We start from the raw sequence: 71,922 nt of genomic DNA, 5'->3' as shown, positions 1-71,922 counted from the left end.
TCGTCATACTGTAACACAACTGTGTCTATATGTACAAAAGAACAGCGTCCGACTCAAGCGACTCAGCTGAATGCAGTATCCTGCCTTAAGAGTCAAAAAAATAACAAAACAACTTTTGGTAATTTTGGTTTTCTTTGCCAAGTTGACTGTTAAACACGCTCACAGTGAGGAATGCTTGTGCCAAACGGGACTGCGAGATGGAGCTGAATGATGCGATGATAAGTGGGATTTTTCCCTCTTTCTTCATACGTGACTGTTGGAAAAGAAATGCCACCCTGGTCTGAAGTCACATCCAGAACATTAAGGCTCAGGTTCACTCTTTAAAAGCTGCAAATGGTGAAGATAATGATTATAAATGTTGTGTAAAACATTAAAGGAAGAAGAACCGAGTAAGGATGTGATACGTTGTGACTCAGTCTATTTGTTAGTGGTTTCTTTTTTTTTCTTTTTCTTTTGAACCTGTGAACATACACATGCTGATTTCTTTATTTCTGTAACCCAGTTTAAGTTTAAGTAAGCTTTAGTTCAGCCTTAATTCCACAAGTTGTTCAAAGGTTGTGTCTGGTTGCATATATCATTTCTATTTTCTTTTTTCCTTCCACATTAAGTGAAAGCTGTTTCGCATGAATAGTCGGGCTGTATTGTGCTGCCATCCGACGGTGTTTACAGCGGATAAAATCTCTGCTCTTAATTTCATTCCTCCAAAGTGGGCTGACAGGTTAGCCTGGTGAAAGTGGGAGAAAAAAATTAATGTTCTTCTTTTATTCACAATTTTGAATATGTGTTACATGTGGATGCCCTTCTTCCGTATCGGCGGGTGAGATTTAAAATTTTAAAAACTTAAAACAAACCTTTTCATAGTGGTGAACCTGCTGCTGCTGCTTCAGTCCAGCACAATTCATTTGGCAGTAAAATGGCATCAAACAGCAACATGTTTTTTCTCTGTATAGACTCAGTTATTTACATTTAAAGCAGAAGAAATAATACGTTTGGCTTTTTGTTTAATTTTTTTAACTTTTGTTCAGTTCCTTTTTTTTCCCTTCTGTTTTTTTTTTTTTTTTTTTAAGCTGCCTGAAGTGATGGGAAATGAGTGGGAGCTGTTGGGTTGCTAGCCACCGTTAACCACCTGTTGATGTGTTTAAAAACACTTAATGTGATAAAGCAAACGCGCTGCTGACGACCTATAAGTTTATTTAAAAATTTTTAAAGCACTGCTGCAACCTCCAGGTGACGGACATCTTTGCTGTTTTACAGACACATCCTCTTTGTCTTTTATGGTGGCGGAGGCACGGATCGTATGTGCACTTTGGATAATTGTGCGCACGATTTGTGTCAGATTTGTCCTTTTCTCTCTCCCTCGCTCTCTTTTTTTAAGTGTCACATTTTAAATTTTGCTTGTAGGTTTGTTAGTGTCATGTAGGTAACATCCATCTTTATTAATGTGTAGGTCATGCCACGTTAACCTAATTGTTGTATTAGGAAAAAGAAACATATTTAAGTATGACTGCTTGTTGCTCCTATTAATATAAATAAATGTATTGTACAGGAAGAAGAAAAAGCCTCATCTCTGCTCTTTTAACATGTTGTGACCAGAGGTCAATAACACCAGACTAATTATACAATAGAACCAGCGATGTGCTTTAAGTGTTTTCTATGTAAAGATTATACTTTGTACTCCATGCCACTTATTTTAAAAAGTACAATCTAGAAATACCTTATGCTCTGTCACTAAAGATGAAGCAGAACATGTAAGTAATGCATCGCTGGACAGCTGGAGATAATATTTTTAAATAAAGTTATATACACATTATGCTTCAGTGGTTTAATGTATGATCCTATATGATAAGTTCTTATAGTACTTTAGCATCAAAGTATTTTAAGTTTATTAGGACTGATGTTTAAACTGTATTGGAGCTCTTCATTTAATGCTTTCTAACAGATTGGCACTGTATTTTTATTTTTTATTTTTTTAAACGAAATACACTGGAGATTCAGAGGCCTTGACTTTGTCCTACATGTTTTCCTCCACACTATATTTAAAGATGAAGAAAACGTTTTCTTTTACTTGGTTGAAAGTTGCAGTTTCCTCATGCTGTATTTTTACAATGACGCCCATCGACCACAAGGCGTCACTGTTGCTACTGTAGCGCGACTGCAGTCCATTGATTTTTTTTTTTTCTTACATTTGGAAACAACACTTACTTCACGCTGTTCTTTTATTTAGCTTTTTGCAAAAGAATGATAAATAAATAAATAATATGAAGGGAACTGTGGAGAACAGCAGACTGTCAACCTGTGGAAATTATTTAAAGGATAAGGACAGCGTTACATTTTCAAAGTAATGAATTTGTTGAACAGCATCCGGTTAACACGATAGCGCTTTTTATGTTATTTCAAATTATATGTAGATTTAAAACATACCAGAAAACTATTAACAAATGGATCATTTAGATGTGGGTCTACATATAACTTGTGTTGGTGAAACAAACTCAGTTGGGAAGAAAATGAGTAAAAGTAAGAATTTAAAAAAGGAATTAGAAATATTAAATTTTAAATAAAGGAAAAAAAAATTCCTGCTGTTCGAAAAAAAAACTTTATTGTCCATATCAAGATTTAGGTTTCTTTGGTTTTTCGTTGTTTTTTTTTCTTACTTGGGACCAACACCTACATGGCTAAAAAAATTACGTAACAACAATAATAATAATGATAATAATAATAATTTTAAACATGATGGGGAAAAAAAACACTTTCACCAAACACAGCTAGTGTCTTAAAATAATCATTTATTTACGGAACTATATATATATAATTTCACATCTAATGCACATTTCCATCACCACTGCGCACATTAATAAACTTTTATCCTATTGGGTCTTTTGATTTTGTTTTGTTTTTTAAGTTTTACATGACGGAGTGAATAAAGTTGCGGTAACTGAACAGTCGGTGTCTTCTCCCAGCGGACAGTGACATCGTGTAGAGTATTTGAGGTAGATTCAGTAAATTCAATACGATTCCTACGCGAAACAACAGCCCGGAGAGTTCACGCGCACACACACAGAGGGTCTGTTGGGAGATAATTGAGCTGGGAAAACCTACTGTGGACGAAAATACCTGAAAATGAAATAATACAGCGGGATGGAACAGTGATAAACAAAAACGTGTCCCCCCTTTCATGATGTGTTTCTTCCGGCTTCCGTTTATTTGATTGTATCTTTAGAAGCCAGACATCTATAAAAATCGTCCGTTTTTTTTTAGTACTTACTCGATCCATGATTTAAAAGTTAACATTTTAATTTTATTTTTGACATGTAAATTATTCCTATTTTGTACACGTTTTTGTGTCAGCATTAAGTAAATTAAGTACAGTAAGTTTAGGGTAAGAAATGAAATATTAATTTTTTAAGAAAAAAGGAAGAAAAAATACGCCAACACGCACAAAACTGAAATTTATAACTGCTTCCTGGTTTAACAAAACTCTATAAATTATTAACACTGAGAAATAAACCGGTGTCTCTGATCTGAAAAAAAAACATATCTAAATTTAAATGGCTTCATACTGAAGACTTCTTCCACCTTCTTATAATTTATTTATTTTTTGCTTCATTTCCTTTAACTGGGAAGACAACGTCAGGTAAACACACATTTAAGGGGAGACAGATGTGTTTTTGACACCTTCCATCGCGACATCTGGTCCGCAGGGGTGGAAAACATCAACAAAGCAGAAATACCACAAATATCAAACACCTACAATCGGATCTGTGAATCGGCTTAGAAACCACAGCACGAGAGAAGAAGACGTCTCTCCTGGAGCTCTCCACCGTCCCTCCACCTTTTATGCCCGTGTTGTCCTTTAGTTCGCTCTTTTTTGCGCATCGCCGCACGGCCACAGCGACGTGCTTAGGTTCACTCAGTGGTTTGTTTTATTTTAAATCTGATTTGAATCCAGAGTCTCTGAGGAGTTTTTTTCGGGTTGAGAAGTGGAGGTCACTGGTTCAGCTCCAGAGCCCAGACCTGCTGCGGCCACCCAGTCCGGCCTTTCACCTTCTTCTCGGCTCCTAAGGACTCCGGCAGGCCGTCGGTCTGTGGGAGGAGGGGGAGGAGGATGAGAATGAGGATGGAGACCAAAACACCACAACATAATCAGCAGGACAGAGAGCTGAGGGCCACTTTGCTTTTACTTTATTTGAGCTTTTTGCGCTATTTCGCACATCATATTTATCTGTATTCCAATCTTTGTGTCATGTGATGCACTCTGTTTTTAGATGTGCTTTATAAATAAATCTGGATTTGGAGTCTAAGTTTGTCCTCGTGTAATCTGAAGAAAACTGGAGGTTTTAGTGACGCATTCAGGGCGATGACATAACAGGATTTCACTAATTGACAGTAAGTCAGCTCCTGGGTCGGAGCATCAGGCATTGCCTGTCACGTACCCCAATATTGACTAGTAATCTTTTAAATACATAGAAACGATAAAGACTTTATCATTTGTCTAAAACAGAATTTTATTGCATATCTAATAAGGAAAGGACATTTACTTTTCGTCGGCTATGATTAGGAGCTATATAATTAATAACAAATAATAATAACTGTTATTAATAATTAATAATAGCTTGTTATTCATGTCAATATTTTAGGCCTGCACATATTCAAGCCTAAATATCTGAGTCTAAATCTACAATTAGAAACTGTTAGAAAACATTATGCATTCACTATAATTAACACGTCATAAATGTTTACAGGCACAAACTGTTAAATGTTGTTTTTTTTTTATTGTTTGTTAGGTTAGTTTAAAATATAATTTGGCCGATATTTCAACTGGGACTCATAACTGGGAATTATTTGAAGGAAAAATGAGATTAAATAAAATGATATAATTATAAAGCGATATAAAGGCTTTGGTTGCAGGTTAAACATTAACGGTACTTCAATCCGAAAGGTCATGCTGAAGCATTCATCATTTTCAGGCCTACAGCTGCTTTTACACTGACTAACATGTTACCGAATCCCAGAAAAATGCTTTGGGTTGGGTTGCATTTCACTTCGACACTCGTAACTTACCAGCTCCCGTTTTCGTTTCAAATCCCGGTTTTCAAATTTCTTAATTTCGGCCTTAAAGCCCTCCGTCTCCCCGGAGTCTTTGGCCAGGACGTCCATCAGATAAGCGATGTAACTGGTCGCCAGGCGTAAAGTTTTGATTTTTGACAGTTTTGTGTCCGCCGGCACGTTGGGGATGCACTCCCTGAGTTCGGCGAAAGCTGTGTTGATGCTTTCCGTCCTCCGGCGTTCCTTCTTCGGCCCCGACGCTCTCCTCTTTCCCATCCCGGCCTGGAGCCCTTCCAGCCGGGCATCGTGCGTCGTTCCGGGCGCTCCCAGCTCCGCAGCTGGGTAGGGCGCCTGAATCTGGAAATCAGGGGGCACTTCGCCGTGGTTCACCACCCAGCTCTGGAAGTACGGTGCATCCTGATGACACCGCTGGACGAAAGGGAAGGGTTCGTGCATCAGGTGGTGGTGATGCTGGTAACCCCCGATGAGGTTCATGCTGAGCGGGATTGCAAATATGGTCGTTGCCGTGTTTCCCTTCGGCCTCTCTCTGCTGCCGCCCCAAAACGATCTTTGCTCGGGGATCCGCAGCCAAAAGAAATCATTCAAGATTTAAATACGTCTTCCTCTGGATTTATTAACAAGTCAAACAAAAACAACCACCACCTTCACATCGTATTCATTCTGAACGCGGCTTCAGCCCAGGCCGAGAAAAACGTTTTAAATTCCACAGAAGAAATGTCGGCGATGAGCAGGGCTCCACTTGCTTTTCCTTCTTGAAATCGTTTCCAAACGAGGCAGCTCTGACTTGACCAAGAAATTTGACCCTGGTGAAGGTGTGAGGCCCCAGGTTTATATGACTTGGATATCTGCGTGAAAAGGAGTCAGCCAATGGAGGGCAGCGCCCAGGATGGGAGGAGAGTCTGGATAGGCTTCTGAAAACATGCACCACAATTTCAAGACCCTGCACAAGGAGCAACTATCGGCTATCCGAAAATGTTGCAGCAGAAAGTAGCTACTTTGTAAATCTGTAAATCTTTGTAGGATTCAAAGTCTTGTTTTACTTTTGGAAAGCGTTTACGCACGAACTTTACGCACTGACATCTCTTAAGGCATACACGCTTAATCATTTCTGCCACTGATTTGCAGCAGCACTGTATTATCTACATTTATATTTGAATTAACAACTGCAGGTTGGAATACATGGAGTCAGAGATTTAAATAAATATATATATATAAAATGTAAATTTTTAAAGACGTGTGTATAAATTTCAAAAATAAAAATAAATAAGATTTGCCAACTCAGAAATTCAGACAATTCGACTGTTTTTAATGATAATCCCAAATAATCCAAAGCAGACTTTATCTTTTTGTTCAGCTAAACATTTAAAAGAATGGGCTAATAAAAAAGGTAGAACTATGCCTAAAATTTAAAATTGATATCATTTTATCCGTTTTTACCCCGGTGTGCTCACCAATTTAGTTGCTTTAAAAACATGAAATTATTTTTCTTTTTCGGTCCTTCTTTAAAGATTATCTAAGGGTTTTAAAAATATTTTCTTTAAGGCGTAATGGCCATTTTCTTATGTCACATGTCAAAGTTTAGAACTATTTTTATCAGAGTGAAAAGGCCTGACCAGATTTTTATCCACGTCTTATTTTCCAATAATAACATGACGTGAATGTCAGAGAGTAATGAGAAGTGTAAATGACCCGTTTGAGGATTTTTCTTTTTTGTGCTACTTTTGGCGCACAGAATCAGCGGCCTGTCCGCGTCATACCTGAAGGAGAAGGCCTGCACTGGCTTTATCATTTTTTTTTCCTCTTCCTCGCGCAGCTCCTCGCCCACCAAACACATCATCTTATCGCCATCGCCTAAAAACATTATCCCATTACATTACATGACCTTGACGCTATTTAGAAACCATTTACGGCGGCGTCTTATCTAAATACAGCCATAAATCAGGAGGTGTCACCCTCCTGCAGCACGGGTACAAGTATTCCATAAAAGCTCTCCTGGCCTGCTCACTGTTTACAGCTAAGAAGTTTGCAGCATATTTCACCGACCAACCTGCGTTACAATAAATAATCATCAGTCACAACTTTATGTTCCTTACTTCACACGAATGCACTGAAGTCTGCACGGAAAGGTTCATATGAATGCGCACAATGCTCTGCGTTTTTTCCCCGTTGTTACCATCCACACTCCTGCAATACACTTTTATTCTTTCGACTGAATTATTTTTTGTGTATATAGCCACACAGATACTTTGAAGTCCACTGTATTTTTTTATGGGGGGTTATGGTTGATTTTGCACAATATAAATTTGTGATTGTTGCATTTTAAAACACCGAAGGGGCTCACAGCACCTGGAGCAGCTACAGCGCTGAAATTTGCTGCTCATTTATTTGACAGTCTTAGGGGAGCCATTCTTCATCATGACCACGCTGACTTTTATACTTGCGTGCATCATCCTGAAGAACTGTACTTATTTTATCTTGCTTTTTATTTTTATTATGGACACATAATACAACAAGAGCCTCATGTCAAAATAAAATGCTTTAAAGCAGAAAAATAAAAGCATGTGCAAAAAAATGTACAAAAGTAAATAGGACGATGCAAATTGACATTAAAAAAACATACATACATACATATACATACATATATATATATATATATATATATATATACATATATATATATATATATATATATATATATATATATATATATATATATATATATATATATATATATATATATATATATATATATATATATTAAACAGTAATTAATGAAGCAAGCATTTTATATTAATTCATTTCTAGTAGACATTTACTGAATGGGTCATTGATGTACTTTTGTGTTCTAATAAGATCTGAAATTGAACTAAAATACATCTGGCTGATAATCTCACTAGTCTCGAAGTACTGAGATATTCTGTTCAGTGGGGATGTTTACCTCTATAATACAGCAAGTTATTGGCAATAGGAAGTAGAGCTGCTGGGATTATAATATAGGACCAATTCCATGCAGGGGATTTGTTATTTGGCTGCAGTTGCATGTCATGCATTATCATGTGTTATAACTCTGCATCTTAGTTTTACACTAAACAAACAGTAAGACATGGATATAAGATACACTATTTAAGTGAAAAGTGAAAAACCACAGCACAGTGGAGGTTTTTTTTTTACCCACAAGTGTGATAAATTGTGCATCTGTTTTCCTTCTTAAATCCTTTTTCAGCCTTCTTGTGTCAAACATATACAAACTATTAAAATTGTTCAAAGACAAGAGAAGAAGAAAGGGGGAAAGGTTTTTTTTGTGTGCAACTTTTCCTTTAATTAAAGAAAGTCCCCTGTGAACTGAAAAGCAAATTTTGTTTTTGCTATAAAACAAAATGGTTAATTTAAACTTTTTTTCCACTTTGATTCCACGTCTGCATTTAGATGCATTTTGCTGTTAAACTGTAAATTCAGACGTGCAATTTGTCGCTTTGCAAGTCAGCACGAGTCTTCTGCCTCTACAGTCAAACTTTGTTTTCCTCCTCTTGCACAGTTCAACAAATAAGCGCATGAAACAATGATATTGCATTTGGCATATTTTTATGCAAAGCTGGGGCTGCTTATGAGCCTCCTCTCTGTCCTGTTTGCCACTCGCGTGTAGCCTCCGCTGTCAGCGTGAAAAACACCATGCAGCCTCCAAAAAGAAAACCTGACACTGTTGATTAAGACGTCCACTACACAGAGATGAAATACAACACTGGTCATACACCCACACGCCCTCTTACTCCTTTTCTTCATCTCTCTCTGTATCACTTTCTCCACTTCTTGTTCTCCTTTTGCCTCCATTCTTTCTCTCAAATGTTTAACCAGAACCTTCCCTCTTTTTGATCTCTCATTTTTTCTGCCTGTTTTTTTCCTGCCCTGCTATCACCAGAGGTGCTGAAAGACCTGAGCAGCAGTAATAGTCTCTTCATATTTTGCTTTCAGCCCCAATAGACTTCAGTCATCTCTCTCTCTCTTTCACTCTCTCTCCTCTGTTCCTGCTTTGCCAGGAGAAACATCCAAAATAGGTCATAAGGAGCCATCTTGGCCCTGTTATGAATTCTCCTCATAATTGTTTGTGTCATCATGTAGATTTTTCAATAGACACTGCTTCCCTCCTCTTCAGATTGCTTACCCTCAACTCCACATTTCCAAACAAATATTCAGCCTGATTCAAAGCCGAGCAAGCTCAGTACAGCAGAGCACGCTCAGCTCCAAGTGTTTATCATGCAGAGGCTCTTACAGTATATACATATATCCACCTCTGGCATACGTCGACGCCAGCACGCAAAGCTAATTAAGCCCATTGGGTACAATTAGACATGGCGGCTCTTTCTCATTCTGGGAAATGTGGGCAAAGTGGATCATGCTGCAGGGTCAAGGAGTTCCTAAGAGGCCCAGTGCCCGATGGGAGAAGAAATTCCAGTGTCCACTATGTGGAGTGTTAAAGAGGAGCAGGACGGGGTGCAAAAGAGGCTAAAAATGTCAATTAATAGTTAATGTGGGATTATTTTGTTTCGTGCTGGTGCATTTGAGTTTATGCAGAAGTCGAATCTCTGAAAACTGAAATCTGAATTAAATTCTCATTTTTATCAGTTTGAGTTTTGCTTGTTGTTAAATTCTCACCACAGTCTACTTTATTGTTTTGCTGCTTGAGGGTGTATGTCATTCAAATTACACATAAATTAGTTATGTAGTTATTGATTAATGTCTGTTATCCTTGCATGCAGTGGGACAGATTTGGTTTTATGGTTCCAGATCTTAAGATTTCTGTCTCAGAGATTTTATTTGTCTACATCTTAATACTTGTACGTGGGGTTTCTTGTATGGCATTATAAATGGCATTATGGAATGAACATAAAGTAAAATGCTTGATACTAAATTATTATTCTTCTTTTCTTGTAATTGAGATTCAAAATTCCAGAAAAAAGAAACGTTTTAATGGGAAATCTCAATAAACATGATGATGTCATGGAATTGTGTGCAAATTTCAAACATTTCTGTTCCATGTCTTCACATTTGTGGATTCGCTTGCATGATTTGAAAATACAGCAGCAGCAGCAGCTTAATGTGACGTCTGTCGTTTATTGTTATTATTTAGCTTTTTATCTTTTGCCATCCGTCCGTGCAGCCAACCGCTTTTCCTGTTGTGGGTGCAATTTACACACTTTTGCAGGAGGACAACATGTTGTGTGTGTTTGGTTTTTTTTAGTGTATGTTCTATCATCTTTTAATGGGCTGCATCTATAAAACTGTGGGTCAGTACTGATACTTACAAGTACAATTTGGCCAATAAGCAGTTGTGACATCTTTTTAATTTATGCTTATTTGTTTATATTGTTCCTTTGTATCAGGGAAACAAAGAGGTTATCTTAAAAATAATCTCTCCATCACAATTTTTTTTCCATTTTGCACTGACATTTTAATAAAACACTACAGATAAACATCAGCACTATGTTTCTTAATGGCCCCTTATTTACAGATATCAGTCAACAGGACCAGTATCGGGCAGCTTGAGCCCTTTTTCTCCACAAAAAATGAATAAATCAGTTATGTATAAATCAGACACTCAGAGACGATCTGCCATCCCTGCCACAGTCCCTCTCTCTCGCTCCTCTGATGTTAATAAAGCAGACACTCTCACACATCTGCAGCTGTTATCATAATGCAGTGAACAATGAAACTTTCCTGAGTGATTTTGTTTCCGCTTTTATTTTTCCTCCTCGAAATATGATCTCGCTGTCAGTGATGTCATTCATATGACTCACATTAAACACTCAGCTAAGCCATCTGTGTTGCATGCCCGACTCCTATAAAACAAACAGGACGTGGTTACAGTATCAGTCATGTCTGTGGCTTCTTTGCATGTTTATCAGGAACAACAGTGATTTTGGTTATAGATGGTGTGGTATTTTAGTTTAATGTAATGTAATCAATAAAAAATTAAAATTCTTGCAGAGATGCTGGTGAATGTTTTATTTGCTGTAGTCTAATTAACAAAAATATACCCCAAGCAGACTGGAGTCAAAACTCATGCTAAACATATTTTATTGTTTGTCATTTGGGAGCTTTACCAGATCATTTACTTTTACTACACACACTCCACACTTGCTTTTTTCCCCCTCCAGCCTGGTCTCACTTTCTTGACCGTTTCATTATCTGAGCAAAAAGGAAATTCTCCACATGTTTGACGCTGCCCACCTCACCTCTCGTACATTTTATTCTCTCCTCTCATCTATCTATTGATAAGTGATTGTCGTCTCCATGCATGTCTGCTCTCTGGTCATTTGTGTCTCAAAGCTCCAGAAACTGCCCTCTAACTGCTGCAATTCTGCCCGTCCTCAGCCAATAAAGATAAGAGCGGGGGGGCTGGAATGTGGAGCAGAGAGGTGACGGTGACGAGCTGAAGGGACATAAACTGACATAAACTCCAACACTTTCAATTATAAACCTTTTACCTCCTTTTTTTTGTTTATCTGACAAGTCATGTGGACACATTTTCAAGTTATACATCTCAGGCTTTTAATAAAACAGCAATTATTCTGTCTATTAGCAGCTCATGACAGTTTTTACACTTTCTGGGACTTATGAAAGAAATCTCTTTATTTGTCAGCACCTGCGGTCATTCATCAAAAAGAATTTAATAAAAAGAAAATTGTTCGTTTGTTTGTTTTTATAGTATTTTTTTTAGTAAATGCTGATGAAGAAATAACTCCTTATAACACTGCAGAAAGTTATTAAATGCATAGCATATCAACTGAAGGACAAAAATTTATCATGAAAAATGAAAATCATTGTTTCTAAGAGACCAGTGCTTTACGGTGTCTTGTTTTGTCTGATGAACAGTCAAAGACCTGAAGATATCTGGTTTGTAATCATATGAAACAGGGACAAGATGCAGATTCCCACATCGGAGGCATCCAAATAATCCTGTTTTTGCTCAATAAATGACTTAAAATTATTTATATTGTATTTAAAAAGTCCAAATGTATTCTGAGGAACATACAACTAATCATGTACATCTTCAAGACCAAATGATCTGTCAATTAAAAGAACAATATAAGTAAGAGTTCAGATATTAATTACATTGTTAAAATTTAGAAATGCATCAGATACAGCTTGCATCATCCACGTTGGTCCCTGCTTTATTCTTTATGAAAACATCAATATAAACTAAGACTGAGTCAGGTCCTGTGCTCCGGGCTCACGGACCACCGGCAGGTCCGGCTCTAATGATTTCATAGCAGCAGATTTAACAGAGGGTGGCTGCTCTGTGTCAGACGACCCCAGAGGGTTTAGCGAGGCTGACAGTCAAAACATCGGCATAAAGGATTGACCCTGAGAAATCCTGACGTGGAGATGGTTCAGGGACCAGCATCTCTAAAAGTCTGACGTATAAAAATGAAAGCCTAACAAAACTGAAAAGCACTTAAGGTCAGCTCTTGCCTTTCTCTCTCTAATCCTCCGTGTACTGGTAATTTGAGTGGATTCTATTTGTGTGGGGGTTTTTTTTCATATTGCTCTAATATCAATATACTGAAATCTTCTGGCCTCCTAATGAACTCTTTAAATAAAGCTCAAAGATGTCCAGTTTCGAAGTAAAAGGAGAAAAGAAAAAGATTTCTCTATATTTAGATCGGACCTTTACAATCTCCCACAATGACCAGCAGGTTCAATCCCAGAGCTTTCTAGCTAGGAGCCCACAGTGAGTGCTAACCGCTGCACCACCCTGCCACCCTTACATGTGGGAACAATAAGTTTTTACTGTTGTTACAGCTCATTGGAAAAAAAGATTTACCATACAACACACAATGAGACAAAACCCCACGAGAAAGACAACCTGCATTTAGATTTATATAATTGGCATCAACTTATATATATATATATATATATATATATATATATATATATATATATATAGATAGTCGTAATGGACATTTATAAATATTCAAATAAAAAAATGTATTAATTAGTGTTGTATTGGCTGAAATTAGATAAAATTCCACCAAATCTGGATGGAAAGGGGACTTTTTTAAGGCTATGACTGGATGTAATTGAGACAAAGTCCCTGGATATCTGTTTCCTAGAGAGCCGATATCATGACTACACTAACTTCAACAAGCATAAGCAAAATCTTAAGCATTTCTGTAGCGTTTAAGGAATTTGATTCAGGAATACCTGTGTAATGCTTTTATATGTAATCCTCTTTAGACAGATTTCTCAATGTAAGACAAACTGTTTACCCGTTGGTTATAAAATAGGAAGAATAAGCTGTGTGAAGGCTGTTGTGTATAGTAACACTCTGTATTAGTGTTGAGGTCATTGTGTTTGCTGACATAATTGCCCCACAGGCTCTTAATGGCAGAGGCAGCTAGTTAAAGTCTCCTGCTTGTCCATTCATACTCAGCGCTCTCCACCTCGTGCTCCTGCTCATTAAAACGGCGAATGGGCCACAGATGTGGAGTCGCCCATTAGTTTTTACCTGGAAGGAGCTTAGGGAGAGGTGAAGGTAGGAAGTCAACCATCAGGGCCAGGGCTTTGTTGCCCTGCTGGGGCCACCCAGGCTAAAAATGTCTGGGCTCACACTGCTGGAAGGAATGTGTTCGTCAGGTGACAGATGTTACCTGCTGCAGGTAGACAAACGGCAAGTTAGAAATATCCTCAAAAGGCGGGCTGAAGGGTAGATTTTTTTCACGACACACTAAAATGATTAACGTATACAAATCTGGAGGATCTGCTGGTTCTGTTTTTAAAGTCCCGCATCAATCAACGGCAGACAAACAAATCCCTTAAACCTGGTTTTGCTTACAGGATCAATATGAGCATTGTCTCTAGCTCTTAAAGGGACAGTTCACCACAAAAATTCTATGTAAACATGGTGCTTTTTATCCGTCTGTTTTGGAGTGATGTGCCCAGTTTTGGGAGATATCAGCTGCAGAGACTTATCTTGACTATACTGGAACTAGATGCCACTCGCTTTGCTTTGAACAAAACCCCAGAAATATGCAGCTGGAATCACTCAAAGAAATCCACAAACCTTGTTGTGAGAAGTCTAATGTAAAAAATATTCTTTTACTGAGCCATCAACGGTATCACCATTCAGGAAGTCTGCATGATGAGAGGCTCATGTTTGTGACGGCACAACATTTGTAAACATGACTGATATCAACCTTCAGCCAAACTGCAGTGCTGACACGCTTTTTTCTGCACAGCGATATGGTTGGTAGGTTTCGTTCTTCCTTCTTTGAAGCTTTTATTTTTAGTGAACAGAGTAATAGTTTCAGAAACTAAATATTTCTCCACCACACAGTGATATTCCAGGAAACACACCTTAACAACAAAACTTTGCGTCAAAGACATCTCCCAGTACCACAACTCCCGAAGCAGTGCATCAATTATCACAGCTTCATCGAAGCCGATGAGCTGAGCTACTACTGACCTTGTGAACGCCGCATTTTAACCTTAACCTAACATTAAGGTTAACGACAGAACTCAATAGTCTAATGCAATCTTAGGAGGTCTGTAAAAGGTACTGCTACACCCAGTGCATAGAATATATGTGCAAACATATGTGGAAAGACTGGAGGCATATGACAAAAGCGCATTATATAATAATACAGAAAAGTAGACATTTAATGAAGGTGCTTTTCCAAGACAGTATGACAGAGTTCTCAAACATATCCATGAAGGAGTTCCAAGCTTAGTGTGGAAAAACTTGACTTAACCCCATCTAACACCACAGGGATAAATTGAAAGCCCAACTGCAAGCCAGGTCTTACGGTCCAGCTGAATGTGCATTAGTACATGCACCCTGCAGTACTTAAGCCTGAAAACCAGAAGATCTGAGATACTCCAGATTAATGTCCTTGGTGTTGACATACAGCTGTAATGTTTCCACAAAACTTTGGTCAAATTTCCACATACTTTAGACATATTTGAGGCCAACATGAGAATAAAACCTGCATTAGTCAGAAATGTTGACCCTAACCTGGAATTGAATGACTCTGTAATGTGAAAAGGGTCACTCTGGCTGGAAATATCAAAATAAATTGCTGTATGTAGGTTTACTCGAGAATCTATAAAAAAAAAAAAGATGGACCTAACATCTATTTCCATCCAGAGTTTTTAAATCCAGATGTGACAAGCAAGGCCAGACCTAACGAGAATAGCGTACATGGATATAGCAGCGACTTGTCATACACAAAGCAGCCGCGCACTACAGGACGAGTGGCCCCCTGTTGGCTATTAGAAAGAATATCAGTTTAAGGCACTTCAACGTTGACTTTACTTTAAACCCAGAGCACCCTGAGGGCTGAAATAAAGCTCACAGTCATTTGGCTCATTGAGCTGAGCAGCATGAGGGGAGCTATGGCAGAAATACTGTGCGGTCCTTGCCAGGCACCGTAACGAAGACAGACCCTCTCAGTCAGTCAGGAAAGTAAGTCAAATGTACCAGATAAAGAAGCAAATAAAAGAGCAGATTTTGAGGTTAAACTTCACTAGGATGACAGTGTTGTTCACTGTCTGGTAGATCTGTAAATATCCAACTGATTGCTACACACATTAACCGGTTTCCTGACCTATAAACATGCAAAACTGTGACATTTGTGTGTATCTAAGCTGGCTTTCTCGTTTTTCTGCACCTTCACTGGTCAATAATTGATTAAAGAAGCTTTGACAAAACAAAGTAATTGTTTCATGCCAACACTGGCCTATTGACCAGGTCAGACTTTAACTTTTACCTCCAAGCCTACATGTCATCTGTCAGTTTATTTACAGACTCTAAAACTCTCACTGTTCAGGGTTTAATTGGGTTTATCTCACTCAGATGTGACCAGAAAATAACAAGTAAAGCAGCTCTTCGTGGTTTTGAGTGCTGCGTGGACAGATTTCTTTCAGTTTGTCTCAGCTGTGTTTGAACCTCTTTCTTATCTGTAAAGACCCTAAAATAGCTTAGCAGCTCTGTGTCCCAGCTGGCATTAGGCCTCATGATAGTGTCAGATCAGCCTGAGGAATGCAACGACAAGCTCTCAGACTCAGATTGGATGCCTATCAGAGCAGCGTGAGCTCTGACTGGATGCTTATCATAACCATAGCCCGTTGTCAGCTGATGGGATGACCTTTACAGTATCAGCCACTGGATGCCATCTAAAGGCGAGGCAGCAGCGGCGGGACTTTCCCTGATATTTTTTCACACCTCCCTCATCAGACCTGTAAACCGCAAAGAGCATTATTCAGAAATGAGAGGGTACTTTAGGAAAATGAGGCAAAGCAAGCTAAATTTAAAATGTTAGCTCACACTGCGAGCAATGAATCATCTTCTCTGCGTCGACTTCGAACCTCTAATATGCATGAGTGCATGAGTGTCAGAGAGCTGAAGGTGGTGAAACAGGCCTGCTCTATACAAGTCAGCACTTACAAAAGGTTCATGAGTGCAAATTTTGTGTTAATAGCCATGGCAAATACGTAATTCCTCAAGTAGATTTTCACAATGGGTGGCACACTCCAGAGTCTCTGTAGAGATGATTGTGGAGGTTATGCTTTGAACTGATTTTATAAAATCAAACATGAACGTTATTGAAAAGAGTAAAAGTCATTTTAAGCTTGTGGTTATTGCTGATTTTTATACAGCTGTAAAAAGTTCAACTTAATGCAAATCTATAGTTACTGTACAAGTGTGAAAACATTAGATTGCTGTGCCAGCTGAAAACTGTTTATTTTCAGCAACTGTTTTGGTTTAGATATGGAAAAAATACCGCTGGTGAAGATTCACCTTGCCAGTGAGCAACACATCAAGACACAGCTTTTGCCAAGAGATAAAGACTTGTTCGTGCCTAATACGGTTATGCAGTTCTAGGTCTTACCCCATTGAGTATTGTACAGTACAGCTGTTCAATATCTCAGGATGTAGAGCATCGACTAATTGGAAAGTTGGTGGTTCAATCAGGCCGCCCAAGTCTGCTTGCCAAATATCCTCGGGCAAGATACTAAGCCCCAGATGCTCTCCGATGCATCCATCAGAGTGTGAATGTTAGAGAGAAAGCACTTAAGCAAAGAAAAAAAAGACCTTTCTGAGCTGCTAAAACTACATGTGTTCCAACAATCGCACCTATTCTCTTTCATTGCACATAAAATGATCAAAGTTACATGAGAACTTCAGTCTGCATCAAAAATCTTACAAAAATAGCTTACATCCCCAGCCAAGTCTTACACATTATTCTATATAGTAATAAATAATAATGACAATAATAACTAAACCAAGAAGTGGTCAAAGGGAAAAGGAAAGCATGAGATGTGCATATAGACCTCCATTGGTGAGTGCCTCAAACCTGCATTCTTTCTACTGGCCAGCAGAGGGCGATACCTCTGGTTATAAAAAGAAGTCACATTGTATATAAGTCTATGGGAAAATGAGCCTTCTTTAGCTTGACCTACCTTTCTCTGTGAACTGATAACACATTTGGCTGCTGGATGTATGTTTTATTTACTAGTTTTCAGTATTATTTAATACAAAATCATGTTCATTTTGTAAATTATTATTATTATGTTTTGAGCAAAACAGATGATAAAGCAGGGTATGCCCTAGGCCACGGTGATTTACACGCTTCTTTATGAAATTACAGTCACTCTAGCCCTCGTCAGAAACAGTCTTGCCAAAATATTTCGATATGCCAGTAGAGGAACGACATCATCATGTAGCTGTAAGTGCCTTTACATGACTGTTGTTGGATTTGACGGCATATTAATAAAACTGGTTTGAATACAATTGAGTTATATGGCCCTTGGTGGAGTTTTAATGTTTCTAGAGAATTTTGAAACCTTGCCCTCAGTAATCTGGTCAACCATACATGGTTATGTGAATGTAGGTGTGGGTGGCACTGGTTTCTTTGTCCGAACATGGTGGATAACACTGATCCAGACTACCTTCTATTTATTCCTATCAAAATGCTTTTGCTGCTGCCAGATATGGAGCACAGACTGTTTTCCCAGAAAAGCCCCTCTGGATGGCTCGTGTTGAGTCTACACTCACAGTTTTAAAGCAATCATGTTACAATACTCAAACTAAAGATAACTGTTACTACTTTAAATTACACATAAGAGAGAGATGACCTGAGAATTGTAGGGTGTAATTCTGTGGCTGGGACATAAATCTGACCATGAATGCTTTGTGGCCGCCCAGGTCAGTCCTCCTGTGGGAAAAGGGAGATGAGAGACTTGGGGTCAATCTAGGCTAAGCCCTGCTGGTGCCAGTGAACCCCCTATTTCACCAAACCAAGGTCAAATACTGTTTAAGAAAAAGATTGCATTTTTGTTGCATGTTGTTGCATTTTTTACTCATGGGGGGGGGTCGTCTGATTGTTGGCGTTTTCTCTGTTATCATAGGATCTTTACAATGTTAAAGCATCTTGAGGTGATTGTTACTGCGATTTGGTGCTGTACAAATAAAATTGAATTAAATTTGTCAACCTGTTTGCAGCAACAGGAAAGGTAATGAGAGCTCTATCATCTCGACAACAGTATAGCATGCATGCAAGCATCTGACAAAAAGTTATGAAACCAGGCTGCTGAGTTTCGGCATCTGAAAAAAGCCAAAGCTCGTGTGATTAAATCATTTTCTTGTTTTTCTTCAAAATTAAAGTATTAAATGTGTCAAACATGCATTTACTCAAAAGTTAGTGGCTTTTTGTTGCTTAAATTGGGCATTTATAAGCATAACCATTCAAAATAATTAATGATTTATGTTCAATATAATGTGTGTTTCTGAAAAAACAAACAAAAAAAAACAGGGACATTAAGTGACCTTATGCAATTTAGCAGGAGTGCATAATCAAATATTTTATGAAATGATCACAAATTGTGTGTAAATGAACACAAATTTGCCTTGGTTTTGCAGCACTTAGCACAAATTTGAATCTCACATAATTAATCTGGAACTTTCTTTTATGACAACAGTTTTTGGAGGTTTTTAATGTATGCAAAAATTTAGGAAAGGGTGGATTTTTCCCGCCATTCTGTCCACAATCATCTCCTGAACCTAACCGAGTCAAAAACAAAGCCCAGGCGCAAAATAATATTAAAGCTGATCCAGGTCGCCTTCCAGCTGGATCACAGGGACCAGGAACTAGAAGACTCAGCTGGTGGCACAATAATGGTGGAACAGAAGCATTCCTGACATCTTGTTCCTTTACATTTTTTGGCTACTTATCCCAATTTTTTTAATGGCAAGTCTGAATTAAGCAGGTAAATATGTTTTCATCTTTAAAAAAAATACAGATAGCAACTGCTGTTGCCACTCGTGCAAAGCTACTCCTGCACAAACACAGAGTTCTATAAAAAATAAAAAATAATAATAATGCGTGCTGAGGAACACTGTTGCCATAACCATGCCACTGAAAACAGGCAATTCCCTACATTTTCACTATTTTTACTACAATTTTGCATCATGCATGAACTTTATGTGGGGTAAGAATATTAGAAGGAATTATATAGCCTGGGCTACAATTAGCTTAAAATATTTGATGGGATTCAACAGTTGGGTGCATCACATCACGTTTATTCTGACTGTTTGTGTTTCGGATCCGTAGTTTAAACAGAGAAACATTAAAGAGGAGAAAAGGATTGTAGGGTATTGACTTGTTTCAATCAATTCACCCAGCCTAATTGTGAGGTCATGATCCTGTTATGAAATGAAATAAAATGATAAAACAAGAATGATGGGTCAGCTGAATTAACGTGAGCACGACTGAGCCCAGTCTAGTCGAACAGACGGGTGAGTTTGGGAGCTCGGCTAAGGCGCGATCCCGCCGCTCTCTGCACCATTTTCCCATTCCCCGGCTTTTCCATGTCGACTTCGCTCTACAGCTTCGCTCCTGAGGAAAAACAGACGCCCTCTCTGCCGCCACCCTCCCCCTCCTCCTCTTCCACCGGCTTTCTTCTCCTTCCCCCTTTGCCCCTTGGGCTTTTTTTATGGCAGGGCTTCTAACATATGACCCCTGCCATGCATTAGACTGCATGTAAGCATCCAAACACGACAATATAAAAAAGAACAGTGTGCGATAAGGTACACAAATTTCGTGTGTATGTATTGTATTCTCAAATTTTTCTATGAGGTGAGACCACCTCCCCAAATCCTCACCAGCTCTCAGCAGCAAAAACTGAATTTTGATTTATCCCCTGCAAACACACTCATACTGTAATCCAATCAAACAGCAGCCTCAGAGAGTAAGAAATCATCTTTGCCTCGTGGAGATTTTCATTCAGCTCTTTTCTTCTTCGGCTCATGCTAGCTCGTCTGGACGATCGCCCCTGTGAATCATCTGGCTTGCCACTGTGTTATGTGGAATGACAAGCTGTAATTTGGTGTACACGTTTACCTCATTTGCATGAGAAGCATTTGCACTGCCTGCCACCAAGATGAACAAATTACGGCGGCGGTTATTCTCAGAATAAATAACGGAGGCTAGATTATGAACGTTGCTGGGAAATGAAGGAGTGGCTCATTACGGCAGAGCAGCTTTATGCTAAGTTGGTGTCCAGTGGCTCTTTCTCCATGACTTCCAGGTGAATGACATCACTGTTTAACTGATGCTGCCATTATGAGTCGTTATTCAAACCAAAGAAAGGTTTTTAAATCCTTCTTCATGTTCAAGTCTCAAAGATCACCAAAGGACTCAAAAAATTACCCTCTGAACAAATTGCTGGTTCAAAGCCTCTTATACATATTACTAACTTTTACCCATTGCTTGGACTTAACCAGTACATAAGATCATTAAAAAAAAAAAGACCACTGATGGGTTTGGTAATATATTTTTAAAACTAACTTTATATGAAAAGTTTCAGTTTTTTACAAAATGTCCAACTTTGAGACGTTCAATACCCATAAAACAACCAACACAAAAAATAAATATAATGGGAAAAAAGGAGCAGGCTAATTTAAAAATACCAATCAAAATTTAGTATGTTGGTAACATACTAACCTCCAACAGAACACTGTGTTCATTAAAAACTGCCATTGTAAGAATCTGAAAACATAATGTTTGTTTCATATCAGAGGAAACTGGATTGGAGAAAGTAAAGACAGTATGATTGCCTTCTTTCCCCAACCACCTTCACAAGGTTTCCAGTGCATAAATAACAAACCTGCAGACTCCTGTATGTGTAGAGATGCAGACAGTAGGAAAGACAATAGCAAATCTAAAATGTGGATGAAAGATCATAAATCTGGCAAAAATTTAGTTCAAACAGAAGAAGGACCAAAAACAGGAAACTTCTTTCATTGCATATAAACAATGTCTGTGCAGGACAAGTTTATAATTTTGAATTTTAACAACAACCCGCTGTTTCTCCAGCCCTTTCCTAACTGAATTTTGCTCATGAATTTCTCCAGACCTCCGTGAGCCTAACAAACAGAGGACCACGTGCAGCATTACCTCTAGACATGAAATCCCTTCCTTTACGGTGACACATTACTACACCTAAACACACAACATATGACAAGGTAGTTTGCATTGAACTAAATAAAAGCACCTTCACTCACTAACCGAATTTTCAACTGAGGCTGTGAGCCAGCTGCATAAATATAAAACCTTATGACTAAAAACACGAAGACGGTGTTTCAGTTGATTTTTGTTTGACCTCATATATTTTGGGTTCGGTTAGACACCCTTTAGACCTCCCACGTCAGTTTAAAATCTTGAATATAGATCTTGAATAATTTTGTCTGCCATGGGGCACGCACCAAACACAGCAATATGATAAATGCTTGGCATGTATGTGCATGTGCCTGCTACACTTTCAAATCTAAACTAAACTCTGACCCTGTCAGTTTGTCTAGTTCAGCAATTTTTCTTGAACCATTCCTCACATGAGCCGCTTTCACTTTCTTGCGCTCTACAACAGAAATACTATAAGAAGCAAAATAAATCCAGACGTAAGATGTTTAAAGGACTTTGGCGTACTGTATTGCTCTGAACCAGCACAATAAAAAAGTCAGTTACAGTCTTGCACATATGCTGTCTCCTTGTGTTTCATCCTGTTTATTGTATTTCTGTCCTCCTTTTTTCTTTCACCACAGCAGATGGCCACCATCCTCGACCTTGGCTCTGCTGTTGGTTTTTTTTTCTTCCTACTGTTACCAAGGGCTTGCCCATTGGGAATTAATGGGTTGGTGGGGTTTCTATAATGTTGTACGACTTTTACTGTGCAATTTAACTTGCTGTGAGATGACTATTGTTTTCATTCTGCAGTACATAAATACAACTAAAAACAGAAGACTGGATTCAGCTATTAAAGTTGCAAAACTTCACAATAGACTTAATATCTTAGTTTTTTGGGTTGTTTCTTTGTATAAAGAAAAATCTAAATAAGTCATATACCTGGTAAAGAAATCAGGCATATTGAAAGTAATCTGGAATATATATACACAGATACACTTGTTTAGAGGTATATAAATAGATGCATGACATTTACGGTAATTTAACACTGACTTGACTGCACTAGTGGCTCATTTCTCAGATACATACGCCCAGAAAAACAGAAATTTACACAAATGTAGGCTCTTGGCTCATTTATCGGGTAACTATGTGTACCTTTGAGGGCAACAAAAAAGGGTATGTATGTCTCTAAGCAGTAAAAGGTAAATATTTGCATTAGAAATTAAAAAAAAAATGCATTCACCCAAATAGAAGAAGCCATTAGATGGATGATCTAAAGGCTTCTTAGATTTTAAGGCTTTACTGCTTCCTTGTTTATTTGAGGTTAATGGGAAAACAGTTTGACAAGTTTAATTTCTTATTTGATCTTTAAGTTTTAAAAAAATTGTAACACCACTCATGTTTCACATGTGCAAAGCACATGTTTGTGCTCACATGATAGTACACCTAAACACACAGCACATGACAGCATAGTCTGTGGTAGTGAATCACGCGCAGAATTAACTTAGTTCTCGAACTGTGGACTCCGTTACATCACATATTCCTGCAAAGAGGGCAGAAAATTAGTCAGACATAACAACTGCATCTAAATTGAACATAGCGACTGCATTTCATTAGGTTTAGATTTTTACTCACTGATCCACTTTACCTTTTCCTCGTTTAAATTCTCATTTTTCAGGAAATTATTAAGCTATTTGATTTTGTCAAACTCTATTTTACTGAGCTACTGCACTTCAAGCTTTTGACTGTTGTAACACGAACTTCCCCAATTTTGAGATAATAAGGAATATCTTATCTTCTCTTATCTCCAGCCCTGCTCAGATTCACCAAAAGCTATCTGCATTATTTCTGATGGTTAAACACGCTAAAGAAAAAACGATGACAAACAGCTTTTTAATCTGTAAATGCAGAAAAGGGCCAGTTTGCTTTGGGTTGCTTGGGTTAGGATTAAACGTAAATCCATGTTTCTAAAACATTTTGCAGACATAACTGTGACTTGTTCAGGACGAGTATTCTCTAAATTGGAAATAAATTACAATCCCAGTCATGTGTTTTTCAGTCATGACTAATGCTTGGAAATTAAAGAGGCAGATCATTGGCAAAGACTCCTGCTGTGTTGAGCCTCTCTCTTCAGGACTGACGAATCTTGAAATTAACCCTCGTTTGGTTTCTCTCTCGTGCTTTTAAACGTAACTGACTTTGATTCCAGAAAGATGACGGATGTGAAAGCTTTAAGCTGCGCTGCTACCTCGCATCATGCTATCAATATTTTTCAGGGTTGCAGAGCCTCTTTCAAACCAAGTATCTTTCTTGCCGTCTCTTTATTATCATGTTCTGAGGTATGTGCATATGTGTGCAGACATGAAGGCAGGCGTGCGTTTTCCTGCCTGGATGTGAAAGCGTCTCCTCCCTACGAGCCCTCTCGTGAGAGTTATACATTATATATAGTTTATTTGTAAGGAGGATTACAGTGTCCTGGATCTTATAATCCATTCTCAGTTTAAAACATGCCCCCTCTTTGTCCAAACGCCCGAACTTTGAACCTGTGGGCTTTGGTTCGCTTGTGAGAACTGACCAACAACCCCACCCCCAAAACAACTCGACTTCCCCCGCCAGGCTGCGGTGGAGATGGGGAGCGTTGTTTTACGGCACGATCTGTCTTGTACGTCTCAGGCCAAATCCTATTTTTATGGCTTGCTTATACATTCCTGCTGAAAATGGTTTACATACCGAGGCAGGGAGCCGTCCTAAATCAGCTGGCAGCTCCGTGCAGCTGGGACAAGGTGGAAACCTTGTCATCAGCCCGCTCCACCGGCGATTAATGAACCCCAAATTAAGATAATAACATCTTGGTCTGACCCAGGCCAGCGGATTACATCACTTTCACGGAAATTCAATGTCAACTCTTGTCGCTCTCAGTCGCCATCGAAACCAGCAGTATTTACCCACCTTGTTTTTTCCCTTGATTTATTTTGAGAGCCGACCCGTCCTGTGCCCATTCATGAAATTGGCGGGGTGTTTTCTCATTCTCGCAGGGTCCTTCAGTGCAGTTCAAACACTGCTGAGTGAAGGCGGAGAGGATGTATAATGAGCAGAGGAGTTAGAGGGTGATGACTCTGCCATTCAGGACCCGAGCACAATCTGCACTAGTGTTTCAGGCCAAGGCCCTCGAGTGCAGCCACACAAATCCTCTGTTCCCCACTCTGTTTTAAAACCTTGTTTCATTCATGTTAGCAGCTCATAAATGGCCGCCCACAGCCTCAGCAAAAACAAGCCGAGGCCCTTCACTTTTATACGACGCAATCTGCTGTGGGGCCTTAATCACCTCCCTGTATTTTTAATAGAGGAGGCTTAGGTTTGATAAGAGGTAATACAGAGGGCAGGAATGTGTTCCTATATTGGGCAAAAAAACAGCTGTATGCAACTTTTAGAACATAATTGGTAAAAAACTGACATGAAGAGATGTGTTTTCCTGTTATGGTAAGTGAAAGCATCCTTCTTGTTAGGCCAGTATAAACATGCGTCATTAAAATAGAGTCTAATGGCCATAAGCCCTGGGGCCCAACAGTGTCAAAGGGCCCCACAGTCCAGAGTCTGGGTGAAGTGGCTATTATTAGTATTTCAGTCTGCAGAAAGCAAAGACTCAGTGATATGTGTCAGTAACTGAAAGATTTTAAACATTCTCAAAATATTCAGCAGAGTGACAGTCTGTGTAAACTTACGAGAATTAGGACTTAAGGTGAATTACATTTGAAGATATCAATATTTAGTGAGATGTCAGTTAAAAATCCAGGAATGTTTTGGTTTGCCAATGAAGACAGAATTAAACAGGTTTTTATTTTTTTATTTTGTTTTTGTTTTTTTAAACACCTGCTGATTTTTTGTTCCCAAAGTCTGGAAAAGACATGTGATTGGATTTAGCATTTGGAAGCTATGTTGCTATCCTGGTTCTGCTTTCTTTTGTTATCATTGGGCTGCGCAATGAATCAATGACTCAAAACCAACATTCCCAACTTCAAATCGATGTAATCGTCATGTAAATCCATGTCAGTAATGTGATTTTTGTTTGTTTGTTTTAAAATTCTGCAAATGCTTCCCTGTTATCTACTGTCCCCTTTAAAAAACACTACAGTGTGCTGTCACATGACGCCGCCCTGTCCCGTCTGCAACATGGAAACATGATGGAGTCGAACAGTTTGTAGCAGACACAAATGCCGTGTCTGTTGTTTGGCGACGTTTTTTTTTTTCATGGTAAAGATGTCGTCAAACTTGGAGCACCATCATATCATCAAAAATGATCCAAAATTTAGCAGTTGAGCACATTTACAGTGCAAACCTTGTGTGTGTGTTAATGTTAATTGTTCATTAATCAAAATCAAGGTAAAAATATTAATTACTTGTGATTTAATCTGAGATTGTTTCACATAAAGACATAGAAGCAACATATATAAAAAAGCTATGCTATGTTTACATTAGTCTTTAATTTCAGCTCTATTTCACAGATATACACGTTGCAAATTATGACATTGTGGATGAGCATATTCCTCATTAATTCTTGTAATCATGGAATGTTTTGGGTTTTTTAAAACTATTTTAAGATTAGTTATCCATTTGTTATTCTAGCAAACCACTAAAAAATAATCTAAATATGTAATTGCACTTATCAAAACTGAAGCAAACTCTTGTTGGAAGGTCGGTGAATAAAATTAACCTCACGTTATTGGACAGGACAAACACAGCTGGGAGGTCCAGGAAAAGGACATAGGGCAGTTTAAAAATGTGTACAAATGGGTTTTTTGTACAAGGCTGTAAACATAGTTAGGCCTTTGAACATGGGAGTCTACGGAGATTGATTGGAGCCAAATGGTCATTAGAGGAACTGCAGTTTCTGGTACCACTGGCTTCACCTTTTAGCCCTAAAGGTCGCTGCTTGGAAGTTATGCTCAGAAGAGATGAGAAACTTTTTAATTTTCCTGGTGTGGCTTTAAGACTAATGGATAGCTGTCTTTGGAAGTGAATGCTTCCAAAGCAGAGTAACTGGAGATTTTCTTGCCTTAAATTGTGTTCAAATTTGAATTTTTCGAAAATATAATGAGGTCAGATTTCTTCAGCATCACTTATGATGCAACAAAAAAAATTAAATAACTAAATATAATAAACCAAAGCACAATAATGGATGCTTTTTTAGTAATAGCTGAATTAAAATCCACTTCTGGCATCTTAATTTTGCTAATTGATGTTTAAGTATGAAAAGGTTTGGTTAGAAAACATTAAAGTGCTTGTGTCTTAATAAATCTTTATCTCTACAGCTGATGTATAAGTTTCTCAAGAATGCTGATCCCTTAGTGTAATTTAGTTTTTTCCCACCACTTACAAACATCATAACTGCAAATTCCATTCACACAAGAAAAGGATTGTAAATCATTTTGCACTGTTTATGTTTGCTGTAACTTCATTTTTTTTCCACCACCCTCCCTTTTACTCCCAGAATTTCTTTCTGCTCAAGCTGCTTCAGTGACTATGGAGGAAAAGTTGTTGAATTTTACTTTTGTTTCCAGTATCCGCCACTGTCCCTTCTACATATTCAATTCACTTCTAACAAAATTGCCTTTTCTTGTATGTGGGAGCCAGAAAATAGTTCTTCAAAGTCTTATGAGTGAAAAGGATGTTACCTCATTAAAGAAGAGGCCATAAATCTGTCTCGCTCCTCAGCAGCACCGATCCACATCTGGCCATTCGCTTCAGCCACTCATGGTTTCTCATTCTCGCTGAGCCCCGGATGGGATTTATGGTTCATTCTGCTTTTGTCACATGTTGTTTAGTCCAGCTTCCCTATCAGCAATCTCATGTTAGTACCATCCCTTGTAATGTTTGGGATTTTTGCCAAAGTGTAATGCTCTTTGCATCAAGAAAGACTAAGTCTGCCTACGTGAAAGTGCGTAAAGTGGCTGTGTAGCTGAATGTGCTAACTGCTTCTGTCCAGGATGATTTCCTCCTGAGATAACCAGGAATCAACCTACATGAATGCACGTTAACTGGGAAAATAAGGTCGTTTGATTCTAGATTCGTGGCTACACTTTTATTTTGAAAAAAAATATATATATGCAAGATATATCTGAATATGTTACTTGCTGTTTTAATTTATTTCAGCTAAGGTTATTCATGAAGGGGAAAAACCATTTGATGATGATGATGAAGATCAGCATATCCAATGACAGTTTTTACAGTTACATTGTCACACACACACCTCAGATCTTAATGACTCAGTTTAAACAAATTATTTTATAATGATGTGGTGGTGTAATAGTGTAGGGGGTCTTTTCTTGGTATCCCTTTCTGAGTGCATTATACCAACACAGTCACCAGATCTAAGTCAAATAGAGCACCTTTGGTGGAGCAGCAGATTCACATCATATAGTTGCAGCTGTCAAATCTGTAGCAACTTTGTGATGCTATCAAATAACTATGGACCAAAATTTCTGAGGAATGCTTCCAGCACCTTTTTCAAGCGACGCCATTAAGAATTCAGGCAGCTCTGGAGGGGAAAAAAAGAGGATCCACCACAGTACTACTAAGGTTTTACTCTCTGAAGTCTGAAGAAACCTGCATGGTTCTACACTGTCACCAGACAGACATCTTTGAAGCTGCTCATCTCAAACTAGCTGAGGTTTTAATTGTGCAAGAAAGGTTGTATAACTTTCAATAATTTTACCTCCTTGGTAGCATTAAAGATGGCCTGACTAGATGAAGTCAATCACACTTTTATGGAGGAGTGTGCGGGCAGGATATGAAACAGTCCCTTCAGGTGTCTTATCAAGCAACTTTGAAAATGCCTTCAAGATGTGTAAAAGAGAAAGAACCAATAGCAAGCTCTTCATTTTTTTAGTCATTCTAGTAGCAGGAAGGAGTTACGCTGCAATAGAGAACCAAAGTCTACAAAATTAAGTAGCTATAGAGTCGTGTTCTTTTACTTGGGCTACCAAAACCTGGGTATATATTCTGTACATCTGTGGCTCCATAGTTTACACTTTTACCTAACATGTGAAAGATCCTGGGAGGAGACAAAAATCTCCAGGAAATCAAACTTGGAGCTATCCACTGTGGTGACCGTTTGTGAATAAGGGGGCAGCTGAAAGTAGCTGTACATCTGTTTAGAGAAAAAACTTCTCCTGTGCCCCAGTTACTCACTGCTCTACTAATCATGCAAACCTGTCTTCACTATCACTGATTACCAGCTGATTCCCAGGTCCAACTGACCGTCATTTGACTCATCTACGAAAATACACAACGGAAACCCACACGCCACACAGATAACATGTAAGAAGTGAGCACAGTGAAAAGATCTCCTAAATCTTAACCCAAAATGCTTAACTCAAACCTGAGTCATACCTGTGCTTAAGCCTTAATAACGCAGCTGTCATCAGTTTTCCAAGAGAAATAAGTACAAGTTTTGGAAGGTATAGACAAACAATGTCCTGCTGTTAAGGTCAACGCATGACAAAACACCTCTTTGTTTGCTTCTGGTTGGCACAAAGGATACGCCACTTGATTTTCTATCGTGTAAAATATTTTGTAAGTACATAATTACAATTTGCTAATTAGGGCTAAAAAAAACTATCAAATCAGCTTTTACAAGCTGATTTTAACACGTTTAAAAACTCACACAAACCACAGTGTGTGTATTTCTCCTGGTTTTGTTCTGTATTTGTGTGGCTTTTTACCCTTTTCCTCTTTCACTACTTCATAACCGAATGAAGATTAGCCTTCTGGGCAGACAGGCATCCACTCCCTTCTCCCACGGTCTCTCACAGCCAATAGATCAGTGTAAAAGCAAACCTGTGACATCGGGTCATGATATACTGTGACTCAACTTTAAGTGTGCATACAGGTCGGAATCTCTCTGTACGTGTAGACAGAAGCACTGAGGCCGCAGGCTAACACGCAACGCCAGACGCTTCCAATTACATCTCCGTATCTGTCAGGGAGCCTCCGAGCTTTGCCCTTTATGAGCACGCTGTGGCCTGGATGGCAGACATACATACGTCTGTTTACAGCCCACAGCACCTTTTTTTGAGTGTCCAACAGCTCATTTTGTCTCAACTTCCATTTTCAAAATATTAATCTCAGGATATAGGCACTAACCATTAATTAATATGAACGAGATGCAAGCATTTTGTATTGGTTTCTCTAGCCTGGTGTGTTACTGCAGTCCAAACTTGCACAGGATGGCAGTGAAATAAATTAATTTATAACTGCAATTTTGGTGTCAGGTTAAAAGATTGAGTACTTAAGACCACAGCAACCACTAAGGACACTGAGGTCATGTCCTCAGAACTGACTCCTGGTATTTTGAGTTTTTTTATGACCTGAGAATGAACTTTTCTCTGCTCGACCCCTAAAAACCTGATTAGAATAAAAACAGTTTTTATTTTTACTTTATACCTTAATGGGTAATGGAAAAGACTTTGAAACAATATTTTAGCATTGACTGAACGAGATTTAAAACTTAAATACACAGAATATATGAAATTACAGTACTGTGAAAAAGTTCACCTCGTCATATTTTGCTGGAGAATGGGTTACACGTGCAGCAGTTTATTGAAACGTGCAAACACACATTGAATTAAAGTAGTTAAAGCAAAAAACTGAATGTGTACAATTCTTATGAAATTATAAAAGTCAATATCTGTTGGGACTACTTTTATTTTTCAACAGTTTCTTGGAGGACATTCAAAGCTCTTCTTTCGATGTTGGCTGTCCTTTCTTCCTTTTCTCGAGACGATCCCACGCAGCTCAAATAATGTTGAGGCCAATCCATGACTGATGGTTTTCCACTGTGTGTAATATTAGGAATATCCTGAATAGTGAGATGCTGACTTGTCAGATATTGAGGTAGAGGAAAGCTATTTGGGGAATTTGGATTTCTGGATTTATTGCAGGCTTCTTTACAAGTTACAGATTCAAGCACAGTCAGCATTAAGAAACAAAAATTAGGTAAAAAAGCTTCCCAGCTTAGTAAACATTAATTCGTTCCAATATGAATAAGTGACGCCCTGACCTGTGTTTTTAGAGCCGCGTAAAGTTCTTTCAGTTGTGAACATTTTTCATTTCAGAGGTAAATCTTTTCTTACTACATTTCCTGATCATTGTAGAGTTCATCAAAAATATAACTTAGAAACAGGATTATACTGTGTATAATGCCAATAAAATAGAACATTTTCATTATTTAAATGATTTAAACCCAATGTTGCAATGATGAAATTGAGAAAATGTGTTCTTGAAAAATAAATGCAAATTTAGAATTGCATCATAGTAAATATATTAAAAATTTAAATCCTATAGTTGTCTTTATGTTTCAGCGGAGTGCAATTGCCTGTGATTTATCCACTCATCCACCCATTTTCCTGACTGCTTATCCAGCTTAGGTTCCTGAGGGGCCAGAGCCTATCCCAGCTGCCAGTCTATCACAGGGCTACCTGTGATTTATATCCTACAAAAAACACATTTGTACTCTTACTTAAAAGCACCAAACATCTTAAACTGATGTCTGTGACCTTTGTCGAGGTCATCCACAACTTTGATTATTTCCTTTGCTGGATTGATTTAACTCTGTTTCAGTCACTGTGTTTCATTTCATGTCAGTATGCTCTTTATTCCTTTATTCTAGTCTCTGTACACAATAAAAGGCACAAAACTGACCTCAAGGATCTTTTGTATTAATGCTTCAATTGTTTAATAAAGTTGCATTGACTCTAAAGCTTGTTGTTTTATTCATAGCTACAGGCTGGATCTTTATGACATTTTAAAACTTCTTTTCTTAGCAGTGCAGCAAGTTGATTTACCGATGTTATCGTTCTGTTCTCATGATTTTGGCAATGATATTAATTGGCTCAAGATTAGAATTGTGGGATTTTTTTTAAAGAGGGAATGCGATTACAGTACAGAGACAGGAAACATGGGAGAGATAAGAGGAGGCCACATGGCTTGGGTCCCAGTTCTTCGAAAGGTTTCATAATTAAAAGTAGTGTTTACCATTGGGGTGAACAGTGTCATTGATTTAAATTGGACTAGTTGGGGCGGGGCGGAGCAGGGGTGGTGGGATGTGCAGATGCTCCAAAGTGTTTTTATTGGAAGCATTTTTGCGAGGTATCTTTTAGACCAGACTAATTCCAGCTGTGATGTTTGTTGCAAGTGAGGAACATGTGGAAAAAATACGCTATTGTACCCTTTGTGTTGGAAAAGCAATCTAAGGGGGGGGGGGAGTGCAATGAAATTATAAGAAGGGGTCCTTACTAAGTGTCAGTATGTCATTAGTGGTGAATGATCTTAAAGCAGGGTATGTCACAGCCACGCAGGCCGGTGTATTTGAGGTGTGAAGACGCGGGTCTTAAATGTCTGAGGCTCATTGCTTCAGACCAGCTCCAGGTGAGTTGCACAGGTGAGGAAATGAAAGCTCTGTTCAGGGGTGGATACAGGTGAATCTGCAGCTCAGTGGAAATTTCCAGCTGCTCACCCAGACTGTGACAGGGTATTACCAAAGCCTTATGGCTGGTTCAGCATAAAAACACTCTTTACAAAGTCATGCAGATGGTTTAACTTTCTGTCAGGAATGGATAAAATCTTTTTTGGGGTACAATGTTTCCACTTTTCTTTAAAAACTAAGTTAGTAAACTCAAGCAATGTTGAATAAAATGGCATTTACATAGTTTACTTAAATGTACTTACTTATGTATCTTCCTGAAGTCTTAATTGTCCAAAAGTTGCTTCTTCCCTTTCCCAGTCAGGATACAACTGGCTCATAGACAACGATGGTCTCCAGGTGGAAGCAAGCTAAACATTAGCATACGTCCAACTTAGTGTAAACTAGATACTTTCTTTCATAAGGAAAGGACTAGTGAGGTTCTCTGTCTTTAACATACCCGACATTCTTGTTTTGCAGTGTAATATCTGGCAGTGTAATCGGGCTGGTTCTTACATAGCGCTTTATACAACATACCTCATTCACACCAGCACTTTTTTCCATGTTTTAGCGCTTTCTATCTAACATTCAAACACTTTCAAACTCCAGTGGATGCATCCAAGAGCAGCTTGGGGTTAGTATCTTGCCTGAGGATACTTGGTATGCAGACAGGCATGAAACCAACCTTCTGATTAGTAGATGACCGTTTTTACCTCCTTAGCTACAGCTACCCCACCCATATCACCATATACCTCTCCTAGTGAATCTGTAAAACATGCAAAACTTAAGGATTTAGCTTTATCCACATTGTGCAACGAGCAGCACCTCCAGTTCAAACGGCGCACGCTCATCCTGTCAGCTGCACAGCTCTGCGACATCAGCAGAGCCTCGGGCCGCTGTGACGTGCTGCAGCTTCAAAGCTGCTGCTCGTCTGGCGCACGCCAAAACCAGTTACAGTGGTGGAGAGCAGACCTCTGCCACACAAAGGAAGCTTTGCTTTAATGTTATCAGAGACTGATCCACGTCTGTACAGCGCTGTAATGATGCTGTATTTCCCTGCCTGGCTGACAATGGCCTTATGGCTTTTATAAAGCGGGCCCTAATACAACTATACACCATTAGAGAGCCACTTTTATTACGTTTCCAGCTCTGGAGAAGCCCATTCATCTCCAGCGAGATGGATTGCTCTTGTTTTTTGTGATCATCAAGATGAATGTGTTTTTGTTTCCCCTTGGCGTTGATGGGGCCTGCTGAGCGTCTCTGCAGAATCAGAAAAGCATAAAACACAGATTATCTTTCATATATTTGTCAAAGAAATTGCAATAAAAGACTTTTTACTGCGTTTACCTCGAGGAACATCTTTTGCCCATCTCAGATTTGATGCAAATCTTTCCTAATCTCAGCCTCTTTTTTTTTTTTTTTATAGATTTTGGAAGAATACGACTTTGAATCCATGTGTCAGTATATCTGACAACTTTATCTTGCACTTGATGCTACCTCATGCTTTTATGTATATGAATCTGTGTTACATTAAAGAGTTTTTAATCTTGTGTTCATTTATTTTAAAGCAGCACATTGAAGTAGAACTCCTAATTTGATTGTTTTGCCATATACAGTGAGAATAAAGGCTTTGTTCCTTCTGATTCTGCAGTGTTCTGTAGCATATGAGGTGACTTTATACAAATTGAGATCATGTTCAATTAAAGATGTGTTTTGAACCTATTCTTACGATATTGAATTATATAGTTATGTTCTCAGCAAGAGCAAAAGCATAGCAGGAAATATGAAATAAAAACAGACTTCTGCACAGTCCCACTGAGTAGATCAAAAAAATGTAAATATAAAAATCTACACCTGCACAGTGGTGTTTGCTTTTTTCAAAATCATCTTTGCTTAATAAGAAAATGAATGAACTGATAATGATTAACTCCTATACATATAAACAATCTGTACATAACTACTAATGATGTCATTGGTGCAATGATTGAATGAAAAAAAAAAAGTCCTCTTCTATAATTTCTAACCTGGGAGTCTCTGATTACTCATAGTAGCCCTGACTAACTATGACAAAGACAACACATCCTCTTCCTCAGTCCCTGCTTTGATAGTGAAAGTGTTTCCAGTCTGTTTAACGCTCCCTCGGACATCTGAGGACACGCTGACAGTTATGGCATTCAGTTCTTTATCCACAGCAGTAAGCAACAGGTCCGTCTGCGTGGACCATAAACTCTTTATCAAGACCAAAGCGGCGGGCTTGGACATTCCTCTGCTCCGACTAGCTGTGTTTTGTTTATTTGAAACAGAGTTGTAAAAGATGTTCCAAACCGACCTGGTGCGGGTCAGACTGCTGCAGAGGCTTTGATGAGCAACTGTAACTGCAGACCGCCCTTATACAGCCCCCAATCCCCAGCTATGGACTCTCTGAAAAAGCCAAAAGCCCAAATCTAAATGGGGGCTTTGATGTGGCTGGATGGTGCCTGTTGTTATTGTTTGTATCAGGGCTTATCACCACTGGACACCCCACCACCGCCACCGCCACCTTGCGTGCATCACGAAGGTTGTGAAAGGCTGAAGCACTTCTTTTTTTGCATGTTGTTTCATCCATTAAAAATACTGAATTTTGTTTGAAGCCAAAACTGATCTTTTCCTCTTCTTTTCTTTTTCTCCTCTCTGCTCCTCAGTACAGCCAGACTCTCCCTGATAAGGATGATGGATGGGGCAGAACTCTGGCTCCAGCCAAGCCCAGCAGCTTCCTGGGAGCTGAGAGATACTGAGTGGGAGGTGGAGGGGACTGTGTTGGGCAGGGAGTCGGGGAGCAGCGAAGGTGGGGGGGGGGGAGTGAGTTGCTTGGCTGTGCCCTGTGCTGTCCATATGGTAATACTCCCAAATGAAATAATACCATACAGGGTGTGTCTTTCGCTTGTTTTCAGATTAGTGGCTATCGACGAGGTTAAAGCGGCCAGGAGGATCAGCCTTATTACCTCTACCTCACCGCCTGATTCTGAACCAGAGTGTGGTGATCTCTAGTAAAAAACAAAAAACAATAGAAGCAAATAAGTGCTGCATACTTAATGAAAAATACTTCTGACATTTGTGCAATTTTGTGTTTTCTGCTCACTTTTGGGGCTCAAAAGGTGTCTTGGAGCACCTCTCCATGCTCCCAGACACCAGAATTTCTTCAGTAATACCATTCAAAGGTTCTCATTTTTTATCTTAAAAATCATTCATCAAAAATTTTCTGAGGGGGCTAAAAAAATGGGAAACTCCCTTTTTACAGTTAGTTTTAAATATGCATGTGAATGAAGTGAACTTCCTATTGTGTGGAAGAAGAAGAATGTGACCACCCCCACTGTTGTAGAATTGTAGATATCATATCTACACTCGTATATTATGTGTCTGTAAACACGGAAGCATATAACTGGCTGATAATGATGAGGCAGGCTGAACTGATCGGGTGTCGGTTTGTAGCTTCATCAGCTTCGTTCGTCTGTTGCTTCTTCACCAGCAATGTAAACATGCCGCTGGGGACACAAAAGACTTTTTGAATAAATTGATATTTTAAGAATGGAAGCAATTCAAGAAAGTGTCAGTTCGCTCAGCATAAGGGCATCAACTTATGTGTTAGTGTAACACATTTCAAAATAATGCATAACTGTAATCGTATTCTATTTGTATATAATGCAGTAATGTGATGACTTTCTGTACTAGATTCATTTATTACATTACAGTTACCTAGGTAACTGGGTCTTCAATTATTTGCATGATGGATGCAAAGAAAGGGGAAAAAAAAGTATTTATTTTCCTTCCTGCGTAAATCAGCTGATTTCAGTTCGGTTTCAGTTTTCAGGAAAGGAGATATAGATTATAACATGATGGTAAAGTGCAGACTGCAGCCAGGAGACAAACATACTGTATTGCCAACACAACTTCAGCTCCTTCCAGGCATCTGCATAAACAGCATCCCAACACAAAGCTAGAGACTGTGGAAGTTCTCAGTCATCCAGGTCATGGTAGTCTTAAGAGCTTGAAAAGGGGCGAGTGGACCACCTGGGACTCTGCACCACATTTATACTGATAAGTGATACTTGTGTACATTTTTTAATAAGACTCCTCCTCGTAATCATTTAACATGGCTCCTCTTGTCTGCTTATGAAGCAATAAAATATACTCTGTTGGGGAAAGTTTCTTCTAAAATGATGGGTTAACTTTTACTACATCATATTTTTTATAACTTTTTGCTTTCCACGTGGTATTACATGGAGGATCAAAATCAGACAGTACATTTCTGCATTCATAATTCCATCAGTTTTAACCAAATCTCCAAAAACACAGACTGAAATAAAGCACCAAACTGTCAGTTTGTGTTAATCACTTCTGTCCTGACCTCCTCCGTACATACTGAGAATTATTTGAGCCACATCACTCCAGAAAACTCCAGAAGTCCAGTTCTTGTGCTGCCTTTTCTCCCTGTTTCTCTTTTTTTAAGAATGGCAGCTTGATTTGATTTGATTTGATTTGATTTTAATTTCCTCAAATTGTTTAAGAAGATGGTCCATGCCATGCTGGGATATGCCAAGTTTTCAACTAACAGGTCTTTGATAAGCATGTCATTAGTGTAAAAAAATATTATTTGATGTCCGTCAGGCTGTTTTCATTGAGACCACTTAAAAAATTGCAAGAAAGTCTCACTCCTTGGAAGCAAAATATAAAGAAATGAGGGCTGACTGAAGATGTTTGCACAGAACTGTAGGGCCTGGAACCTTTCACACCCGTAGACCCTTAAACTTTCACATTATTCCCTCACAGTACCATAATGCACAATTCTGCCTTTACCATCGATTATACATAAGTAAATAAATATGAAGTCCTACAAGGTTTTACTTGCAAGTGGTTGTTGCCCTCCAATCTGACTAACAGCAACATAATTTGGGAGAATGACGTGCCCTCATGGTGTGACTATCCTGGGTTTTTTTACCCACAATAACCACACAGAAAGCAAATATTTAAATACAGAATTTTAAACGGTGGCTTTTGCCATAAAGACAGGGATGGAAGAAACAGTATCTCTAATATTCTCTATAGCTGCTTATTTGTAACTATACGAGCTGCAGCTTCCCACCAGCCGGTTATTTGTTTATAGGTTTTCTGCCTTCCTGCTAAATTACTGAGTAAAGTCCATATCATGGCTTGTTTACTATAACCACCAGGTCAGATCTTTTGTTTGTGGAAACTTAATTGACCAAAATAAGACTTCAACCTCTACAGCAGTGCTCTATCTTCTACTGTAACTGTGGCATGTAACCTCTCGGCCACACACCACCGTCCTACTGGAAAATTGTGATTACATTAATGATTTGTTTGGGTTTCAGGAAGACAGAGGGAGAAAGTGAAGCAAATATACTGTTACATAAAAACTCCAAACCCTGTTTATATCTGAAGGAAAGACAGGCATTTGTTTCCATTATGAATCAAACAAGATAGTGTTTCCCTTAAGCGTGCTTTTATAAAATGAAGCCCGAGGAATTTTTTCCGCAACTCTATCTATGTCGCTGGGATTAGGGATGAGCTGACCCTCCGTCATATCTTGACAGGATCAGAAACAATGACAGGGATGACAGCCAGGAGGTTGGCAACCCCGATCTTAAACCAAATATATTTTGGGAAAACAAAGTAAAATTGTGTCCTCGTGCTTTTCCTTTCGACACACGCAACTACGCTCTGTCACACTTGTGATAGACCCTGCGATACAGCCAAGGGACAAGTTTCATTTTCCAGAATTCCTTCATTTCCCCATAAGGTGTGCACTCATGGCTCGCAATGATGATTTAGGGCTGTTTATCGCTGCTAGCTTAAACATTTACTTTTCAGCACAAGGTGAAGCTGAGAAGAAAAATGTCTCTCTGCAGGTTTCAATCTCTGCAGGACTTAGCACCATCTACCCCCCCCCCCCCCCCCTCCCGTAACCCCCCCCCCCCCTCACTGACGTTTACAAGGCAAGCAAGTTGTGATGGCACCCGAGGAATCATGGGAGACGAGGCTTTGGTTGACTGTCAGTGTATCTGAAGGCGTTTTAGTATTTTTGGAAGTTAATTCACGGAAGTGCATTGCGTTCAGTTCCACTGCTACTCTGTCTGTCTCAATTTTTCATCGCAACACATTGTTTTGATCCAGTTCCTCTTTTTAATGACCCATAATCCTTTACTGTAAAATGGCTGGAAGGAGATCCAAAAGCCCCCGCTGGGTGACTTATTATCAGTTTATGCTTTAGGACAGTAAGTAAATAAATGAACATCTCCCCACTCGTCCTGAACCTTCACCCTTTTATGTCCTCCTTCTGAGATTCTTCACTCCTTCTTGGCCATTTTATTGCTTCTTTCGTCTCCTTTTTTAAACATTCTTGCTTCGCTCCCCCTCATTTGTCTCTGTTCACTTCCCCCCTTTTTGGCTTTTTTTTTTTTTTTACTCCACTCTACCTCCACTGTTAAGCCTTGATAATATGCAACACCTTGAGCTTCTTAAGGACCAGCAATTTCAAAGAAACTACTCCAGAGTCACTGCAGGATATTAAGTGCTGAGGTGTGTTTGTAAGTGAGGGGACACATGGCTTTCCTCGACTCCGCTTGGGTTCAAACACGGGGTTTGGTGGAGGAGATGTGGTCAAAAAAATTAACTAGATTTGGCAAAAGCTCTTGACAGTGATATGTTTGCTATATACAGAATACAAGTGATGGGTAAGATAATGTGGGTGTGTGTGTGGAGGTTCCACTAATGGGGGTTGAGCTGAGACACATGAAGACATGGAGGAAAAGGGTAAAGCGTGATTAGTGGCTGCCTTAATGGTATAATGTGCCTATTTTCAGTCTTCCGAGAGAGACAGAGTGGAAGAGAGTGAGAGCTTACATCTAATTCATACTGATTGGTACCTTGTAAAAAAAATATTTGCCTCAGTTTCCCATTGGTAAACCTTTTTAGGAGTTACGGTTAAGATTTTTACATTAGTTTACATTACATTATATTTTTTTTAAAAGTACCAGCTTTAGTAGCGCTGTGAAACTGGATATAAGTTATTAGATAAATAGTAAACTCCATAGAATTTAGGTTTTAATTAGTAATAATCAAGGTGAAGTGTATTTAAGTTTTTTAGTGACTGACATAGCCTGTGGATGGTGCTACAGCAAAAGCTGAGTAACATTTAGGGCTTTAATGTAGATACAGCTTAAATCTCTACTCACATAAATTAGCATTACCACAAGGCCTTCCGTGATGTATAAAACACCCCACAACATCTGGCAGGATAACCTTGTGTTTTCAAATGTCTCTAGATACTTATTTAGGCGGTTATTATGAAGCATTATCCACATTATCCATAACTTTCAGTGATAACTGGGACATAAAACCCAGCTTTGGTGGGTGGCATACGCCAGTGTACTCCTAGTGCCGGTCCCAACCCTGGGAAATTGAGTCAGGATTAGTATCTGGCGTAAAATCTTGGCCAAATTTGACATGATGTTATCCAACAAGCTCAAAGTGGAAACTGTGCCACTATTGGCCAAAGTCAAAGGAAGAGGGGGGGAGCAAGAGAGAAGGAAGTAGGAATGTAGGAACTATGACCAATAAAGACAGAATTATAAGGTTGATATGGTAAAAGCTGATATGATGAGTTGCGTTCATTATATCAGGAAAAGAGGGAAAGCACGGAGAAGATTCATAAGACAGGATGCTAGACACAGGGTAAGGTGTAGATGATCCACTGTGGTGACCCCTAAAGGGAGCAAATGAAAGAAGAAGAAGGCCACTGGGCATAAAACTTGCATGTATAGAATCACCAGTTAAATGATGAATAATAAATTAACATCCAGCTTCAGTTCAGGATCCTTTCAGAGCTACTTGTTTCTGTCTGTGTTTCTCTGGTTAGCATAATACTCCTTACCACATGTGACCACACGTACCATCCATTTAATCACCCTCTGCTCTTCTGGTCTTGTTCTTTCTGTGCTGTGCAACTACAGTACGCCTCCATTCACCATGCTTTCCAAAATTTCCAAACATGTAACTTGCATCGCTCTTGAGTGGGAAGCAGAAGTGAGATGTGGAGAAAACAGCAAAAACAGACTACTCCTATTATATTTAAACCAAGAATCGTTAAACATGGTGCCTTACTTTAACCAAAGAGATTCTGTAGAATAAACCTAACCAGAGATTCATAATGTGAACTCTGGTCTCACAGTTAAGCGCCTTCATGCACACCTTCATTGCAAAAAGACATAAATTTACATCTGCCTCAAATTTTAGAAAACAAACTATCAGATTTTTTATGAGACAATGCTGCTTTTAATCTGACTTTAGTGTAAAATGTGGCTGTGTGTTACTGTCTGAGCTGCCTGATTTGGTTTTGCTTTGCCTCCCTGATGACTCAAGTGAAGATGCATTACATTTACTGTCCATAGCTGAAGTAGTCGTTGGTGGTTCGGACAATCAAACTACAGTCCTGCCTAAGTGCATCTTGAGGGCATTTCCAACCATGCTGGTAAGAGCTATCTGATTACGTTCCAATCAAAAGGACAATATTTGACCCATAATTGATGGACTAATATATTAACCCAAGCATTACTCCTCCACTGTCAGGCCCAGGTTTTCTCTCTGTATGGGTGTGTGTGGGAGAACAGTGACAGACATGGCGTCCGCTGACAGCCCAGCTCGGCCTTATCTGCTCTGCAGGAGTGACATTAGAGAACCAAGAGGGGGGTAGAAGGGAGGGGAACAGGGGCCAGATAGAGAGGCACTGTAGAGGTGTGTGTGTTTCTCTTTTCAACGCACACTCTTAACAGCGTACTTCACTTTTATTTCTCCTCTTATGAGGCCCGGCCTCTTTCTGACACTGTGACCCCTTCAAATCTTCGCTGTTTTTAAACCAACATTACTACAATACTGGGGAAAACGCTCAGTTGAGCTGCCATAAAATAAAGTGTGAAGCACCTAAAAAGATAAGAGCACATTTATTCACAAAATATTTCTTGGAATTTTTCTTCCCAACACAAACAAGAATGTAGTCAGAAGCCAAGAGACTTAGAGATTAAAGCCAACTCTGGGAAGCGGCAATCACAGTAATTTTAGAAGAAGCATTTTATTAAGTAGCCTAAAAACTGAAATGACAAAATCAAGTGGTTTCCTCCTGGAGTGAATGAGGTGTCTGTTAATGTGTCCTAAACATAAACTGTATATGAAAGATGGGCACAGCCTGTGGGACCACAAAAACCCCCCCTAAATATTTGATTTTGGCCCAGGCGTGATCAAACAAATGAGAGGATGTTTTGCTAAGTATTCAGCTGATGCTAACTTGGTTACTAAGCTGCATTCACAAACTGTAGTAGCAGTACTTAGTAGCAGTACTAAGTAGCATATTGCTAAATGCTGGATTGTCTGCACAGAAAGCCATAGAAATAATCACACAACTCCATTAAAACACCCGAAAGGGCACTGACAACACACATGCGGTTGAGAGTTTAGTGCCATGACATTAGCAGAGGTAAGAGCTAGCAAAGAGACTCATGCGATGTATAGGCCAGGTGTTGAAGGGAGAACTATCCTTAAAGGTGAAAAACCATTCTTTATACCAGGCTGTAAAGTTTACTTGGACATCAGAAGGTATTGTCTCACTTTTGGGGCCAACCTCAAGCAACCATCAGAGGAACTGATCAAGCTGTTGACACTTCTGCATTAGCTTGGGATCTGTACTACAAAGTGAATTCCACATACCCCGGGTATCTTCCTGTTATCTGGATTCACTAACTCTAAGTGGATAAGCAATCACGTGAAGCTGGTTATCAACTCGATAAGTTAACCCAGGGTTTCCCTTGCACCTTCACATGAAAGGTGTGGCACTGGCAGCATGTGACCAATCACAATTATGGGCAAGTGTACTGGCAACAGAGGGTCTGATTTACAAAGAAAGAGAAAACCATAACATTAGAAAAATACGAAGAGGTTAAAGACATTAATACAGACAAGAAGTAACAAAGCTGTGGCACACAAAGAAGCGTATGAGAAGAAAGCATTTTGGTCGATAAGACTGGAAAAGAGCTACAATGTTAACAAAGTTTAGTCTGTTTGAAGCCTGAAGACAAAGCCAGTAAAACTGATGACTGTCTAAGTTAAAAGATTTATCAATATCACAACTCCGTCATTAAGATATAAGAAAGTCTGAAGTTTGTATCCTTTCAGCTCTAGCTTTGGCGATGTTTAATGTTCTGAGAGGAAAAAAAAAATTCAAATGTAAGTTCTGTCTATGTGGAAAAGACGGCAAGTATTCAAACATAAGAGGGCCTTATTATTGTACCTGCTGCATGGTTGTATGTATAATACCAGCCATTCACAATATAGGAAAAATAGCTGTGGAGCAAACAAGGAGAGAGCAGAGGTTGTGGAGAGGCTGAATGATATGAGGGTTAGTGGAGGTGATGTAGGACGGAGAGATGACAAGGGCAGGAGGAATGAGGAGGGGCACCACAGGGAGAGGAGATGAAGTAAGAGAGTTGTGGGAATAAGATGAGAGCAAATGGCTGAGAATGAGTCATGAGACTGAGTGTAGGAATCTTTGGATGTGTATATATGCATATCAGTGCGCCTCAACAGGGCAGCAGGTGAATGTACCAAAACAACGCCTCTGGTAAAAACCTGACTTGTTACCCCCTCATTCTACTGAAAGTACCCTTAAGTATTTGTTCAAATATAACTATAATATACATACAAATAATAATGTAATATAAATTGTATAAATTAAACACATTGTATAAATACATTGAAATTCAATTTAATTACAGGGGAATTGTGCCCTTAGTCCCTTAGTTATTGTATTATTATTGTATTGTAAAGTGTTACTGTAAAGTGTTTTGATTTTTCTTTTAAGATTAGGCTTAATTCATATCTGAAAAGCATCCTCTGTGTCACTGCACAACACTTACCCTTTTGTTATTTTTTAATTTTATGATCAAATCAGAAATAAGAATTTAAAAAAGGGGCCACAGCCTGGATTTAATGTGGGTTCTGATTCAGTCCCAAGTAACATTTTTCAGATTTATGGTAAAGGTTAGATAACTTAGTAGAAATAACAATAAGTGAAAAGTTAAAAAATAAACAGCAAGTAATGAGCTGAAAATTTCATCAGTGTAAGTCACACATGCTACACAGTACAAGCCTGACCACCACTCTGACTTCAACATTTTTGTTATCCATCACGCCAATGGAAAAAAAGTGGCATTAAAAAAAAACATTAAAAAGTTCAGAATCATCTGCTATATACAGAATTTCTTTTCATTAAGCAAAGGTTAATCAGGTTATATTTGTCAAGTACTTTGGTTTTTGGTCATATCACTACAAAACCAGTCACACACTCCTCAGCCCCAGCTAGACTTCTTGTGCAAATGACATCATTGAGAGCAGTGCAAGACATGGGGGGCAGCCAACACAGAACAAGGCAACCAGTTATTTGGCTGACACAAATAACAAAGAAGCACAACTCCCTTTGGGCAGGGGAAAAAAACAAGAACCCAAAACCATAAAAATGATAAGACTGCAAACAGGAAAGCTCAACACCAAATGGCAAGAGGCAAGACCAGAGTAAAGGACTCATTACAGCACAAGACAAAGGCAGACACAGTCAACCGCTGGTGAAAACAGCAAAGGCAGAACAGGCAATCATTCAGGTGAGAACCAAAAACAGGAAGTAAAACCAAGAGAAAACTAATCCATCAAAGTAAAACAGGAAGTAACCAAAACATACTGGTAAAAGAAGGCGCTAAAAATTAAATATAACTGAATTTAGACAGGGGAACACAGATGGGACTAGCCCATTGACCATGCAGAAGGAAGGGAGGGGAGGCAGGATAAGGAAACACTGATGATCCAGAAACAGAAAAAGTAAAAATAAAATCAAACCTGGAACCAAAATGGTAACCCAACAAAACTGGGACCATCACAGATTGCATGCTACCACGCTAAATTAAGACAGTGAACACTAAAACTAATTTTCTCATTTGTTCCTCCCCTCCCTCCCAACCAGTCACGGCAGATGTTTGCCCGTCCCTGAGCTTGGTCCTGCCCGAGTTTTCTTCCTGTTAAAAGCGAGTTTTTCCTTCCCACTGTTGCCAAGTGCTTACTGATAGAAGGTCATTTGATAGTTGGAGTTTTCTCCCTCTTATTGTTAAGTTGTTTACCTGACAATCTAAATCACTTTAAGGTAACTGTTGTGATTTGGTGTTATATGAATAAAACTGAATTAATTTTAAGCATCTACACAGGCTGACCTGACGATCACTGCAGAGGCTTTCATTTTCTTCACTGTTTGATTCACTCATATTCTACTTATTACTACTGCTGAGCTCCTGGATTTTCCCCATTACATCACTTTCATGTAATAATATTGTACACTCATATGAATGAATAAATAATCTGTCTGAAAATAGTTGTGAAATAATAGGACATTCCAGAGAAATAAGTTATGTCCTTAACAAGACTGCAGTCATGGAGCTGAGGCATTAGTCAGGTGGAAAATGAGTAGCCAAGCATGTACACCAAAGAGTTTATTAATCTTCAAGTTTAAAATTGCAAAGAAAAAGAAAATTTCTCAGAAGATGACTTGAAATGACTGCAAACACGTTAAAAGACAGGTAGCTTTTTAAAAAAGACAAAAAAAAAGATTGTACGTAAAAATACAGTAGCTAAATTAAATGTGAAAACATTTTTTCATGCCAAGCAGATGTCGCCAGAGCAGGTCAAGGAAGGCTGTTAGCAGAAAGAGTTGAACTCGAGTGCAAACCACAGAGAGCAGCAGCAGCCACTTGTTTCCATTTATTTCAGCTTCATGTTGTTTGTCTGATGGGCCGGACATCAAAGAGGGAACCAGCGTCTGAGACAGAGCGTTGTTGTTTTTCTTTCATTTTTCTTTCTTTCTTTCATTTTTTTCTTCCTTGCCTATCTCTTTAACTCAGAGGAACATGGAAGCTGGGTGACCCTGAATGATTTATCAAGACATTTCTCTTTTTTTCCCCCTCCAGTTAAAGTGAATGACTGGTATGTAGAAAGACCCCGGAGAGTAACGGGAGCCCCCCTCACAAGCTATTAGGCCTCCCTCCACCTCCCCCTGTGGAGAGAGGGTGATAAGAGAAAATTGAAAATGAAGAGGAAAGAGAGGGAGACATCTCTGTATCCACAGGCAGACCTCTTGTTCTCCTCCACTATCTCTTCTTCTTTCCCTCCTTTGAGCTTGATTAGCCGCCAAGCTTAAGAGGCTTGTTATCAACTTTGGAGACGATGGAAGTTCATCGGCCGCAGGGCTTGACTGATGGAGACTGGGATGGAGGCTTTTTCTGAGCATGTCTGTGTGGAGGAAATGGCGTATATCTTTTTGACTGATGTGGAGCCTAGGTAAAATGTGGTCAGCTCATTCGTATCCGGGACCGCAGGGACTCCAACATGTCTGCTGGCTGGTTCTCATTCGGTCATGACTTTAGTGCTGATCACAAAAAAACTTTATATTTTGCTCAGGGTCACAGGCTTTTTTTTGTTTATTTAAAAGAATATTTAGAAAAGAAAAAGGAAGTTCATAATAGATGCAAATGCCCACTTTAAGGCTGTAAGAGTCCTCTTATTGAATTTCTCCATGACAATCAGTTAAGTGTTATTTTATCTTATCTCATTCAGAGTGGGGGAGCAAAACTATTCATTCTAAAGCAAGGTGTCCAGATAGGTCCACGGCAGACAAGATCATTTCTCATTACCTTCGTAAAAAACATTTCATGTAAATTTTGGTTGGGTTTGGACAAATAAAAATACTTTTACATCGTTTATGCCCAGCCATCCAGTTCAACACCCTCCCTAGAAGATTAAATGATGGTTTAACGATGTCATACCAACTACCGTCTGTGTGTGTAGGAAACAACAGCTGTTACTTCATCACGGGAGCCCCCTAGTTTCAAACAGTCAAGTTAATGCTGTTGTATTTGTTTTAGATTTACTTTATACTACAGATGTTATATGATACAAACATCAGCGATGGGGACGTTATGTGTAAACTGGTGAAACTGCACTGTGAAAATCTCCATTTCTCACTTACTGTAAAACACCCGAGTATATAGCTTGTCTAATTTAATATGATTAGAAAAAGGTATAGTTTTGGTTTTTAAAACAAAGCTTTGAAGCTCATATCCCTGACTAGTTTTCCATCTTTACTGAAGTCAACAAATACCAGTTACACATCAGTCGCATAGTTTACTGAACTCACCAGGATGTATTTTGGTATGCTTTATCATCTCTTTTTAACTATCTTCACAGTTCAGTTCAGTTTTATTCATATAATGTAATAGCACTGTAGTGCTTTATACTGTAAGGTAAACATCCAACAGTATTAGAGAGAAAACCCAATAATCAGATGATCAATCCTGTATATGAGCACTAAGCGAAAGTGGGAAAGAAGAACCTCCTATTAACAGGAAGAAAACTCCAACACAACCAGTTTCAGGGAGGGGCAAACGTGTCTAAACTGACTGGGGGTGAGGGGAAAGAAGGGTAAAAAACAACTATGGGCGAACGTGAGGAGAATTGAAGCAAGCTAACCTAGCAAGCCAATTAATTTGGTATCTAACGGATCTTCCTGCACAGTGATTAGCTGTTTACGTCCCTTGAATCAGACTGATTGGTTAACATTTTTGGAATTGTGTGGATTTGTGTATGTGCACTTGATTTTGTAAACAATCTGGTAAAATGGGAGAAAAATACGGATCCTAAAATACTTAAGAAAATTCTGAGAAACAGGAGTTTTAGAAGGTTTTTTTGTTTTGTTAAAAAACAACATCCAGCCTGGTAAATCTTGATAGTTTTTAGGCCATCTGAGAAATAAAATGTATATTTCAGGGAAAGGTATTTCATTGTTTTCATTCATAGTTCTTTTTCTCAGAATCTGTACAAGAAACAGAGGTGCAAGGTTGAGACCAGTTCAGGATCCACCGCCAAACTCTAAGAAAGCCTGTGTCCACAGAGAGCCTGATTTAGTTCCGCTTTATGGGCATTATGTGGGACTCAAATAGTAAAATGTTACTCTCAACCAAACCAATCATTTTCTGTCATACTTACCTCAGACTTTGGTGATTATTTAAGGAAAGATATTCCATATTCAGGTTAGTCGCCATGTTCATTTTGAAAATGCCAGTGACTCAGCGTGTCCACTTATGTGTCTGGCTGAAAATTAAGAACAGACAAACCCGTAATCTTTAGTTCAGACTTTAAAACATCATGCATTACTTTGGAAATACTTGCAGTAATATACTCTAGTGTGTTTATTCTCTTTTAATCCCTGTGCATGATAATATTCCTAGTTTCATCTTCCCTATATCATATTCTAACCTGCCTCGAGCCAAAGGATAAAACGTCCTGTGAATAGGATCTTTTTTGAATTTGCATCAACTTAAAATCACAGTGCAAATCTCTTCTGTTATGAGATAAAAGGGTTTTTCAGTGACCGTCCGCAGATATAAGACCTTCATTTGGCCCAATTCAAACTCATATCACTCAAGTTATGAATAAAATATGAGAATCTATGCGATCAGAAGCAGTATCATTTCCAGTGTGTGACCTGATAAACATTGGCTCTTGGTGTTCTTTTGCTCCTCTCTATTTAAGTTCGTCCTGAATCTGGTTGAGGCCTCAGAGGGCGACAGGACCAATGTAAACATTCCCAGCCCTCAAAATCTGTCTGTCTGCTGGGGGTGATGCATCTGTCCGGCCCGTTTGTTTACTGGCCAAAGAATGTTAAGAATATAGGCTTCAGCCTTGTATGCATGTGAGTGTGCAAAAGCATGTCCATGTGGCCGTGCACTTAAAATAAAGAGCGTGAGGAGGCCAGGGGGACACATGGGTGGGGCGGGGTCACGAGTTTTGTTTCCTTTTGTATCGTCTTAATGTTTGTAATGATCCAGTGGGATGTGGATCTGGTGAACATTGCACGCTGTTTAGTCTACCAATCACCACGGTGACAAAGAGTCTAGGTTTGGGGGTTGGAGGTGGAGGTGACTGAAGGTGGGGGCTGGTAGGTGGGGGTGGTAAGTGGTGTTGTGGTTCAGGAAGCGTACTCACATATATAAAAATACACCCAATATGCAGCAGCAGAGAGAAGTTGTCCTCCAATTGCGACGTTGTAAGTTTGCTTTTTCACTTCTCCGTCCACAGTAAGTGACATTACATTAAATTTAATGATGACGGCATAAAGACCTGTTTATGAACCAAAGGACTTAGAAATAGGCTTATTCAGTGTATCCTTTCATCCTATATCAAGGTATAAGAAATACAAACACGATAGATGTTTGTGCAAAATTTTCAAGCTACTTTAGCTGTTTTTTAACAGCTGATTAAATTGTTAAGGCTGAGAGGGTGTTTTTGAAATTTGTTTTTAAGATGTTAAAACACGATTAAGACATGAATATCCTCTAACAAACCAGCAATGCAACATGGAGTCTTTAAAACTGATGTGGAGTTCAGGAAACTTCAGAAAACACAACAATGGGCTCGGTTATGTTATGTACAAAATATCACTTCACCGAGGACAATGTGGACTGTGCGACTCCAACGAAAGCCCTCTATAAATGCACACACACACACGCACACACACATTAGCACCCGCAGAGCTGCTCTGGACAGTTTTAACTCCTGCAGACTCAGAAAGGTAATTCTGGTGAGCCTGCACTCTCACGGTAACGGACATTAACTCTCAGATCTCTGGAAACATTAGAGATGTATTGGATGTAATACACATGTAACCAAAGCCTGGATTTGGTTTGAATTACTACTTTTGATTTGTATTATATTAACCTGAATATAGACACTTATTGTCAAAGAGAATAATGGCAAATATGGAATCTCACAGCTTCAGAGGGATTTGAGACTGCCTAACTTTTACACTAGGAGTGAAATATTTCTTTTACTCCCGGGTTAATTAGTGCTTTGTTTTGTCTGGAAATATATTTGTACTCTACTATCGTACTCATATGTAATTAATTTTATTTCATATTTCAAGCACTTTGGTGTACCTCTGGTCTTTAAATGTGCTATATAAATAAAGTATTGATTGACTGATTGAAGCTCAAACTTTGAAAACTTACTAGAAATCTGCATAATAATCAGTCGTTACACTGTAATGCATTGAACATGACCTTCATCAAGTCTGATTGGTGCACTCGATATACAAAACTTGAGGCCAGAGACATTTATGTATATATAAATGCTGATCAGTCTTCTGAGAATCAAATAGAAAAAGAAATGTAAATGGAGAAATTATAGATAAATGTTAATAATTTTCTAGGTTTGTAGGTTGAGTAGCTATCAAATCAATGAATAATAACATGAGTTGATTTAAGCTATTTGAATATAAATTTACTTTTAAACAAAAATTTAAACCAAACCAAATAAAACCATATTACAATCAAGAGAAATCCAGTGAATATCAAACATTTTAATTACAATTTTATGAGCCTGTGACATTCAAAAAGAGTGCAGCTCAAGCTAATATTAAAATGTGTTTATTGTCTTTTTAAACTAAATTAATTAATTAACCATCCCTGGGATGAAACAAGACTTTAAGAAATGCTGTCAGACGCACCAAAAGAGAGAGAGACAGACATCTACACAAGAGTTATAGATCTTATTCACTTCTTCAATGAACCTTGAGATGCACTTAGAGGTTGTTTGCAGCGGCTATATATCAAGGCTAACAACAGTAGATCCTCTTCAGTGCATGAGCTTGACTCCCACTGCTGCCCACTAGTGGACGACAGATTCGGTATAAATGAAAAAGAAGGCCAAAGTTTGCTTCAGTAAATTTAGTGCTACTGTTTAATGACAAAAACATTAATAAATCTGGAATTAAAAACTCTTTTTTTTTTTTGGAATAATGTATTTTGTTTATTTGGTAACAAAACAGTTAGAAAATAAAAATGTTTTAATTGAAAACAGATTCTGTTACCATTCAGTAGACCTATCCTGTAGTCTTCAGCCCTCAGCATTACCTTTCTGTGTTCACTGAGTGTTAAAGCCCTCGCCCAATCTGAATGACAAGGTTCAGTAATCAAAGAATTAGTTAACCTTACCTCCCTTTCATTGAACTCTCCTCTGCTGCTACACCTCCCACCTCTGCCTTCTCTCATTTATCTCTGTGTCACAGGCAAACGCGTGCATCTACATGTACGTGCACAGCACCGCCACACTTCTAAAATGAATTCAAACAACTTTGCATTAGATGAGAAAATCTGGAAGATTGATATAGCAGGCAGAAGGTTAATATTGAATATTTTATGGCTTCTTCTTTCTTTACTTAATCATTTGTCATTTTTATCTGCTAGTACAATCACCTGTTGCATGATTAGATTTATTTAAAACACATATATCTCTTACTTAGCTGCTATTCTATGAATCGTAATATGAACAATACCCAAAGCCAGCCCACCCCACCAATGTAGCCCCGACCGTTGATTTAACACACTGCTGTTTTCACTCTGAATGGTTAAGGGAGGAGGTCAGGGTGGCCGATCAGGTGCAACGAGTTACTTAAACACTGGAGACAGTTGTCGAGTTTCATGTTACTTTGAGTCGTGTAGATGAACTTACTTAAATTATGATTATACAAACAAACCAAAAGATGTGCACAGATAATGAGCTCGAGGGATCGGTGTGACTAAAACCTCTTTCAAATTTATTGATTTTCTGTAAGAGATGATGTTGGTGAAAGACACTGATCCAAAATTTAAATCCTATGATGTTATAATACAAAATGTAATTCAATACAATTTAAAAAAATCTGTATCCTGATTACACAGGTGATCTGGTTTCACACAAAAAAAGTCTGCTTTTTTTGTTTATATTTTTTTTATTTTATATTTTTTTATTTATATTGTTTCACAGTTTCTGTTCCTTGTGTTAATCATTACTCCACAATTAATAGTTCAATTTTTTTCATCTGTCTGTGTGTGTCTACAGACTCCAGTACAAACAGCAAATATAATGATGTGCTGTATTATTTAATAGCATAGAATAGCCCTTTATTATCACTGTACATGTACAACAAAATTGTGTTTTTTGTTTTTTTGTAGATTTATGTAAAATGTAACTGATGCCGTGTTCAGACATTAGTATCAGGAGAAAACACTCATCTTTTTTGCTTTTTGGTCATAAACAGGTGACATTTTGCTGGTGTACTCTTTTACTTTGAAAAGGATGTAAACTCACATTTCACGACAGATGGCACATGCTCTGAAGATACAAAAGCTATTTTAAAATAAGAAAGTAGTATAAAAGTATAAAAGATGTGGCTTCCTGTGTAGCTATCAGGGGAACTGCTGGAGCATCGAGTCTCCACCAAAACCCGAGTTGAAATTATCTTGGGACATTTAAGACACCGTGAAAACCACCACACACACATACACAGCCCTCTGATTTTAATGGACACTGAGACATTGAGATAATTCTTGCCCTGCAAGCCCCTTTGCCCCCTGTTACCTCCCCTACACACACTCCGAGACACACACTCCCGCCGCATCATCACCAGCCTCTACCTATCCGTCTCTCCCTATCAGCTGCTCCCTGCTGCCGTTGTTTTGAGAGGTCAGAGCTGTTTGTTTGCTCGGAGGCCCATCGTCTGATAGCACGTCGGACTACGCCTCCCCCTCCTGCCTCATCTTAACCTTAGCTGTTATCAGCCGACTCCCCGGGCAACTCCAACCTTGTCTTTTAAAAGGAACACTTCCCCAGGAAATTATAGAGAGACCCGGGCAGATAGACTAGGTCTCTATCTCTTATGGTGGAAACCCCGGGACAAACTGGATGACACTCGGCAGCTTCGGGCTGATTCCAGTTTGTCCAGGTTCAAATCCGTCTCATGACCTCTGATTGTCATCTCAGGTTCTGCCCTCCAAGGAGTCACTGATTGAGCATAACTGGAGATTATCTGTAGCCTCGGGTTTTTATAGATAACCTAACAAGTAGCCTGTCCAGCCCTGCTGGTTGCTCGGGCAGACAGATTATTACAGCCCATACTTGGATTTCATTGTGACAGCACCCTCTATTTTCCACAGTGACCAGAAAAGGAGGACGTGAGACCAATTTGTCAAGCCACAAAATTACAGTCATACTGCACCAAAGTAATTAAGTAAACAATTAGAATTAATTAATTAATAGATAAAAATTAAATGACAGTAAAAATTCCTGTTTTTTTCTTGATTTGCTAGTGAAATGTTTGTTTGTTTAATGAGCTCACAATAAAAGTTTCTGTGACCTAAAAAAAACCTTACATGACCATCTGAGCAATGAGCTACCAGGACCTTTTCTCCTGTAATTTCACACCTTTATTTCTTACAGTGTAAGTCCAAAAGAGTCCCATTTCTTTCATTTACTACAGCATGACTTCTTTATAGTGTAAGCTGTTCAAATTGCACTTCTTCATCTCATAAGATGAAGAAGATATGTGAGGGAATAAATGTGTAGTTAAACTTCTCAGAGGATTTTCACTCGTCCGGCCCAAGTGCTGGTGCAACAAAAATATTTCAGTCTGTTCCCAATAAAAATTTAAAAAACCAGCAGTTCCAGGAATTTTGTATAATATAAGAAAAGACCAAATCCAAAAAAAACTTTGCAAAGCAAAAGATAATCATCAGCATGTGAGGGCCCGAAGGCATTTGGTTAAAATAGAAACCAGTGCATGCTAAAATAAAAGTAATTTTCTTTAGTTTTGCTCATTTATTCAATATTTCGTAACATAAACAATGACTCTCTGACATAAATCCCCTTCTGGGGCTCAGAAACCTCTCCCTCGCTACAGCGCCAAGTCATCTGGCTCGTCACAACTGGATGTGCAACCATCCGTGTGGCCTTAAGAGAAGAAGGGGAAAAAACTGTGATAAAATTACTTCCCCAACACTGGATCAAACCCTGCAGAAAGGGGAGCACCAGCCACCTGATTAGGGAACACCGAGGAAATGAGAGAAGCAAAGAGGTCCATTCTCTTCAGGAGTGGGAGGGGAAAACTTGGAAGAAAGAATGGGAGGGGATGAACAGAGGGGAGTTGTAAGTGGGATAAGTTGTCTACATGTGTGTGTGTGTGTGTGTGTGTAGGGGGAAGTATAGGGTGTGTGGGGTTAAAGTCACAGATTTTAAATCAGTTCTTTGGCCTTTAACGGGCGCAACAGAAGCCCAGTATGAGAGAGCAGAACAAAGAGGGCAGCACTGCCCTCGACCAATTAACATTCCTGCAGCCTTTATGAGCCGCCTGGACCCGCCCCTTCACTCACACCTCATAAAAGTCACAAACATCAATTCTTGCAAACCATAACTGTCATTATAATCCCATTAAAAACAAACCACTGAGCAATTTACAGTGAACACCAGGGCCACGTTTGCCAGGAGTGGGGAAGGATTGTCCCTGCTGGAACACAAATGGGACTAAACAAGTGGGAAAGTTTATTGGGAGTAATTTGACAAAATATGACATGATAGACTCCACAACTGAAGCAAAAGGGGCTAAAGCGCTATTTCTTCATCCTCCTTTGAATGTAATTGGTCTTGGCAAACACCGAGGTGACCATGCAGTGCAGATGTCACAAGTTTAAAGCTGAATCAATCAATTTGGACACGTTTAGAGCAGAAAAAGACCAAAACAAGCTGCTAAATACAAGCCAAAATGCCCTTGTGATGCATTTTAGGTCCAGCATCCTCTCTGTTTTACTGCTGTCATTGTTCAGCTGTGTTTATCGACCTTTGAGAAAAATCATCTGTCTCTTTGGCTGCTAAATTGTCCGGCTTGTCCTGTGAAATTAAAACCAAACAACAAGCTAAAGGAGACTAAAACACTCGCTAATGATTCCAGGAGCCATAAATAAAGACTAAAGAAAAATACAAAGCAGCTAAATTTTTTCTTTTCCATGTACAGAAAGTAGTAGCACAGATCTATGACCTGCTAAAGTCAGGTGGTTTATCCATAAGGCCTTTAAATGGATAACACAACAACAAAAATGGTGCTTTTAAAGCCAAAATAACAGGATTAAAGAGACTAAAAGGTTTTCTGGATCCATGAAACACCTGTTCATGCTCAGCTCAAGGCAGAGAAAGCCTACATTTAACATTTAAAACAAAATGCTAACTTGTTAATGGTGTTAACTATGACAATGCAGAAACCCATTATCAGGCTTCAGAAGGGAAAAATTACACTGAGACTTTGGGAAGACAAAATTCCGAGATAATTCCAACCATCCATTTTAATCCGCTTATCCAACTCAAAGTCGTGGGTATGAGATCATTTATAAATAAAATTTTTGATCAAGTAAATTAAAATTATATCATATCTGTAACATACAGGAGTGAAAAAAAATCACTAAAAACTTGTATTTGTGTTATTTTTCTGTTACCTGAAGAAATCTTGAGGCAAGGATCATTTTCAAGGAAAGTAACAGTTTAGTTTAAACTTGTAATATTGCATCTTTTCCTGTAGACAAGCAAAATTATTCTATTCTAAACTTTATCTTTATTCTACATTGACTTACTGACAGTGATGAAATTGCTTGCAGCTTCATTTCTGACTTCCACAACTTTGCAGAGGTAAAACAAAGATTTATCAACTACACTGAAATATCTTACATTGTGTGGTGTTTTTATGACGTGTTTCTCCTCCTGAACACACAGGTGGCACAGCTTGTAAGGTGAAACATGAGTGGCGATGCTGTAGTCAGTCTGATCCTGTGTGACCCACTTTGACCTCAGCCTTAACGAGCTGTTGGACTCATTGTAAAGAGTTTGACTCCCTCTAGTGGCCGTGTCACTTTTTTACAAGTGTTTAAAGGAGCCCGCGTCACCTTCCTGTGCAGTGTGTCTTTAGCCTGAGGTGGAGTCTTACCCAGGCGCAGAGGACATTCACAGAATTAACTGCTTTCTGAACATACTGTGGTTATTTTTTATTGGTGATAAACGCAAATAAATAAATAAATAAATAAAACCTCCATGCTCTCTTTTTATTTCTGTGCTATTTGTTTATTTAATTGCAAGCAGGATAAAAAAAATACATTCTTCAGTTTTTTATACAAATTTTTGAATCCCAGTGCTTATTGTGAACGTAGATTGTGACTTGTTAAATGCAACCATTAGTGTTGTGTATGTAAGCAAACTCACAAGAAAAAAAAAGATTAAAATTCAAGACAAAGGTCATTATATATTTTTAACATTTATTAAGAGATTTCTATAATGTTTTAGTCAGCAAGCCATGATCCCGTCTCCCTTTAATAAAGTCATATTTACAGACACGTTTCTGTCAGTGACGTGAACACTACTCTTCCTCAAAGAAGTCATCGGTGTAAAATGTTACTGACATTCCACGCAGATGGTGTTGTATTAAGTAACCAGCAGCCCAGGTGGTGATGATGAAGAGCGAAGAGGTTATGTGTTTTTGGCACCAACCATAACAACTGAAACATTCCTACTCTTCATTTCTCTGGACATCTGACACCAGCTGCAGGCGCAACAGAAAGTCGAAAGCACACAATCCCGACACATGGTGCCCTGCAGATAAAATACAGACACGTTTGGTAATAAACAGTCAATCTGATCAGTTTTTACATTAATATGGAAATGATTTTTCCTGTGAAAAGAGATGAATCAGGTTTTTTGATGTGCGGTTACAGTTTGGTTGTGTTTTAGCAGTTTGGACTGAAAAGTCTTGCATTTTTAACCTTTTGCTTTTCACTCTGTTGAATTGGTTTTGGAGTTATTGTTCCTTAAGGTGAGTTTTCTACAGTTCCTGATTATTATGCTGCAATACACTGTTTACCTTTACCAGACTGACCAACAAAAGTCATCAAAACTCAAAAAGTTTCATTGAATTGGCCAGCAATTGTACAATATTCCACTTTCTGACCTAAAAAAAAAAAAGAAAAACAGTGCCGATGTAACGGGTGTATTAAAAAATAATTTATATTTCACCAAAGATCCATCCTGCAGTGTTATCTCGCTTTGTCAGTATTGGTTATGTATATGTGTTTATTTATATATGTTTATTTTCTGTATTTATATTTTGGGAGCTTTTATTTTGTTTGTGTGACCTTTGACTTCCCACGAAGTCACTTCCTGTAGCTGCGCGCTATTTTCCTCAGTCGCCTAGAGGCCCCGCTGAGGAGAGGTGAGCCTACGCTAGTGTTCTCAGTTACAGAGCAAATAAACACAGTTAAAGTAACTAAAAGTAATTCAAACACTGCTCGTTCCCTTTGTGCATTTTGTCTCATAGTTCTGTTAGATGTTTTAGTGTGAATTATTGTTTCTCTGTCGAGTACAGCACTTTATTGTAACATGCTAGTTAGCATGTCTCAGATGAGAGCATAGGAGCATGCAAGTGGCTTCTCATGTGGTCCGCTATCCTTCTCTCTCCCTTGAAGGTGTTCATGCAGAAGTCCAGTAAAGTGAAGTTGCTGTACTGTTTTGTTTTTATTTTAAACAGGTATGTGAGCTCCCTCTTTAATTTTTGTGTCATGTGAACTGGTTATATCTTCTGTTTGTTTGTGATTCATGTTCACTGTTTCAACTTACTGTAAATATGTAAAATTGCCACTGGTAAATGAAGTCTCCCTAAAGTATAATTTTGTTGATGAGGTAATTGTCACTATATGTTCACGATGCAGTGCATTTTTGTTTGTTATATATGAATATAAATACATTTTAGCAGTATTATTTGGTAATTGGATTTGTTGTAATGTTGCACCTCAGTCGCCTAGAGGCCCCGCTGAGGAGAGGTGTTCATGCAGAAGTCCAGTAAAGTGAAGTTGCTGTACTGTTTTGTTTTTATTTTAAACAGTTCTGGGAGAATAAATCCACCCAGCTGGCAAAGTGAGAGCTGACGCCTCTGGTCATTCGCACAACACAACGCAGAGAACTAACGGCAATAAGAGTTTAAGGCCAGACCGGCTACACCCATCTTTAGGGTTGAGCACCATCCAATCTACTTTGTAACTCTGCACATTTCAACATCCAGCTGTTTAATGGGATCATGAGCTCTTCCGAGACTATTTCATGCTTTTTATTTTCTAGTCATTCTGCTCAGGATCATCTTTCCTTCTAATGTTCTTGCTATCTGTCAGATGGATTTGTTTTGTTTTTGTAGCTTTACCTATTAACATCCACCAGGTCAGCACTGACCTTTTCAAGATCATACCCAAACCGAAATCTGATACTAGAAGGACAAATGCAGGTTTCAGACTTGATTTGAAAGCAAATATATTCTAGTTTCTAAAACTCTGCTTATTTGGCTCAGTTCTAGCTATAAGACCATTACCATTGACTTAATGACTATTAATAGGTCACCTGCTGTTACCTGCTTAAAGAAAAAAAATCTCTCAAATGAAAGCTCAGGGTCTGATGTATTTAATTATATTGGTCCAAACATCTCGGGAACTAACTGTATAAAGCTGAAAACATTGGCCTTACCCTGATGCGATAGCGCTGTCGCATGTTGACCCTCATGGACATGGTGATTCCCGGGATAAAACCACTGAAAATCTCCAGCAGGGGGAGGCAGAGAGGCTCACCATAATCTCTCGAAGTTATGCAGGCAAAGCAGGGCAAGCACCAGAAAGCACAACAGCCTGAAAGAGGCAAAGATACAGAGAAAAGCAAATGATATGGACTGCGAAACCAGGAAAACACTCAACTACACACACTCACGTAAAACCCTGAAATGCTTAATAAAGAAAACAGGACAATAAGCCGCGCTATTTATGTAGAATGTGTTAGAAAGACGTCTGATTTAAATCTATTTAAGGAAGTAGCATTATTATTGATTTAAACTGAAAATAAAATGTCTTATAGTTGTCCTATCATCATTTCGGTTTGGCCATTTAAGTAATAACTCAGAAGAAATAAGATCTAACATCATTATGATGCTGAAATTATACAAGGACACAGTGAGTTAATGTAGAAAAGAAAAAAAGGCGAGCATGTGCTCTTAAAAGACGCTAATCGTTATTAGAATAGAAATTCCCTTTTGTAGAGAATGAAATGAAAATGAATGCCAAACAAATCAGATCTTTGAAAATAGTGTAAACGGGGTTATTATGTCTTTGGAAAAAATAAGTGTGAGTGCTATAGTTGTGCATGTGGGTATGTACAAGTTATGAGTTAAATTTGAAAATAACACCTAAGTATGACGGAAGTACAATTATCTTTTGTCCTTTTTTTGTCTGATTAAAACAACCAATCACATGACGCACACCACGTGTTTGAAAATACAAATGAAAATATGAGGATGTTAATAAATCCTTTTTTTCTTTCTTGGACCAATGCCTTTCTCACCACATTAAAAAAAAACATACTACGGCCTTAATTCTTATGTAGGTGTGGCTTCCTGGATTTCATCAGGAGGTTCAGGTCCAGAAAACAAAAAACACTCTTTGATTCATTTTTATGTTATTTATAGATAATGAAATACAAAAACAGCATTTTTGTTTGTTTGTTGTTTGTTTTGATTTTGTTTCCTACTGTTTTAAAAATTTGATTATTAGGAATAAATATTTTCCCTTCGAGTGAGCAAAATAAGTTCCTTTGTCACATGTGTGACGATCACTGCAGAGCAAAAGTCCTCTATAAACTTTGAAGATAATTAAGAGACTCTTACACCCTGGCACATCTTGACAGCAGTCACAGATCCCACTTGACCACTCATCAGACTCTTGGGTATACATCATAGGCTGAGGTTGCCGAACAACCATTTTAGAAGTCATGATGGCGCCTAAAAGAAAGAGCAAGGTGAAAAATTCCAACTGCAAGTCCTCTTACAATCAGGTGTGTATTTCAGGAAAGCTGGTAAATGTTCACTATACTCCCAGCCTTTCTCAATAACCATTAAAGAGCTCCTCTGCTTTTAAATTGTTACTTGTCAACATGTTGGTTATTAATAGGCCTATAATATCATTACTTTCTTAAATTAAAACAGTAAACTGCTGCTCGTTATATTTATAATTTCACTGTGGTTAATATATAAAGTCTGAGCTCATGTGGATGGGAACGAAACTAAACGAATAAATAAAATGTCTTACCTTTTGTGTTTGACGATTAGAAAGCTCTGAGGTGGATGTTCGGTCACAGCTGATCTCTGAAAGCTCCGAGAAGCTCTCATGTCTTAAATCCTTTTAGAAAACATGAGATCACCTGACAGAAGAATCCGGACGCACCGGTTCACTCCGCAACTTTGTGTTAATATTGAAGCGAAGGTGCGGCAACTGGAAAGGTCATTGTCTAATGCGGAAAAAAATGATCCCACACTGCTTTCACTTCACCGGGGAAATATATGTGGTATTGCTGCATACTGAGGACTCCCATTACTGACGGAACGGAAGCTTTCTCTATTCATATGCATGTATTTCATATTCATATACATGTCTCAAGTGTGTGTGTTTTTTCTTTAAAGTGAGCGTGTTGGGGTTTTTTGTTTGTTTGTTTGTTTGTTTTGTTGTTGTTGTTGTTGTTGTTGTTGTTGTTGTTTGATTTCTCCAGTGACCTCGTGCCCTCTGAACTAAAAAGCTGTGGGCAGAAAAACGACAGGTCAAGTTGCCCTAACCCAAAGTTCGCGCCAGGCAATTCACTGTAATTAACACCGAAAAAACAACAACAGTAACAATAGAGGTTTTATGTTCCTTTATGTGATTGTTATGATTTCCATTAGGAGTGGTCATGCATTTGGAATGTGCTATTGTGAGATGAAGTGAGGAACTGGCGTGCGTGGATGAGTCAACGTTGCGGGCGTGACGCCAAAGCGTTGGCTCTGTCCTCACCAAAACCTTTGGAATCAGAGCTCCACATCTTTCTGATTTTCAGTAACACTGACATTCTGATGAAACAGCGATGAGCATCGCTGTGAAGGAGGCGGGAAGAGGATCTTAATATAAGATGCAAAGATACGCCTTATATGGGTTATGACAGGCGCCAAGGGCGTAACATCTGACTGGGCGGCTGGACTGGGTGAGCCGGAACATTGGACTTATCTGGGAAGTCAAAAACTAAAACAATTTTTTCTGTTAGGATTTCAACTGTAATTTGGCACCTTACAATAATAATGTGCTTTTTCTTTTTGTCTGCTTTTTTGTAGAAAAGTAGCTATGAAAAGTCATCGATAACAATAATGATTACATTTTAGCATTACAAATATAATTGTCCATACTGGTAAATTAACCTTCAATGAAATATGAGAAATATTTTGGTAATGATCAATACTGTTAATGTAGGCCAGCTGTGACATAAACCTTATATTTGGTGGTGGTCAAATAAACTTGTTCTGTATTTTCTCAGTCATTTTACACTCAAATGATTAAAAGAGTGGATTAAAAATTTATGAAAAGGTTTGATGTCAGAGGAAATACACTGCTCAAAAAAATTCAAGAGACACTTCTAAACTTCTGGGATATTGATTTGGTCGGCTAAGTAGCAGAGGGGGTCATTAATCAGTTCCAGCTGCTCTGGTGCTGATGAAGTTAATAGCAGGTGCACTAGAGGATACAACCCCCAAAACAGGAATGGTTTTTCATCTTTACTGATTGTTTTTTCACTAATTTTGCATTTGGCTAGGGTCAGTGTCACTACTTGTAACATGAGATGATACTTAGATACGACAGAGGTTGCACAGGGAATCCAACTCCTCCAGGATGGCACATAAATACATGCCATTGCCAGAAGGTTTGTCTGTGCCTCCCAGCACAGACAAATACAGTAGGAGAGCTAGACTGGGCCGTAGAAGGCCCTTAACCCATCAGCAGGACTGGTATCTGCTCCTTTGTCCAAGTAGGAACAGGAACATTACCAGAGTTACTAAATGACCACTGGTGTAAATGTCTCTGACCAAACAGTAAAACGCAGACTTTGTGAGGGTGGCTTGAGGGCCGAACATCTTCTACTTGGCCCTGTGCTCACTGCCTAGCACCATGGAGCCCAGTTGGCATTTGCCATAGAATACCAGAATTGGCAGATCCACCACTGGTGTTGATCAAAAGCTGGAATCATGTTATTAATATAGTTGATTATTACTATTCACTATCATCTTAGCATGAACTGTGTGCATGTATGTGTGAGAGAGAAAGAGAGACTTAGCTATGTACTCTTGTTTACTTTGGTGGTAGGTGAAAAAAAGACAGCGAAACATCTGCCCCTGGGCCTGTCACAGAGTTGTTAAACCTGTGCAGGCAGACATCTTGTGTTTTCCAGGAAGTTGACTGAAATCTGGCATTTCGGGTTTTAACCCCATTTCCACACAAAGATTGGTAAAGAATTAAAACACGACAGACTGGTTTTCTCATCCATCTGTTTCAAACCAAGTAGCGATGTCTCTCAAAATGCAGCAAATACTCAGGCTTCGATCTGAAGTGTGTCTGAGTAATATTTACTTTAATAAGTAACTACAACCTCCGAGGTACTCACGTGGCACACGATAGAACGGTAACTTTAATCAAACATGTTTGCGTCAAGATCTGATGGTAAGCTGTGTTTTTTCTTCCTTATGCCAGATAGATCCGCTGTTTTCAGATTGCGACATCACACCTTGGCACAATTTGTATTAAGGGAGGATGAGTCCCTATCAGTTTTGTCCAGAGAACAGCTGCAAAAACGTTTTAAAAAAAACATATCGATTCGGTTAGGAACATAAAACTTGTGCTATTTGGTAAGTAGATTGGTGGGATACCTGCATTGAAGCCGTTTGTTATGACCTAATATTTGTGCTGCTCTTGCTGGAATGATTGTTACTGGAATGAACTGACTGCATCTTTCTTTGTAGATCAGTGCATTGTTAGTAGGTTATTTACAGAACTCTCCACTCACATAAGTGCGTTTTTGTGATGACTGGATGTCTGTGTACAGTACCAGATAAAGGTCACTCTTTCGAGGAAGCCAGTGTTCACATTTTGGAATGAGAAGACAGGTGGTTTGAAAGAGTAGTGAAAGAAGCCGTCTACGTGCACTGTGAACGGCAGTCAGACTGGCTTACGACACCAACTGTCTGCTACCTACAATGCAATCTTGATGTCTCTTCCCAGGTGCCTCAACCCCCACTCACATCTTGCCTCAGGGGACCTCAATAGGTCAAATGATAGGGTGAGTCAAAGTTTCACAGTGGTTTCACATGAAACCTCTGATGATAATCTTGGTTCATTTGATTAGGCATATTATTAATAATGGGTCAACAATCCTCTAGTAGGGGGACACCCCCCTAGCACTAGGTTTAAAATACCTGGGACTATTTGCTTTTAGAACTGAAGAACCTTCTTAGATGAGACGTGAAACATATTCTGAAGAAGTCTAGTTGCTTTGTGCCCAAGCTCCTTAGACAGTGTTGACTGGATTTGTGGCTTTACCAAAACTCCAGTTCCTTCCATAAAAATATGACCACACTGCATTTCATTTTAAACCTGAAAATGAAATTTTATGAAATCTGGATGGCATGAAGTAAAACAAACTCACTTTAAAGTGAATTTCAAGTCCATACATTAAACTGAACATCTAACAATCCTGACGTATGAGTACGGTTTCTGTTAAGTGGAAATGGGGTTCCACTGGGTCTTAGTTAGCATAAGATAGCATTTTCTGATATTCTCCCCTTCTAACTTACAATACAAACAGCTGTTGCATGTATCCTGAAATCATCAATAAGACTTTTAGGGTCAGAAATACTAGACATGATGCCGCACTCCAAATAACCTACTTTTCCAATTCAGCGTCGCGGGGGTGCTGGTGCCTATCTCAGCTGCCATGGAGTGAGAACCAGGGTACACCCTGGACAGGCCATCAGTCTGTCTACCACAGAGAGACAGACAACCATTCACATATAAAACAGCACAAGGAATGAAAATGAATAAAAGATAATAACCAGAAGACGAAATAAATCATGCCAAAGAATCACTCGCAAGTATATTTATAGCTCAAAAATGACAATAGGTGACTTTAATGCTCTGCTGGACCCCATAATGGATAGTCCTGGCACTGAAAATTCAAAACACTACATGCAAGATTACAGTATGTACTTTGCTCTTTGCTATAGATGGAGGCGATCAAGAAAACTCATCATCTTTTAACTTCCCCAGATATATCAGAGACACAAATCCTCTCAAGAACAATCAGCAACCATGCACCTGCCTCAAGCTAAATTAAAGGGAAAAAATCTCCAATGAAAGTCAACCACCAGATGGCGCTTTATCACATCTCTGTTAAAGGGCCAAGACTTTGATATTCGTTCAAAGAGTGAGTGAAATCCTTAATAGAAACACACACACACACACACACTTTACATTTTAAACACTTTATCAATTTTCAGAATTGACTCCCGATGTGTGACATTGACAGCTCATAGTCTCTTAAGAACTTACAGTTAAAATTGATTATAGTATCAGAAACTGCGCTACATAACATAAGAGACTACAATACTCTCTGCATCTTATATACATCAATGCATGTCCTCATATACTGAATGAACAGTTTTTTTTCCCTTTGTTTTTTCTTACAGGTGCATCAGTTTGTGATACATTGTGCTTTTCCATCTGTGCTTTATCCTTTTGTTATAATTCTGATTGAAACCTGCCAGAAGGGACAGGATTTAAAAAAAAAAAAACATCGCACTGTGGAAGAACCTTCTGTCAGGATCATACATCACTGATAAAATGTCAGCTTCCTTCAAACAGAAAACAGCTGAATTTACCAAAAATATCAATATCAGTAAACTAGCACATGCTAGTTTGAAGGACTGGCACCCAACTAATTTCTGCCATTACTACTTTTGCTACTACTACTATCAAAATTAATTATTAAAAAAAGAAGAAAACAATAAAAGAAGTGGCATCCAGTGTTGTGTTCTGAGGTGTTACACTTTTAAAGCACTTATTAAAGGTAACCAAACCCTTTTTCTTTTATGTATTTTTGAAATTCACTTTCATACACTTGTATGTTTACCATCTGTTAACAGCGTGCTGTATGAACACAGAAAAATAAGAGTCATGTGCCTTTCACTTAATTTTATTGACAAAAAATGAAAGAACAGTGTTTGGATTTTTATGTCATTTAAGTTTATCTGTTTAAAATTTTCATTATGCCAGATAAAAATAAAATACAAACCTGACTAAAGTATGTGAGATTACACAAAAACACACTTTTAACACCCCCTTTAAACTCAAGTTAAAGTATTCTTTGGTTAATAAGTGGTCATTATAAACCCCTCGGTGAAGAATTTTTGTTCTCAAAGGGAAAAATGTAAAATAAAATTTAAAAGGCACTATTTTAGATAGTTAATGATAGTTTAATTACATTAAAAACAGTTTCCTTTTACTTCATTTCAGTTTCCTAACTTCAATAAGCTTGGATGGCTACAGTTGGATTTCTGTTTAAAGTGTATTGTGCTGCTAAGACTCCATGAGGATGGTGGCCCCAGACATGATGAAGAAGGAAGAGGTTACACGTTTTTAGTAGCAACCATAACGACTGGGAGTGCTCGTTTCTTCATCTCTCTGGACATCTGACACCAGACACAGGACATACAGAATGTCGAAAGCACACAGTCGTTACACATGGTGCCCTAAAAACAAAACACAGTGACGTTTGGTCAGCAAGTGGCTAACCAGGCCAGTTTTTTATGTTAATATGTAAGAGCTGAAAGACCCCAATGGCTTAGGTAAGAAATAGTCTTAAGCACAGTTTTATAGATAAAGAGCAGATTGCATAATGTTGACAGAATACATGTTGATCTATAAAAATTATTCAGACACAGAATGATTTAAGAAAATACAGTTTCTTCCTTTAAAAATCCGAAATATGGTGATATACAATCTTTCTTTTGTTATAATTTGGTCATGTTATAAAGGTTGTTTTACAAGGCTGCGCGTTTTAAGGTTGTCAGTAGCCTACTGACAACCTTAAAATGCGCAGTAGGCAAACGCGCAGTAGGCAAAGAAATAGTTAACACAAATAAAAGCAACTTTTAAAAAGTTGAAACAAACTCCTCTCAAAAGTATTAGTGCAACAGAGTGGCTGAAGGCTAAGTGAGTGAAATATAGATACATTAAAAAGAAAATCAAATTTTGGCCTTACGGTGATGCCATAGCGGTGTCGCATGGAGACCCTCATGGACATGGTGGCCGGCGGGATCATGCCGCTCACCCAGTCGGCCAGAGGGAGACAGAGATTTTCCCCGTAGTCTCTCGAAGTTTTACAGGCGAAGCAGGGTAAGCAAAAGTAAGCAAAAAGGCCTTAAAAAGGAGAAATGATAAGCACAGTGCATTGGCAGTGAATTAGTACTTGCTGTGGTATAGATATAAATCAGAGACACTTACACTCTGGCACATTTTCACAGAAGTCAAATAACCCAGATGACCATTCATCCGACCCTTGAACATATATCACAGGCTGAGGCTGCGTGACGACCATCGTATCAGTCATGATGGAGTCTAAAGGAGGAACCAGGTTGAAAGTTCATAAGATCACAAGGTTAAGCACTACAAAAGGCTGTTGTGGAAGAGAGCAGCCACAACCCTTTATTAACCACACCTAACCAGTGCATTCAAAACTTGACAATATAATCAGATATTTCACTTATACAGATAATCACAATGGCAAATTTAAAAACAGAAATTTTGTTTGCTCAAATGAAATATTCATAGCGCGGCGAATGGTGTGGATAATTTTGCCGAAAAATATGGCAGACGGCTGAAGCGGAACGGCCGAAAAATAAACTTTCAAAAGTAAGTACTGAATATTATGTCACTTATTTATGTGCAAATGTTTAATAATGAAGAACATTAAAACATTACTGTTGGCCACATATCGGTAAAGTTATGTGACATTAGTGACGTTTGTACTAACTTGGTTTTAAAGCCTTTAAAAATATACACCGTTCAGTAGTTGACATTAATCCTACAGAGAATGTGATGATTTCATGGATAATTAAAGTCAGCTATGTTATATTGCTGCCTCTGTTCGGTGGTGTCGAGCCAAACGGACTTTAACGTGTGTTTGAACGAGCTGACGGTTCACTCGTTAAGCTGAAAGAAAGATGCTTTAATCACAGGAGTCACATGTGTCCACTGTACCATCTGGGAACTCTTCTTGTTTCGTAATAACACAAACACTAAATCCTCCTTCTCTTGTGCTGTTTTGTAGCAGTGTGTACACCTGAGACTGTCACCTGTCTGTCCTGCACTCTCTCTCTTTGTCTTTCTCTCTGACTGTGTAATAAAAGTATAAACATGTATTTATAAGTTACGCTTGTGTTTGAATCCTGCAGCTTATCATACATTTGATTACCATGTGTGACAACTGCAAGTGTCCAGAGTGAGGACAGACTGAGGGACCCACTGCTGCACATCATCTGTGAGGCTTTGCACCAATGTTCCCTTTAATTTTTCATGTGTCTGAGCAAACACACCCTTGGACCACTGTGAGCGACAGCAGACGTGAGCACTGTGGTCACGCCAGCATCGAATCCATCCAAGTTACATGGTTTATTAAAATAATCAAATTACAGCGTTTACATTTATGTTAGACTACTTTTAATTAACTGCTTTAGCCCATTTACAATGAAAAAAATAAAAAAATCTTGTTCATGACCTGTGCAGTATGTTAACACTATTGGAAGTAAAAATAACTTGAACTCCAATTTTGAAAACACAACTTTATTTTTTAAACAAATATAAAGCTCTGACTTGTATTATGAGTCTGTGGTCTGGGTCCTGTAACTCTCTCTCTCTCTCTCTGCAAAATACAGTAAATAATGACCAATGTTGGGCAATTAATTATATAGTTCTTCAAAAAAAAGTAACTGAGTTTTGCAAACAACAAAGTTTTTTGCAGCTGTTTACCTAAAAATGCAGCCAAGGTGTTTTTTTAAATAAACATTTCAAACTATTTACAGAACAATCAGCTGTTCTGCATCAAATCTGATGCCACACAAATTATTTGTGGCACTCCAAATAATAATTTCTGTCCACTATGAGATAAAGGAGAACAACAGCCTGATACCTGCAGGCCTGACAACAGGAGATGTATCACTCCTGTAACACCTGTAACATTCAGCAGTCGCCTCATTGTTCTGACACACACAACAAAACTATTGACTACACTACACACTAACTACACAAGATTTGCGATAAACGTGGCAAATCTCTCACATCTCAAAACACCTCCGTCACTCCTAAAACCTCCCCCTTCCTAAACAGCTAAATGCCATGTTGCCATATCATTTTTTGATTGGTCAACATAGTACATTTTTCGACCAATGGGAAAGGGTGAGGGGTGTTTTGGTTTTGCTCACAGGCTTTCCAGCGTTTTCTTCCAGCAGTAAATATAAACAACGATAGTATTCAGGAAGAAAACCAAACATTGCAGATATTTTTATCGTAACTCTGGTTTTATGTGGCCGATCAACACAATTTAAAAACTGGTAGAAAGTCCACACTTTTTCCGTCAGTTGTTCCGTCTGTCCTGCTCACATCTCCAATGGTTGTACACTTTGTCATTAACGTGGCTTCACTCCACATCAGCCAGGCTGCTTTGTTCGCTAAAACACTGGTGTCGGCACATTGTCATAGCCTGTCAACGACGTTGATTAGCTGCGTATATACGAATGTGAATCGCATCAGTGGCTGGACTATGGGATAAGGTGGCATCGTTCTAATCCCATACTGGAGCAGCCAGTCAATAACTGACTAACACTGGAAAACAGAATTGTTAACATATTTACTTTAATTTCAATTCAGGTTAGATTTTTTTTGTGCGCAACGCAGATTTTTTCTGTGCAGAGACCGTGCCAGCAGTGCGACACAGCCTGAGTGTTTCAGAAACTGCTGATCTGCTGGATTGCAAAAAACGAGAGAAAATATCTAGTGAGCAGCAGTTATCTGGGTGAAAATGCCTTGTTGATATCAGAGTTCAGAGGAGAAAGGCCAGACTGCTTTGAGTTGATTTAAAAAGCAACAGTAAGTCAAATAACCACTTATTACAACTAAAACTATGTAAGAGGATCTCTGAATACACAAAATGTCGAACCTATAAGCAGATGGACTACAACAGCAAGGAGACCACACTAGTTGCCACCCGTATCAGCAAAGAGGCGGCATACCGAAACAGGACGATAGAAGATTGGAAAAATGTTGCCTGGTCTGATGAGTCCTAATTTTTGCTGAGGCATTCAGATGGTATGATCAGAATCTGGCATAAAGAAAGTGAAAGAAAACCATTGTACTAATGGTTCAGGCTGCTGGTGTTGTGATGGTCTGGGGGATATTTTCTTGGCACCTTTTGCATCCCTTAATACCAACTGGGCATCATTTAACCCTTTCATGCATAGTGGTCACTGCAGTGGACAGCTATTCAAAGGCTGTTTTCTTGTATTTGTGTCAGTGTTGATGGTATACATAAATGGCACATAAACCACTAAATTGGACACTGATTTGTCACTCCATACCCTGCCATCCACTGGTCAGTCAGTGTTGTCAAAGTGTACTTAAGTACGTGTTTAAAAAAGTGAACCTCAAAAATTGTTTTTAATGCCTAAAGATGAATAAGAATACTTAAGAAAAAATTCCTAATTGCAGTTGTAATAGTTCATGTATGAAAGGGTTAACCACTACAGCCTAGCTGAGTGCTGACCATGTCCATCCCTTTATGACCACAGTGCGCCCGTCCTCTGATGGCTATTTCTAGCAAGATAACGCACCATGTCACGAATTTCTAATCATCTCAAACTCGTTTCTAGAACTTCTCAATGAGTTCCCTCCACCCAAATGCTATCCACAGCAACCAGATCTCAATGCAACATAGCATCTTTAGGATCTGGTAGAACAGAAGAGTCCTATCATGAATGTGCAGCTGACAAATCTGCAGCAGCTCGGTGATGCTATCATGTCAATATGAACCAAAATATCTGAGAAATGTTGCCAACACCTTGTTGAATCGATGCCATAAAGACTGTAGGCAGTTGTAAAAATAAAGGTGGGTCAAATCCAGTACTAGGCAGATGTACTTAATGAAGTGGCCAGTGAATAACTGTACACATATTTAATATGGCTGCAAAGGAATAAAAGTTTCAGTGCTCAGTTATCTAACTGCACACTGCTACAGCTATGACAGCACACATCACTGCACTGGAAACTTTTACACAATTTAGAAACCACATGCCAACCCAAAACTCTAACAGACTGATGACACACAATACTTTTTCAAATTAAAATCATACACTTTTCACGTCATTAATTGCATCATTAATGCATGAAAATGACCTTATGAGGATATAAGCAAAATAAAATAAAATGCCTTACCTTTTGTGTTTGAAGATAAGAAAGCTCTGAGTTCAATGTTGTGCAGGCACAGGTGATGTTTGCTTTCCGCAGCTCTTTTAAGCCCTTTTACACAAGCGATCACCTGACAGGACAATCCGGACACACCGGTTCACCATTTAAAAAAAAATTTTTTTGATATAGTTGTATTTTCCACTGGAACGCGCAGTGGATTAAAAGAAAACCACGGAAAAGAATATGTAACACTGCTTTAGTTCTTTAATTTTACTGAAAAGAAAAGTATAAACGTTAGTGGACTTTATAATAATAATAATAACAGGATGACATATTTCTCATTTTCCTGCAAGAATATTTACGCTGTTTGTAGGTAGAGACCAATTCCTACAAGAACATTTTAAAAACTGATACAGATGTAATGTAGGTTATTTTTTAAACAATTCAACTTTCTTGTTCCAACAGAAGGTAGACTTAGTTAAAGGAACAATTGGTGAAAATGACCACAAACCAAAACAGTATTTTCATTAGACCTGGAAGAAAATTGAAACCTTGGATTAACCTGTGATTAAGGTTTCGTTGCATTTTGATTATAAAGAAAAGTTTGTCTTTCAACAGCTGGATTAGCTGGATTGCAAAAGTCTAATTTAATTAAAAGTTTCTAGAAGAAGTTTCCTTCACTTTGTTTCCTGTGTATGTCAGGGCACAAGACCATGAATGTTCATCTTCAATAACTAGACAAACAAACATGACACAAAAAGTTGGCTTTGGCATCAAAAGGTCACCTCTTTGTTCCTTCCAAGGAACATAAGTACATAAACCTCTCCCAGACTCTATTCAGTATAACAATCACCATTAACTTTCCATTTAATGATACACATCATCATCTTTAAACAACAAACCACATTAAAGGAGCACTAAAGAATGTACCGTGAATGTTAGGGAATGGTGTCCAGACCAAAACACTGTTGCGAAAAATTTTAAATAAAATTTTAGCAAGACAGACACTAAAGAAATGATTGGTGCTTTATGACTTTGCTCTTTGCCAACATACAAATGCCTGCCTGTAAATGCAGATCAACCTAAATAGCTTGAGAAATCCAAAACAACAAACAAAGGAATGGAAAAGGTTTTGACAATCATCTGTCCTTCTACCCTTCCTGCATAGCCCTGCATTCCTGTTGCACTTGTCGCTGTTTTCTCAAACACAATGACAGGTTTAGTCAGAGTTTTGTACATCACTGTCTACATAGATGTCTGCATAGATGTTGTTTGCTTAAGGTCGACAATCAGCATCAGTACTTCCGTCTTTCTTCAGTATAACTATCAGCTAGTTAACTTTTTGATAAGGCATTACATTATTACTATTACATTTTACATTATTGAGTGAGAATTTGAAAAGTTGAAAAGTTATGCTTTTAAACTTCTACTAGAATTTCTAAATATTTTTTTAACCTATTTAGAGTTTGCTGAATTTTGTTCTGCATCATCTAAACCAGGGATGGGCAACTCCAGGCCTCGAGGGCCGGTGTCCTGCAGGTTTTAGATCTCACCCTGGGTCAACACACCGAAATCAAACGATTAGTTCATTACCAGGCCTCTGGAGACCTTCAAGACATGTTGAAGAGGTCGTTCAGCCATTTAAATCAGCTGTGTTGGATCAAGGACACATCTAAAACCTGCAGGACACTGGCCCTCGAGACCTGGAGTTGCCCACCCCTGATCTAAACTATTTATTATCAGAAAAAAATGTATTACAAACACAACAAGAGGTGTCAAATTTTACATTTGCATTTATTAAATAGCTGGTGTACATCTGGTGTTCTTGTGGGTGCTTCCTGCAGAAAGTAACGTATGCGTGACTTTGTCACAATAAACATGTCCAACAAAAAGAAGGAATGCTTGATAGGAATTTAGAGCCGGTTCATAGCCGCCTGGTCCATCAAAAACAAACGTCATCAGATGCCCCAGTTTCATTTTGGTCACATATTTGTATGACAGTAGCTACTAATCATGTTAACGTCAACGAACGTTAGATTTTACACACCTGCAACACACAAAAGCCCTTTTCTCCTTTCTCTTTCTCCACAGACTGAGAGATCCTGAAATAGATGTGTTGATGGTGGTCTACTTTCTTTTTTCCCCCACACGCAGAAAATGAATGTGACATAAATCTCTGTACAATTGAATAAAATTGTACAAAGTCAAAGATAATACCAAGGTAGATGTAGATGAACAATAGACACAGTAAGGTCTGCAGAGCAACTACTTTGCTGTTCAATGACTGTTTTGCAGCATTGTCATTACCTTTCGCCTAGACTGATGGCCGCTCTGAGCCAGTGCAAACCCAGCAAACTGACCCTGATGGACTTCAATCATGGGTCTCTTCCATCCCACTCTGAACTTTGATTCTGCGAATATAATGAGTGGGGTACAAGGTTTCAGAGTGTGCAAATGCAGATTTCAGATGCCAGCAATCACTTCACTAAGTAGTTCGGAGCAGTTTCAACACCCTCTTTGTTCTCGACTTGTTCAACACCTGGAAACAGGCCAAGTGCATGCAGCAGAGGGAAAAGAATAAAAAGCTATGGGCTGTATGTTTAATGCCCAACATAAACAAGAT

At 38.7% G+C, this 71,922-nt stretch overlaps 4 protein-coding genes and 3 long non-coding RNA genes across 8 annotated transcripts in view; 3 read left to right on the top strand and 4 right to left on the bottom strand.

Annotated features, from left to right (window-relative positions):
- Positions 1-389, top strand: part of sap30l (sap30-like) — a 6,649-nt gene extending 6,260 nt beyond the window's left edge. Inside the window, exon 5 of the mRNA XM_026182510.1 lies at positions 1-389. This exon is cut by the window's left edge and continues 447 nt beyond it. The gene's annotated coding sequence lies outside the window, so the exon portion shown is untranslated.
- Positions 390-2,763: 2,374 nt separating this feature from the next.
- LOC113030600 (heart- and neural crest derivatives-expressed protein 1) lies at positions 2,764-5,849 on the bottom strand. Its single transcript, XM_026182196.1, has 2 exons — positions 5,059-5,849; positions 2,764-4,080 (listed from the first exon to the last, which is right to left on the bottom strand). The coding sequence occupies exons 1-2, from the start codon at positions 5,536-5,538 to the stop codon at positions 3,985-3,987; spliced, it is 576 nt and encodes a 191-aa protein (XP_026037981.1). The 5' UTR covers positions 5,539-5,849; the 3' UTR covers positions 2,764-3,984.
- A 27,352-nt stretch (positions 5,850-33,201) lies between these two features.
- On the bottom strand, positions 33,202-54,667 carry LOC113030366 (uncharacterized). Its single transcript, XR_003273579.1, has 3 exons — positions 54,552-54,667; positions 47,107-47,211; positions 33,202-33,240 (listed from the first exon to the last, which is right to left on the bottom strand). It is a non-coding gene; the product is annotated as an uncharacterized LOC113030366 (long non-coding RNA).
- A 539-nt stretch (positions 54,668-55,206) lies between these two features.
- Positions 55,207-59,445, bottom strand: LOC113031113 (cornifelin-like). Its single transcript, XM_026183004.1, has 4 exons — positions 59,082-59,445; positions 58,661-58,774; positions 57,475-57,632; positions 55,207-55,560 (listed from the first exon to the last, which is right to left on the bottom strand). The coding sequence occupies exons 2-4, from the start codon at positions 58,764-58,766 to the stop codon at positions 55,438-55,440; spliced, it is 387 nt and encodes a 128-aa protein (XP_026038789.1). The 5' UTR covers positions 58,767-58,774; positions 59,082-59,445; the 3' UTR covers positions 55,207-55,437.
- LOC113031114 (uncharacterized) lies at positions 55,956-56,881 on the top strand. Its single transcript, XR_003273685.1, has 2 exons — positions 55,956-56,429; positions 56,784-56,881. It is a non-coding gene; the product is annotated as an uncharacterized LOC113031114 (long non-coding RNA).
- A 1,943-nt stretch (positions 59,446-61,388) lies between the features above and the next one.
- On the top strand, positions 61,389-64,053 carry LOC113030766 (uncharacterized). 2 transcript variants are annotated; one of them, XR_003273648.1, is made up of 4 exons: positions 61,389-61,508; positions 62,067-62,124; positions 63,111-63,267; positions 63,530-64,053. It is a non-coding gene; the product is annotated as an uncharacterized LOC113030766 (long non-coding RNA). The 2 variants fall into 2 exon arrangements; XR_003273647.1 differs by having other exon boundaries at positions 61,389-62,124.
- An 85-nt stretch (positions 64,054-64,138) lies between these two features.
- LOC113030971 (cornifelin homolog B-like) lies at positions 64,139-71,678 on the bottom strand. Its single transcript, XM_026182783.1, has 5 exons — positions 71,607-71,678; positions 69,327-69,429; positions 65,346-65,459; positions 65,104-65,261; positions 64,139-64,591 (listed from the first exon to the last, which is right to left on the bottom strand). The coding sequence occupies exons 1-5, from the start codon at positions 71,676-71,678 to the stop codon at positions 64,469-64,471; spliced, it is 570 nt and encodes a 189-aa protein (XP_026038568.1). The 3' UTR covers positions 64,139-64,468.
- Positions 71,679-71,922: the final 244 nt, after the last annotated feature.

The sequence above is a fragment of the Astatotilapia calliptera genome, chromosome 10 (assembly GCF_900246225.1).
Source record: "Astatotilapia calliptera chromosome 10, fAstCal1.2, whole genome shotgun sequence".
NCBI lineage: Eukaryota > Metazoa > Chordata > Actinopteri > Cichliformes > Cichlidae > Astatotilapia > Astatotilapia calliptera.
The sequence above is the reverse complement of the archived record's forward strand: the minus strand, read 5'-3'. Positions and strand labels throughout refer to the sequence as shown.

Excerpts from the sequence above, each read along its gene's own strand:
- LOC113030971 (XM_026182783.1), bottom strand. The coding sequence starts at position 71,678 with ATGATTGAAGTCCATCAGGGTCAGTTTGCTGGGTTTGCACTGGCTCAG. Across the intron at positions 65,460-69,326 it reads CTTATCTTCAAACACAAAAG|ACTCCATCATGACTGATACG; the intron begins GTAAGGCATTTT and ends TTCCTCCTTTAG. Across the intron at positions 65,262-65,345 it reads CTGTGAAAATGTGCCAGAGT|GCCTTTTTGCTTACTTTTGC; the intron begins GTAAGTGTCTCT and ends CTCCTTTTTAAG.
- LOC113031113 (XM_026183004.1), bottom strand. The coding sequence starts at position 58,766 with ATGACTTCTAAAATGGTTGTTCGGCAACCTCAGCCTATGATGTATACC. Across the intron at positions 57,633-58,660 it reads CTGTCAAGATGTGCCAGGGT|GCTGTTGTGCTTTCTGGTGC; the intron begins GTAAGAGTCTCT and ends TGCCTCTTTCAG. Across the intron at positions 55,561-57,474 it reads GACAGCGCTATCGCATCAGG|GGCACCATGTGTCGGGATTG; the intron begins GTAAGGCCAATG and ends TTTTATCTGCAG.
- LOC113030600 (XM_026182196.1), bottom strand. The coding sequence starts at position 5,538 with ATGAACCTCATCGGGGGTTACCAGCATCACCACCACCTGATGCACGAA. Across the intron at positions 4,081-5,058 it reads TGAAACGAAAACGGGAGCTG|ACCGACGGCCTGCCGGAGTC; the intron begins GTAAGTTACGAG and ends CTCCTCCCACAG.